At 37.4% G+C, this 72,089-nt stretch overlaps 1 protein-coding gene and 1 pseudogene across 1 annotated transcript; one reads left to right on the plus strand and one right to left on the minus strand.

Moving 5' to 3' along the window:
• Window positions 1-249: 249 nt before the first annotated feature.
• ATAD1 (ATPase family AAA domain containing 1) lies at window positions 250-40,598 on the minus strand. Its single transcript, XM_061162115.1, has 10 exons — window positions 40,460-40,598; window positions 37,166-37,340; window positions 25,588-25,686; window positions 23,628-23,748; window positions 21,561-21,761; window positions 17,693-17,799; window positions 11,841-11,930; window positions 8,976-9,026; window positions 3,578-3,711; window positions 250-1,918 (listed from the first exon to the last, which is right to left on the minus strand). The coding sequence occupies exons 2-10, from the start codon at window positions 37,325-37,327 to the stop codon at window positions 1,798-1,800; spliced, it is 1,086 nt and encodes a 361-aa protein (XP_061018098.1). The 5' UTR covers window positions 37,328-37,340; window positions 40,460-40,598; the 3' UTR covers window positions 250-1,797.
• LOC133070213 (proteasome subunit alpha type-6-like) lies at window positions 32,764-33,699 on the plus strand (annotated as a pseudogene).
• Window positions 40,599-72,089: the final 31,491 nt, after the last annotated feature.

Consider the following 72,089-nt stretch of genomic DNA (forward strand, 5'->3'; position numbering starts at 1 on the left):
TTTAAAAGAAGATAAAAGAAAGAACATGAAGAGAGGTATATTACCTCTATTTTTGATCAATATGCCATCAAAATTAAAATTAAATGACTACTAAAATAAAATACTAAAACAAAGTAATAAGTTAGATACTAGAATGTATGCTATAAAAATTACACAGCAAGATGAAAATAGTCTAAGGGTAAGTTTTATAAACCAAAGCAACACCAGAAAATTTTATGTAACTGAAATAAAGGAGTAAGTACAGAAAACTCAATTAAGAGGGACCTCTTTATTGCATATTTATAAAATAATAGTATAATAGTTATTAAAAATGAGGATGAAATATTTTATTTTTGGTATTTTGTGTTTTGCATCAATTTTTCAATCATCTTCACAATTTTTCAAAACTTGAACCTCTGCCCCACCCATCATTCAAAGAACAAATGACGAACAAACTATCCAATGGGTTCTTGTGAGAGACTTATTATCAAAGAAATTAATGAATAACTCATAAATAACAACAGAGTTTTCAAAGAAATACAATAAAAACAAAAATTCAGAAGGCACCTCAAGATCATACCGTGCCATTTTCCTCATGCTTGTGTTTTAAGTGCCTATAACAGAATTCTGGTTAGTGACATTTTGGACAAAACCTGTCATCTTTTGTGCACACAGCATCAAACGACTACAGAAACAATAGGGGGATTCTGATGTGTGTATCTGTACTAAGCAGGGCATAATTTATAATCTGCTAAGAAAACAAAAAGTCAGGATTACAAAACGGGTATTTTTAGCACATTTAGTAACAGCTAGTTTTAAACTATCATTTCGTTTTTGATGACCAAATTATATTTGACATAATTAAGGAACATATATTTTTAAAATATTGATAACCCATGGTTATAACAGAACTGCTACATTAAACAAAGAAAGGAAAAGTCACATACATGGGCTGAATGGCACTGAGGGTTTTCAAAGCCATTCTTTTGTGAGGCTTTCAGCCCACCTTTACATGTATCAATAAAAATCGTCTCTACTCAGCATGCTTGCAGCAAGCGGTGAAATTGGTGTTGATCACACAACTGCCTGATAACCATTCAGTGCTGATCACTGAACAAGCATTTTCATTTAATTATCCCGACAACCATAACAGAGCCACATCTAAGTTTCTGATGTCACTGACTTCAACTATACAACTCCAGAGAAACACTCAACTTAAAAAAAAAAAAACCTGAAATAAGTGACAACTAGAAATGGCTGAATCATTGTACCTTTTAGACACAACCATTAATCTTAGTTTTGCTATATGCTATTTGGTACTTTTTGATTCAGTAGTTGGGATAAAAAAAAAAGTTTCTGTATTCAAACCTATCTACAGAATGTCAATATAAAATGTGTGAATATATACATTTAATATACACACACACGCACACACACATACACACACTTTCACATATCTAGAAATCACATATCCAGCACTTAACCACATCTCCAATTCTCACTAATGACTCAGTAAATCATTTGTTACCTTAAGACCAGCTTAGACGCTATAAGGCTGCAACATATGGCTAAAGAGGTCAAACACAAGCACCCACAGTCAGGCTGATTAAATTGTTCCTCCTCATGATTTTCCACAAGTAGTAATACCATTTATATAACAACTATGTCTCAATAACTTAGAATTCAGAGTATAAAACCAGTGTCATGAACATAAAACTCTCTCACTGTTGAAAGAACACTCCTCCTTCAGTTATTTCCACTAATGATAAGAAGGTACACCAAACTATTCATGTTGAACTGTAGAAATGATCTTTACTCTTAATCTAAACAAACGTGTGTTAAAACATTCTGAAATGCTGCATCCTTTGACTTCTTCATCTTTTCAATTGCCCGATGCAGGTCCTGTTGTTGCACAGGTCGAATTTCATCTTCATCATGGCTAAAATGTAAAAAAAACAAAAACAAAAACAAAACAACCCACCAATATTCAAATAGCTTTAAAATACATCTCCCTAAAATATTTTACCAAGATTAAAAAATGAAGTCTCTTTCCCATCCAAAACCCCCAAAACAACCACAATTAACAGCTTAAGGAATTAATCCACAGATAAGTATCTAAAAAAATTTTTAGAAACACTGACTGCCAAGAGGTAGGAAGCTTAAATGGCTGACTATAAACATTATAGCTTGGTTAAAATCAAACACTTTACACTAAGAATATATAAGTGTGAAATTTGATCTAAATAGGATTATAATTCTAATGAATGAATGAAAAATTATTCCCATGAAAACTGAAATTAAAAAGTAGCAGTTGTACGTATCTATTATTCATATATGTGTTTACCTTTGACGAACTGAAAATAAAATTCACTGCTATTAATAAAAACCAACTACTGTAAGTTCTCCCCACTTCAGTAAGAAGGAAACACAATCCAATATATTATGTCTCCTCTGTCATTTACAAACACTTAGGGAAAAAAAATTCAGGGAAAAAGTTATGATAACCTAAGTGCATTACCCACATTTTTCATACTGAAATGTAATATTTTCAGGGCATTAAGGACAGCAGAGAAACCATTTTCATTAGTGTAATTTAGGCAATAAACAGATGGAGTGACCCTCTCCACGAAGGGCCCCGAGGAAACCCTGATGACAGGTCCAGGAAAAACCACAGGTTAAAAGGGTGGCTTTCATGTGAACCTTTCTATACCAAGAAACCTTTTGTGGCAAAGCTTGCTATGGCAATACAGTGTAAGTAAATGCATGAATAAGACAGGCAAATCCAGGTCACTTGGAGCGACAGCCTCAGGGGATGGACAGAGAGACTGAGAAACAATAGGGCAAGAGCTACAGAGCTCATCCACACGAGCCCCAGCGCACACTGGTTTGCTGAGTCACAGAAATTCTTCCTTAGAAGGTTGATATTTTGCACAGGGGTTTAGAAATTTCAGTGTTACACCAGTCTAGGGTGAATGACCTTACGGGAAACACAGGACACTGGTTTATCAGAGCTGAGCTATTCCAGTTCACTAACAAAGCTGGTACAAAATTGGTTTCTGAAACTCAAGATACTTTGAAACTGGTTTCAAGTAAAGTTTGCTGCTGTCACAAATGACTTTTTTACTAAATACATTATTAACAAGTTGAAGTCTAGTCAGCAGCAACGTCCCCATAAATGTGAAATTTCTGGAAGACAAGATACTCATTTCCACATGAAATGAAATTTAAAAATTTAAAAAACAAAAGCAATCTAGGGATATCAGAGTAACAGTTTTCATGGTAGAGATGGGCAAGCCTACATTTCTGTGAGCTTGATGTAACCCAGTTCATGGATGTTCAGAGAAATTCAGTTTTTACTTCCTCTTCATTCCAGATGCTCCCCACAACCACCCTCCCTTGCAAATTCATTTCCAGAACCCCTTTCAGAAAAAAGGCAATAAATAAAGTTGGTCAATTTTTTATTTCAATTTATCTTTTCATTTTGTAAACAGAACTGGTATTATAAAGCAAAACAGAAGACCTAACCTAACCTTTTAATAACCTAAAAGCTCTAAAAGGGTCTGACAAATATTAAGAGATGAACTCTAAATACACATACCTTTCTTCCGATGTAGAATTAACATATTCTCTGACACAGAGGAGGGCAGCATCTCGACACATTTCTTTTAGGTCACTGCCTGAAAACCCATCAGTTTCCTGGGCAACTTCTAGCAGGTCCACATGCCTATCCACCTTAAACAAACATAAAACATACTTTAAAAACAAATATAAAATACATGACAAAAGATATATCCAAACACTTCTTAGAATTAAAGAAAGTTAAAGCATACTGGAACAGCAGGGGAGGAGAATCATTAGAAATTTTCAGTTCTAGAAGTTTTCTTCTTTTAACCATAAAAGTTTAAGATCTGAAATCTACTTTTCAATAATTGTCACCATGACCAAAACTGAAATAAGTCTCACGAGATAACTTCACAGAGTGATGGGGAAGAACAGGCACTCAAATACTGTTGGGTTGACTTTGGTACCTCTTAGGAAGGTCCCACGTTCCTAAGAGGCGGGGCACTTTTCTATAATATAGTCAACATACATGGCAAACAGCCCGGATCATTAAGTCCTGAGTCCATTACAAAAATCATATTCCACTGACACATTCTAACCCTCATTTGAACTGTCATGCTGTGGTATTCTATTCTACTTCCTCAACACTCATTAAGCACCTATGGTTTTACTCCCCAACTAAGCTTATATAGTGAAGCTAATAAAGTGATCCTCCTGGGCATATAACAGACTTATAATTAAGTGTATACGAAGATTAAGAAGAGAAAGTAAATAGTTAATTATAGTAACTAACATGTAATAAATGATTCTTATGTGTCATTTGCTGTACTAAGTACTTTACATGGATTATGCTCATTTAATCCTGTCAGGGAAGCATTCTCATTTTTAATTTCAGAAAATAGTAAAACCTGTAGAGGTTAAATAAATTGCCCAAGGTCACACCACAGACACAGCCAGCATTTGAACACTGTGCAGAGAGACCCAGCTGTATTTCTCCCCCCACCTAGCTAACCATTTCTCTTAACATTTACTTTCTCCAAGTTGATATGAAATGCCATCTTTATCTGTTACTAAATTCCCACTTGTCTTTGTGGAAAACTCAGTGTAAGTTAAGAGTAGCAACTCTGCACAAGGACAAGAAGAGACTTGGAGGTAAGATGACATGGAGTCTACTGTTAATTCTGCAACTGTGACTTCACATGGCAGTGTTCTCATTCCTAAATGTGGAGATTAAATAAAGAGAAATCACATGTTCATATACTCTCTGATAAAAAGAAAACTGAACCCAGAAGGGAGGTGTGAAGTAAGTAAGGAAAATGGTAAACTATATACAGATAAATGTAAATAAGTTAATATATAAACAGTAATAATAATCATTTAATTTGGTGGCGCTAGTGGTAAAGAACCTGCCTGCCAATGCAGGAGCCATAAGAGACGTGGGTTTGATCCTTGAGTTGGGAGGATTCCCCGGACGAGGGCAAGGAAACCCACTCCAGTATTCTTGCCTGGAGAATCCCATGGACAGAGAAGCCTGGCAAGCTATGTTCCACAGGGTCACACAGAGGCAGACATGAATGAAGAGACTTAGTACGCAGGCACCTAGAGAACTAAGTAGCACTAAAAAAGAACATGTAACTTCCAAATGACTAGAGGAAGAGGGGAAAAAGAATGAAGAACACAAGAGCAACACTGAAGAATGAAGGACTGGGGCAGAGGTAGGGGAACTGGAAGGTGGGAGCGGAAGGTATGGGTGGGGTGAGAATGGGGGGAGTCCAAGGAGGAAAAAAAGCTTAATAAATGGAAAGCACTAAAATAGGAAAGAATGAACCCAAATTTATCAACAATCACCACAAACACAAACAAATCATTACATAACGATAAAAAATAATTCACCAGAAAAATATAACAAGTGGACAAATCTACAACAATACTGGGAGGTCTGTCACTTAACATCTTACGTACTGATACATCAGAGAGTCAGTTCCTAGGACTAGTTATAGTGATAGTTAGAATCCATGATACACTGTACAAATGCAAAAGTTGACAAACTGATTACAAGAATTCCATGTACTTCGGATATTAGTCTTCGGTTGGTTACAGGGTTGCAAATATTTTCCCAGTGGCCTGTTCTTTCACTTTGTTCCTTTTATCTTGTCATACTTCTAGAAGTCTCAACTCTGATTACAGTCAGACTTTTCTATTCTCTTTGTAGTTTAACTTTTTTGTGTGTCTCAGGAACTCTTTTTTACATGTGTGCTTAAGAAATCAGACATATTAGGATGTAATTTCTCTATAGTTTGTAAAAGTGAGAAAGGAAAAAAAAAACTATACAACTATACCTATACATGTATTATGTATCTATCCACACATATTAACGGACGATACACACTACCAACCCCAGGACAGTGCTGAGAGCTCTCTACAACGTGCTACCAATGACAGTGTAGGGAGGGGAGACGGGGGTGGGGGGGAGGGTGGTATGAAGCAAAATATGTCAAGATCACCTTTTAAGTCCAGGTGCTAGATTTAAAGTTATCTGTGTATGTGTTTACAACAAAGGACCTTCCAAATTATTCTTCAAGATGTTACATATTAGTCGTCTTCCTCCTTCAAACAATCAATACCTCCACCCTATCCTTTGCCCACTCATTTGCTGATTCACACTATGCTCTAACCACTCACAAATCTGGTTCACAGCAGGGTTAAAATGTCCCAAAGATGAGCAAAACAAGTATAAGAAAATAATACAAAGAAGATTCCATTCACTGAGGGAGCAAGATTACTAAGACAGCCTTCCATAAAGGTTAAAAGAATGGTTCTATCACTACTTTGCTATGTAAACCTGTGTAACTTATTTTATGTAACTTCTCTGTATTTTGGTTTCCTCAAGTGTAAAATAGTATTAATATGCACTGCTTAGATAAACTGAGGATTAAATAAAACTATGTATCACCACAACACGTGGCACACAGTAAGCACTGTAAAAGTAGCCCTTTTTATTTTAAGATCATGGCTCTAGACAAACCATGAAGTAGTGAGAATTATTTTCATTAGGCAAGTATGAAGGAAATTCCCAAGTTAAAAAAGGTTTTGAATAACAGGAGCAAAACAGGAATAAATTAACGAACTGCCAAAACAGCTTGAAAGAATAGCACTTATCTGTGTACAGTTATTCACTATATCTAGCATTGGCTGTCCACTGAATGGTAATCCAAGTATCTTATATAAATATACATTTAATATAAATTATCAAACCAATTCTATGAGATTGTTGACATCTTCAATTTCTGAGTGAGAAAATGAGGCATAGAGATGCTAATGGTATTTGCCCAAGGTCACACAGTAGGAAATGGTTAAGCCAGAATGGAATCCTCAAGTGTCTCTTCTAAACCCATGATTGTTAAATTTCCACTGTTACAGAAAATATATACATTCAGGTTAGTCCGGATAGGGGAAAAAAAAAACATTCTTACTGTAGTGTCGATGTGATACTTTATTAGGTATAAATGTTATTCGTTCTAATTCTTTCATACTTAACATTAAGCCAGAACCAGTATATCTTTTTTAAAAGAGTGAGCTGTATTAAGGATCTATATCAATAAGGAATGTGAAAGACTGGAAAACGGTATCATTTCAAAAGCGTCATTTTTTTCTTCAGAGAAGAAAAAACTCAAAATATAAGTCTATTCGTATGTTTGCATCAAAAACTCTAATTCTGCTCAGGAATGAATAAGCATGATAGTGCTCATCTTATTAAATAAATTTGTATGCTACTGATTTGAAGCATCTTTTAGCACAATGAAATTTTTTTCATATTCTATTAAACAATATGCCTTCAGCATAGAAATAGCAGCTAGTAGGAAATCAGACATTCCCATGTCAGCAATTATCCAGAGAGCATTCATGTTCTGCATCATAAAACTGACTAAAGATTCATCTTCTGTACTTTCATGAGTAAGAAACAGAATGCTAAAAATTTCCTGTACCAATGACAAACCTAATTCTAAAAGAATTTCCAAAGATACTACAGTTAAAACAGGCAGAATACCTATCATGTTGGCACAAAGTTCCATAACATTTGCTGGCAAGGCTACAGGGCAAGAGGCACTCTAACACTGCTGGTATAAAAGAGTAAACTGTGGGGAGGGAGGTGGGAGCGGGGATCAGGATGGGGAACACATGTAAATCTATGGCTGATTCATGTCAATGTATGGCAAAACCCACTACAATACTGTCGAGTAATTAGCCTCCAACTATTAGAAATAAATGAAAAAAAAAAAAAAGAGTAAGTTGGCATGAACAAATTTGGCAACCACTACCAAAATTTTAAGTGCTTCCCAGGTGGTGCTAGCGGTAAAGAACCCACTTGCCAATGCAGGAGACATAAGAGATGTGGGTTCAATCCCTGGGTCATGAAGATTCCCTGCAGGAGGGCATGGTAGTGCCCATGCCTAGAGAATCCCATGGACAGAGGAGCCTGGCAGGCTATGGTCCATAGCGTCACAAAGAGCTGGACATGACTGAACTGACTTAGCATAGACACACCAAAATTATAAATATCATACTCTTTGGTCTAGTAATTTTCTTCTGGGAAATTCACCCCACTAATGCTTCTGGCACAAGTGTCAAATGACGCATGTACAAGGTTATTCGACGCAGCATTTTAGTAATAGTGAAAGACCAGCATCAACCCAAATGTCCTTCAGTGTGGCACTGATTAAATAAACTATGGTATACCCATACAATGGAACCCTATGCAGTGCAAAGGAAAAAAGAGAACAGAATGAGGAAACCATATGCTACTATGAAATCTCAAAGATTAAGTGAAAAAAAGCAACACATAGAACACTGTATATGTTTTATTAATATGGCTTATGTAGAAAAGGGGAGAGGAGTAATGGTATATTCTATGCTTGTGTAGGCATAATGCCATCTGAAAGAATACATAAGAAACATTAAGAGAGAAACGAGACTTTTCCCTGTATATCATTTAATACATGTATTTTAACTTTTGAAACATGTGACTGTACTATTTTTAAAACCCTTAAATACAAATTATTAAAGGTTATGATTATCATATATTTTTAATTCTAATTTTCAACTTCAAAAAGTATTGAAATTAAATGAAAAACAAAACCTCCCTATACTTCTCTGTAAAAACAAATGTATAAAACTTGAAACTGGTCTGAAAAATATCAGAGGATTTTAATCTACAGATATGAAAACACGTGGCTATTTAAAAAGCCTTTAATTACCTTTAATTAGTTCAAATATGCCATGGTGATTGAGTTATATGAGCAGCCAAGAGTTCTACAGTAATTTACAAGTTCAAAACTACATTATTCTCAGGTTCCTTTTTCACTTCTAAAATGATTTTATGAACATAATTTTTTCTTTATTTATAGGGTGGGGAAAAACTGTAATTTGCTACTTACATTTTCATTTTTCAAGATGAGTTTCAGGATTGCTTCTCTTTGTTTCAGAGCCTAAAAACAGGATAATTTTCAATTAGCATGAAAAAAAATAAGGATCAACTAATTTTCCTAATATTTCTTCCTTTCCTTGTAAACTACCCAATACCTATCGGAAATGACAGAAACTCTGACAGGTCATGGAAACTTTTGACTAAAGCAAGGTCTAATTCTAGACTCTAGAGTAATCATTTGTGGTTCTTGTACTGAACTGTAACTTCTTATTCTGAATCCCCAGTGCCTAGCACATGCCTTGAAATGTTTTTCAACTGAGTAAATGACCAATGTCTTTCCTCTATACTTCTGCAAATCTCCTTTTCTTCATTTAGGAAACTTCTGAAAACTCATTACTGCCATAAGATTTTTACCAGTAACTGGAAGAGATGGCAAGAATATCTGCTTGGTTCTTCCATTCAACATGTAACTTCCATGACCACTGATTTGTGTTAGTGAATTTTCTTTAGTGTTGACAGTGATGTGTTTATATGCTTGTACGCTTCTGCCTCCAGTGATGCTGCCTAATACTGTACTAGGAACAGGAGGTTTTAAAAGAATACCTTACATATATAGTTAATACAAGTGCTTTTAAAAATTACTGTGGCTGAACTCCTGCCTATTCCCACAACTGCTTAAAAAAAAAAAAAAGGAGAGCCAGTTACCAGGAGTATCAGATTAAAGGATGTGAAAATAAAAACCAAACTCCTGTTTCCGTAACTCAACTGTGTTAAGTATGAAGGTTAGTTTGGTATGTTATGTGATCACCAATAATCTGTTAATCAACATTTAACTTGGAAAGGAATTTTAAGGTAAGGTTAATCATATACTTTGATATCACAGTTATACATAAGAAAAAAAATTACCCTATAAAATGTGTGTCTGTGTTCACTAAAAACAGAATGAAAGGGAGATTAAAAAATCCCAGTTTCTGCATTAACAGTATACAAATTTATGTCAAACTTGATAAAATGTGTTACACAACCCATTCTGAACTCACACAGTAAATATATTAAACTTACAACTTTAGCAAAGGCTACTTTACAGGCTGTTGTACCCTATGTTCTAGTCTACTACTGTACATCAAAACCCTTTGCTTGCTATTAGACTACAAGCAGAGATTCTATCAATGTAATCTTCACTTTCAGAACCACTGAAGTGAACTAATTATATCTAAAAATATTCTGATGTTCTGGTAATAAAATAAGATCACATATCTTGTAGGAAGCATACAAAGGTCATCTAAACCTTCAGCAGTCAACCCTTTCTGCCTTATAACCACTGGTTTTCCTTGGCACCTTCTAACTGAACTATCCCCAGAAGTCTCCATTAAATACGTGCTTCCACACCTCCCTGCCTTTGTTCACTTTGGCAGAAAAGCATTTCCTTGCTTCAGTTCAGTTCAGTCACGTCCAACTCTTTGCGACCCCATGAACTGCAGCACGCCAGGCCTCCCTGTCCATCACCAACTCCCGGAGTTCACCCAAACCCATGTCCATTGAGTCGGTGATGCCATCCAACCATCTCATCCTCTGTCGTCCCCTTCTCCTCCTGCCTTCAATCTTTCCCAGCATCAGGGTCTTTTCAAATGAGTCAATTCCTACCATCCTTCATCCTTCAAGCCCAGCTGGATTCTGTAAGTTTCACTAACTCCTCAGACAGAATTATTAGTTTTCATCATCACCTCAGGTCCTTGCAGTTGGTTACACATACCTTTGTAAAGTACATATTACATTATTTATTTTTGTGTCTGGCACCCCCCTGCAATACAGAGTTCTTTTAGGACAGGGGCCACATTCTTATTCATCAGAACCTAGTGGGTAACTGACATACAAGCTCAATAAATATTAATCAAATTTTCCAGTCTCCTGCATCACATTAAAAAATCTCTCCACTGAATTATCAGGTAAATTCTCTAATAGACTGCCTAAGTAAATGCATACCCTCCAGAGGAATCAGAGGTTGTAGCTGCAGCAAAGGGTCGACCAGAGTGATTTTACAGAGACCACAGCTACCAATTTTAGATAACCAAGTTTACTGCGACAAACTGTCAGGTTGAAGAATATAAAATAGGGCAAAATTTTCAGGCCAGAGATTTTAAATTTGAAAGGAGTGACAGTGGAAGTTCTAAACAGCAATATATACATGTGACATGCTAATTGTATGCTGCATACAGTCTAGTACTAACCCTGGTTGTTTTTCTTTTTTTAATCTAAAAGCAAACAAAATTCAAGATTTGGGGATTCTGTGTAACAGAGTAGCAAAAAAGAGTGCTAGAAGTTACAACTGGATCAATACCAATCTCAGATTTTCATTCTTCTATTAAAGTGCAATATCATACTTACTGGTTAATCATTAATCCTATCAGAGGAAAGCACCAATTACAACTGCTAATAATTAATCAAATAAATAGCAGATGTTCTCCCTGTCCAGCCTTCTGAACAGAACAGTTCTTTAACCCTAAAACCCCTAATTATATCCTATCCTAAAACAAATCTATAATTTACATTTTCTTAAGTATGTTCCACGGATAACTTGCTACATCCTAAAGAAAATCACTAACATGTCTAGGGAAACTTGAGGTAATTCTATACATCAAAGAGACACAAATGTATACAGACCTAAACAACACTGATCTTCAAAGACAGTAAAAAAGCAAGAAAAGGAATAGAAAGGACAACAGTAATTATGGGGTTCTTGCTCTATTCCTTCCCTGCCTGTGATAAATAATAAGTCTTATTTTTTTAATCATTCCCTTCCTGAAATCACAGATAAAGATCTGCAAAAAAAAAAAAAAAGAATATTTAACTGTTCATAACAATCAAACCCACTTACAGGCTGGTTGATATGGAATCTCGTGGGCATTCTCCTCATTATAGCTGAGTCCAAATCTTGAGGACGATTAGTAGCTCCCATCACTATGACCTAAATATATAAAGAAAACAAAGCTATTAAATATACCAATAATACTCCTTTTAGGTTGTTACTACTAGGGCTTAGAAGATATAGAAAATTAAGTGGGGCTTATACTAAATCTTCTACAAGAAATCTGTTTTAATCCAGTATTACTCAAATATTTATAGATACAAATCAAAGTTAATCCTAAATAGATCAAATGATAGCAAAGCTGGTAAGACTGTTGCATTTCACCAGACTTCTAGTAACTAAAATAATGTACTTATTCAGTTATGAAGGGATTATAAAAATTTTAAAAAACCTCCTGTATTTTGTAAAATATGTTACTTGATCGCTACATGTTGAATAACTGAAAGCTATTTATGTTAACAGCTTGGCAGTATATGTGACAGAATAATTCAAGCCCTTTAATAATATTAAGGAGAGAATCATTTCCCTACCAGAGTCTGAGGATTCCAGTAAAGTAATAGATATACCCTGTGTTTTTTCCTCCGGAATTCATACCATCATTTCACGGCGCTACCAGCACTGCAGGTAGAATCTTCTTAATAATAATAGAACCTCAAGCAATCCAACTTTACACAAGGCAACAAAATAAAAGCAGACATCAAAATGCTGGGTAGAATATTAAAAAAAAGAAAAGAAAAAAAAATTGCTGGCACCCTGCCAGCCTCTGAGTCTATGCCACATATGCCACTGAGTCTATGGCCACTTATGCCACTTTCATAGCCCACTATGAAAGATGAAACCTTAAAAATTAGGATCAAGGAATACAGATAAATCTAGCACAACATGGTCTAACGAATACATGTAATAACAGATACTCATGATGAATAAGCAAAGCAAAGGATATAGAGATGAAAACTCAACACTAATAAAGACAAAGATATACAAAACAATTTAATTTCTCAAGAGCAAATATTACTGCTATTATTGATATTTCTGTATAATACAATAAACACATAAATCTGCTTTCTAAAATGAAATTTATTGGTATTCTAATGAAAACTTTTATTTCAGCCTAAGATGTTGGTGATGGACAGGGAGGCCTGGCGTGCTGCGATTCATGGGGTCGCAAAGATTCTTGTTGGACACGACTGAGCAACTGAACTGAACTGAATTGAAGATGTCTTAGGTTTTTGAAACAGTCTGAAATCTAACTCCAGAACATGTTGAAAAATCCACTAAGTTTTATATTCTACTTCTACTCTTTACATTTCATGTAAAGCTGAATTACTTTCAATTAACCAGGAGAGACTGTCATCTACAGGGAAAAAATATAAATACAAATTTGAGAAAAAGTCCCAAAACATAATACAATTTTATAGTTGGTTTAACTGGTCCTCAAGTCAAAATATTAATGCTCTTACCTGTTTCTCTTTATTGACTTTCTACAACTCTATAAAATTAATAAGGAAAATTTCTACCAAATGTAAAACAAAATTTATCTTTAGAAGTGATCAAATGAGTTTGTTTTGTATATGAGCAAAGATCAACATTAAGTACATTTTGAGATAAAGTATTCATAAGATATTAAAAGAGAGACTCAAAGTGACATGGAAGCTTGTTGAAGATGGACCCTATTAAGTTGGGAATCACAAAAACCATTGTGGTTGAGGAAGTACCCAGAAAAAACTCAAAAGGGGGCTGAAATTTGAGAAATATTCTCGGTAAACAAACAGCCTAAAACAAAAGCCCACTATGAAAGATGAAACCTTAAAAATTAGGATCAAAGAATACAGATAAACCTAGCACAACATGGTCTAACGAATACATGTAAGGTAATAACAGATACTCATGATGAATAAGCAAAGCAAGAGTGACTGACATTACTTAAAGAAGCAAATTTTAAGGGGCACAACTGATAACATTTACATGTATATTAATTCTAGTGCAGGTAAGCTAAAATTTAAAATGGGAAGCAACAGTAATTTTTTAGCATTTACGTAGCAAAATTAATGCACGTTTTAGGTATTAGTTAAGACTTTAAAAAATCTTTAAAACAAAATATTAAGAAAAATTTTTTTATCATTTCACATTTAAAACAATCAAATCTAAATATATGTCTCAAAAGTTCAACTATGTCAATTAATCCGCTAAAAACAATGTTATCTTTTGTGTCTCATGTATTTCAAGATGAAGAATATGTCATCAACCAACTTGCATTTCCAGTAGTAGTGACAGGTTTAATGGGGTCATGGAACTATTTTTGTTTCCTCTGTGGCAAAAACCACATCGTGGGGCTCTGGATGAAGCGGCTCTGAAGTATACTTCATCCAAATACTATTATTTCCTTGGTTTTAAAACTATACTCTGATAACATATAACATTAAACTATTTTCTCTTACAGGGGCTAACTATTCAATTCTCTACATACTATAAATACTATTGCTTAGGGGGATAATTAGTTTTTGGAAACCTGCACACCAATCTCATTGAATAGATTTACAAGAACTAATTATTAATAAATATTATTTCTATTAATTCACCTACATTTATCTCTGTTGTGCTTTCTTCTCTAATCATCCAACACTAAAGGCAATTTTCCCTCAAAATGAAATTATATTTTCATAAAAGGGACTTCCCTGGTGGCTCAGATGGTAAAGAATCTGCCTACAGTGCAGGAGACCCAGGTTCAAACCCTGGGTTGGGCAGATCTCCTGGAGGAGAAGCTGGCAACCCACTCCAGTATTCTTGCCTGCAGAATTCCATGGAAAGAGGAGCCTTGGGGGCTATAGTCCATAGGGTCGCAAAGAGTTGGACACGACCGAGTGACTAACCAAAGTGATGTAGAAGGAGGATATGGGGCTTAATTTTCTTCCTGAGAATTATGTATCTCAGGACTTTTGAACTGTGGTAATGTGACAAAGGAGATCCTTAAACTCTCTGGCTACAAAACATATAAAAATTAACAATAAAGTATTTAAAAAAAAAAAAACCTCAAATTAAACAATAAGTCTGCAAAAAAGTAAAGGAATTAAACTGACAGGTTTATTTATCAGTAGAGCCTATTCACATAGTGGAGGTGAGCAAGGGCAGAAGTTGACTGCATGCCATATGGACATGAACAGACCTGAGACAGTGGGGTGTGCTGGACATCTGACAGGCGAGAGGGCCTGATAAGAGAGCATCCTACTTAAAGCTGGGGCTCATAAAGCACTATGGCCTGAGAAAAATGGTGAAAAATTAGGAAACCTATTCAGCAGAGTCAAGCCTCGGTTCTTAGAAAGACATATAAACTTACACATATAAACATATAAACAGCTACAGTAATCAAAACAGTATGTTACTGGCACAAAGACAGATTTATAGATCAATGGAACAGGATAGAAAGCTCAGAAATAAATCCACACACCTATGATCAATTAATCTACAACAAAGGAAGCAAGAATATACAATGGAGAAAAGACAGTCTCTTCAATAAGTGGTGCTGGGAAAACTGGACAGCTTCATGTAGAAGAATGAAATGAGAACATTCCCTAACACTATACACAAAAATAAACTCAAAATGGATTAAAGAACCAGATGCATAAAACTCTTAGAGAAAAACACAGGCAGAACACTGCCATAAACTGCAGCAGTTTTTAGATCCACCTCCAAGAGTAATGAAAATAAAAACAAAAATAAACACATGGGACATAATTATTAATTTCCAAAATAAACAAACAGCTTATGTAGTTCAATATCAAAATAATAAACAACCTAATAAAAAAATAGGCAGGAAAAAAAAAATAGGCAGAAGACCTAAATAGACATTTCTCTAAAGAAGACAATAAGACATAAGACATAATAAGACATAATAATGGCCAATAAGCACATAAAAAGATGCTCAAGATTGCTAATTATTTAAGAAATGGCAATCAAAACTACAGTGAGGTATCTATCACTCACACGGGTCAGAATGGCCATCATCAAAAAATCTACAATCAATCAATGCTGGAGAGGGTGTACAGAAAAGGGAACACTCCTACACTGTTGGTGGGAATGTAATTCGGTGCAGCCACTAAGGAGAGCAGTATACAGGTTCCTTAAAAACTAAAAATAGAGCTAACATATGATCCAGCAATCCCACTAGTAGGCATATATCTGGAGAAAACCATAATTTCACAAGATACATTAACCCCAATGATCACAGGAGGACTATTTACAATAGCCAAGACATGGAAGCAACTTAAATGCCCAATGATAGAACAACAGACTGATTCAAACTTGGGAAAGAAGTATGTCAAGCCTGTTACATTGTTACCCTGGTTATTTAAGTTATATGCAGAGTACATAATGTGAAATTGTCAGGCTGCGTGAATCACAAGCTGGAATCAAGACTGCCAGGAGAAATAACCACCTCAGATACGCAGATAATATCACTCTAATGGCAGAAAGCAAAGAGGAACTAGAGAGTCTTTTCATGAGGGTGAAAGAGGAGAGTGAAAAAGCTGGCTTAAAATTCATCATTCAAAAAACTAAGATCATGGTACCTGGTCACATGACTTCATTTCAAATAGATGGGGAAAAAGTGGAACCAGTGACAGGTTTTCTTTTCTTGGGCTCCAAAATCACTGCGGACAGTGACAGCAGCCATGAAATTAAAAGACACTTGCTCCTTGGAAGAAAAGCCATAACAAACCTAGACAACATATTAAAAAGCAGAGACATCACTTTGCCAACAAAAGTCCAGATAGTCAAAGCTATGGTTTTTCCAGTAGTCATGTATGGATGTGAGAGGTGGACCACAAAGAAGGCTAAGCACCAAAGAACTGATGCCTTTGAATTATGGTGCTGGAGAAGACTCTTGAGAGTCCCTTGGACTGCAAGGAGATCAACCAGTCAATCCTAGAGAAGATCAACCCTGAATATTCATTGGACAGACTGATGCTGGAGTTGAAGCTTCAATACTTTAGCCACCTGATGCAAAGAGCTGATTCACTGGAAAGCACCCTGATGCTGGGGAAGACTGAGGGCAAGAGGAGAAGAGGGCAGCAGAGGAAGAGATGGTTAGATAATATCACTGACTCAGTAGACATGAGTTTGAGCAAACTCTGAGACATAGTAATGGACAGGGAAGCCTGGCGTGCTGCAGTCCATGGGGTCACAAAAAGTCAGACACGACTGAGCAACTTAACAACAACAACAGAGGAATGGATAAAGAAGATGTGGTACATACATACAATGGACTATTACTCAGCCATAAAAAGGAATAAAATAATGACAACTGCAGCAATATGGATCTAGAGATTATCATAGGGAAATATTTCAGACAGAATGACAAACATCACATGATATCACTTATATGTGGAATCTACAATAGAAACCGACTGACAGAACATAGAAAACAAACCATAGATACCAAAAGGGAGAGGTGTGGGAGAGGGATAAAAGCGTTTGGGGTTAACTACACTACTATACAAAAAAATTAAGTGACATAAGAACTGAGAGTCAAGACTAAAGGACTTAGAGTAAGAGTCAAAAGAAATGTACAGAATACTCAGAGCTAGTCACTTCCTTTTCTATGACATTAAAGGTTCTAATACCTGGCTTTTCTCTCTTCTGCTGTATTGTTTTGGGCATTTGGGCAATCTTTTTTTAACATTTTATTAATTATGAAGCCCTCAGAATGGATGAAGACATACACAAATCATATTCTTTCAGATTCTCACCATTTATTGTTAAGTATAATTTATGGGAAAAAAAAACTGTAAAAAAGCCTAACAAACAACTGGACACATTTTCTACCACCATCAACAATAACACAAAGTAAGGCAGATTTCTAATACCTGGCAGCTATGATCAGTATCCAATCCATCCCAGAGACTCATAAACTGAGCTTTCATCATGGCTGTAGCCTCATGGTCAGAACTGGAACGGTTTCGTAGAAAGGAGTCTAGAAGAAAAAAAATTGTTAACCTTAGAAATTAACAATAAATTATTTATTCTTTATATAATCTCAAATAATTAATCAAACCCTGGGTTTAGTAACGAGTTTTTACATATAACATCATAAGCACAGTCCATCCAAGAAAAAAGTATAAGTTGGATTTTATTCAAAATGAACTTCCTGTCCTGGGAAAGACATGGTTTAAGAGAAGACAAGCCTCAGAATGGGAAAAAAATATTTATAAAACACATATTTGACAAAAGACCTGTATCCAAAACATATGAAGGACTCTTAAAATTCAACAAGAAAACAACCCAGTTAAAAAAATGAACAAAAGATACGGATAAAGACCCTACCAATGAAGATACAAAGACGGCAAATAAGCATATGAAAAGATGTAGCCAGGAGTTTGGGAGGAGTTTGAGAGGGATAAACATGTACAGCACTGGGGATTTTTAGGGTGGTGAAAGTATTCTCTCTGATATTGGGAAGATGCATGATATACTTTATTAGACCATGGAACTGTACAACAGAAAACAATGAACCTTATATAGACTATGGACTTCAGTTATTAATAATAATAATGGTTCATTAATTATAACAAATACATCACACTAACACAAAATATTAATAGAGAACTGTTTATGGGGGGGAATATGGGCACTGTACTTTCTGCTCAACTTTAAACTTGAAACTGCTCTAAAAAAAATAGCCTTTTAATTAAATTTTTTTAAAAAGTATATTATAATATCTGAGATTGTAAGAAAGAGAGAAAAAGATGCCCAAAAGGATGTACACTCACAGAAAGTATAGACATGAAAAAAATTCTGCTCATCACTATAGGGAGTTAAGGAAGCTTGTCCTTCTATGCCTGGGCTCTGGAGGAAAATACGTACCCCCTGAAAAATTAAAAAACCAAGATCACAGGGGCTCTCTCTCAGGTTTGAAGTCTAAATTCGAACCATCTTTCAGTCTAAGAACATCCATGTTAAGAAATTAGATCTTAAAAGCTCTAAGTAGAAGACACAAAACAACTCTGGATCATTTTAGGCAACACAGAACTCTCATATAAAATCAAGTCATAAGCAATCTAAAGTGAAAAATGACACATGGAAACAAATTACTGTTAAACAGTTAACAATATAAAGGAGAAGTAGAATTTCAGAAAACAGAACAATCCAAAAAACTGTATTATAATAGTATGCTTTAAATTCTGAAGACATAAAAGGGACTGAAATTCTAACAGAAGAGCAAGCCATAGTGAAAACAGCTAAATCTGAAAAATAAATAGAACTTCAAAGGTTAACGTTTAATAGACTACAAACCCAATGGTTATAAGACTAAATATAGCCAAGCAAAGAATTGCTTTTTATAACTTACTCAATGACTGATATCATTTTATGCATCAACAAAAATTTTAAAATATTGCCAAGCAAATTATAATACTAAAAGAAGAAAAAGCCTGGGGCTTCCCTGGTGGCTCAGGAGTAAAGAATTCGCCTGTCAATACAGGAGACATGGGTTCGATTCCTAATTTGGGAAGATCCCACATGCCGTGGAGTAGCTAAGCCCATGTGCCCCAACTATTGAGTCTGCGCTCTAGAGCCTGGGAGCTGCGACTACTGAAGACAGGTGTCACACCTCCTGAAGCTCCCGAGCCCTGGGGCCCGGGCCCCACAACAACTGAAACCACCGCAGTGAGAAGCCTGCACACCACAATTAGAGAGTCGCCTCTGCCTCACTGCAACTAAAGAAAAGCCCATGCAGCAATGAAGACCCAGCCCAGCCAAAAACAAATAAACAAAATTATTTTTTAAAAAAGAGGAAAAAATTCTGCCAATTAAATTATAACATGCTATCCCAATTTCAGAGATATTAAAATATAAAAAACTAAAATAGTGTGTTTCAGAACTGATGAGATATGGTAGAGACCTAGATGCTAAAACTATGGAAATGCCTCAAAATTAAGTAGAGTTGAAGAACTCTCTGTGTGTGTGTATACATATATATGTATATATAATAAAGTAGAAATCTTATAATTTGAATAGCAAGTAGACAGAAAATATAGATTAACTTACAAAGAAATAGTGGGTCATAAGCAGATTTCTCAAAAGTAACAAAAAGATTGATAGACAAAGGACTTCTAACTTTAAAATATTGAAAGGAAATATAATTCTGTTATCATTTAAAAATAAAAACACATAGTGAACACATTTCACACAAAGACAAGCGGCTGTACTCACAATCTCTGCTGAAAGAATTTTGACTTCAGAAAGAGGAACTTAAATCCAGAAAAGGCAGGTTCAAGAAGTAATAGTGAACAAAAAAAGTGGCAAAGTGGACCTCTAAACAAGCAATGCCAATATAAAAATAACAACTAATATAGAAAGTAAAAAATAAGAGAAACTGTTATCAGAAACATGTAAGAGATGAGAGGAGTGATTGGTATTCAAGAGCTCTAAGATCCCTGTATTATTTGGTAAGAGGGGAGAAATAATTAGCCTAGATTTTTAAGATGAGTAGCTATGCTAAGGGGCTTCCCTGGTGGCTCAGACGGTAAAGAATCTGCCTGCAATGCAGGAGACCTGGGTTTGATCCCTGGGATAGGACGATCCCCTGGAAAAGGGAAAGGCTACTACAACAGGGAAAAGGGAATAAAAAGAAAAAGCACAAAAGTCCACTAGATTGGTAAATAAAAGGCACACAGCTACGTGGTAAAAATAAATCTGTCAGCTGTCAAAAGAAAAGCAAACTGACCACACTCCTTATTAAAGAGTCTCATATTAAATTTTTAAAAAATCTAGCAATATGTTCTCTTATGCAAAATTTAAAGGAAAAAAAAAGAATAAATTGGTAAGATACAGAAGGCAAACATGTAACCAAAATACTTCATATCTATACCTCTCTATGTATAATTCTATACAGCTTATTACATATAATAGTAAAATTAATTCAAAGCCAGTTTTAACTAATGTAGCTTTATTTAACTAATGTAGCTTTATTTAACTTAATGTAACAAAAATATAGATGATCCATAAAATGTTAAATAGAGAAAAGTTCACTAATATAAAAGTCATGACAGAGAAAGATGATCTATTTATGTTGACAGTCCATATGGCAAGGAATTAAACTAGATTCCTAGTTTACATTATATATTTTAAAAACAAGAGCATTTAAGGAGGTAGTGAGGGATTTGTAAACCAGACACACAAAATATAAATCATAAAAGAAAAAGACTAACAAATGAAACTAGATTTAAATATTCATAAAACAAACTATCATAAAGTGAAAAGACAAGCCAGTCTAGAAAATATTTGTAATCATATTAAAACATTATCAAAGAATTACTAAGAAAAACACAAATAATCCCAAAGAAAAAACTGGCAATTTACAAGCAAGGAAACCTAAATCACTAATCCACTTGCTAAAAAATGCACAAACTTGTACTAGTAAGCAGCAAACACAAAACAATGAAATGATTCTTGCTCTTTGAATTGACATAAATTAATGTCACTGCCTGAAAAGAGAAGTTTTGGGGAGGAGGATGTAAGGAAACAAACTATATACTGATGAGAGTGAAAATGGGTATAACCACTTTGAAGAACTGGTGTAACACAGTAATTAACACTAGTGATCCTAATGAAGTTGAAGATGGACAATCACACAATCTGATGGTTCAACTTCTAGGTACCTACCCTGGACAAACACATAAGCAGAAGGAAGCGTGCAAGTAGTCCACTGCACTCTGTTTAGAAAACATAGCATACCTATCTCATCTATAAAGATGATGGATGGCTGTAGCTTTATGGCAAGGGAGAAAACAGCAGCAGCCAGTTTCTGAGACTCTCCATACCACTTATCCGTCAGTGTTGAAGGCTGAAGGTTGATAAATCGACAACCTGCTTCTTTGGCTGTGGCCTTGGCAATCAACGTTTTACCACAGCCTGGAGGCCCGTAGAGAAGCACACCTGGAAATTAACATATTTTATTATCTCCTTTAAGAGAATGAGATTTGCGAGTTTATGGGATAATCAACATAATATTAATTCTGTTCATACTAAAATGCTTCACAATATTCATTTCTATTTTTATTACTCTTTTCTTAGAGTAGAAAGGAAGGTGCTACATCCTAAGTTTGTGTCAGTGATGACATCTACTTGGGGTTACAGCACCCCCATGATTCCTCCCTTCATCAAACAGTCCAGTTCGGGGTAATGATCTTTGTCTTCCGCTAAACTGGTCCCTGCTGCCAAAAGGTTGAGGGCTGCTGCTTTAGATCACATAATAAGGAAATACTTACGTAACTTATAAAAATTTGGAACCACCCTTAGTTTCAGATGATGCATTTAAATAAAAACCAGATTTACATAAGGCTGTTAAAGTACCCCCTAATTTGGCATCTGCTATGCTAATTGGGGTTTTAAACCAAGTCCAATTGGTTAAGTCACCCAATTACCTAACCTAAAACATCACTGAAGAGAAAATTTCCTACATTCATTAGCATTGTGAAACTGAGACATAAAAATTCACAAAAGTTCATTCTTCACACTATAAACAATCTGCAAGAACGTAGCGAAGAACTTAATAATCCAATTGCTATCTTACTCTTTTGATCTAGGTACAGATCAATCATTTGAAATCTTCTTTGGGGAAAACTTTCTCTTAATCACAATGAACTAAATGCATTTTGTTAGGAGGGAAAAAAAGCGGTTTTGCTGTTTCAGAAAATAAAATAAATACAATAAAAATCAGATTTGCTGTTTTAGTTAATGAAAAAGTATACAATTTTTGTTAACTTTCACCCTTTATTTACCAGAAACAAAACTTTTCTACTTCATAAAAATGTACAGCTATGGCTTCAATTACCTTTGAAATATAATTTAATGCACTTTTTGATATAGCTGTAAAATTAGTTAAGATTATAAACAACTACAATTTATACATGTTATTTTGATATTTTTAAAGATCCTACTTTTTTGAGAAATGTATTTATCTAATAATTTGATTTCAGTCCTGACTAGCAACCTCACTAGCTTTGACAATACAATAAAGAGAAGCTTCTACTAGATGGCAATTAATAAGCTACACTACAGAATTTGTATCTGAAAGCCATGGCAACACACCTCTATAGATCTTACTGTCAATTATCAAGAAAGCTACATTTGAATTGCCTTTAATAAACCTTAAACATGATCAATATGTGAATGATTAATAACAGATGCACTGCATTTAAGGATGCATTTATAAATACTGTTATTGAGTTACAAGGCTTCTGCAGTTATTACTAACTAGGAATAAGAAAATGTTTCCCTTAAAAATAAGTAACATTTAAAAAAACAAAACAACAAAAAAAATAAGTAACATTTAATTTCTTAATTTCTAGTTCATCCGTTCACTATTTCTTCTAAAAAAACAAAAACAAAAAAACCTATTGTAATCTAAAAGTAAACAGAAATACCAAAAGAGGGGGAAAAAAAATCACTAGAATAGTGAAAAAACAAAAAGAAGTCTTATCTTCTTTTTGACAAAGACCCATATTTTTACTTTGAATCTTTTTTATCATTGATTTCCCTAATCTCATTTTCTTGAAATAAATATGAATTTGAAATAAAGGGATTATTTTGACATGTAATATCTATACAGGGGAAAAATTATCTAAATTTGGAAAGCTGAAGAATGAGCAATTATCTTAGAATTATTACTTATAAAATCATTCACTGGATCTCAGCAATCTCTTGAAAATCCAACTTCAAAAATGTCAGTTCTATAAAGGCAGAAAATTTCCGTGTTCTCCAGATTTTTAATATTTTCACAAATATAAACTTTTAACATACCCTTTGGAGGCTGTAGAAGCCTGGAATTTTCAAACAAATGCTTCTTTTTGATAGGTAAGATGACTGTGTCTTTCAGATCTGTAATGACATCATCCAAACCTGCTATATCACTCCAAGTAACCTGGTAAAAGATAAAGTCAGCATGAAATTTTACAACTAATGTATATTCTCTGAAGTAAAAAACAAACAAACCCCAAATGATAAGACTTGATTATACCTAAATAATAAGTTTAAAATGATATATTAATGTAAGTATTCTTAAGCAATACTGAAATTATTAAACTATTGTGAGCTGCAAAAAGAAATTTAATAGTCAACTACCTATCATTTAAAAAAAAAAAATGAACTAGGTCTGGCAGGGATCTAATAAGCTGAAGTCACTCTATTAAGAGGAAGAAATGCTCCACGCCAAGATGATTGAGAACTAGCTGAGACAGATAATTTAGCACGAGTTAATAGGAAGAGCTCACCAGGAGTGTGCCTAATTCATACATGATGCTGTCTAACATAACAGGAAGGAGTTTAGAAACAAGGCCTAAACCCACCAAACTGGGCTTTGGAACTATACTGATCAAAAGGAAACTGTGTCAAAAATTTCTGTATTTATAGAGTAACAGGGGATATATGTGTTCAAAATAGATATAGCTTGTGTATTTTAAAGCCTTCTGACTCAGCTTTAAAAAAAAAAAAAAAAACTGGAGGGAGTCAGGGGAGGGCAGTCTATAAACTAACTGAAAAATTATCTGAGAAACAAACAAAAACAACCTAGCTTTGATTTAGAAGAGTAAAGGGGCTGGAGGTGGGGCTGGTCAAAAGCAATGTTTGAAACAGATTTATTTATTCTCCACCATAAAAAAAAAAGGGAAAAATCATAGCCAGAACTGAAAAAAATCATCATTTATTTTCATTGTAACTATAACAAAGGATCCTCATTTCAAATGGAGCATTAATTCTGGAAGGGCATGTATGTCTCTGTGCACAAAGATATTAATAGACACTGTACATTTTTATTTCCTAAATTTGGAGATAAGGATATCATATTTCATTCTATTTATTTATTTATACCTATGTTACAAAATATTCACCTAGGATTTCAGAATTTATAAATTACATTAATCTGATGCTCAAAATAATCCTTTAGAAGTAAGAAGAGCAGAAATTACATTGTCCCTGGATTACATATGAGGAAATAGAAACTCAAAAAAGGAAATAATTTGCCAAGGCCATAAATGGAAAAACTGAGATTCAGAATCTTGTGCTATCATACTTGATCATAAAAATTTAGATTTCAACTCCAAGTCAAACATCAACTTACAGCAGTAATTTTACATGCCACAAAGGTGAATATATAAAAGTACAAGTTTAACAAAACAAATGTGTGCTGAAAAGGTTACTACAAGTGGGCCTGAGACTATTATCCTTAGAGAGGCTTGCATGCACAGCTAGCCCTTGGCTGGAGTATGGGAGATACTAAAGATTTCAGTAGCTTCCTCCATTCTCCAGACAAGAAAACAGCTTGCTGTGTCTAAACTGTAAACAATATGGTTTATGGTGGACACCTGTTTTCTTGTGAGTCTAGAATTTTGATACATGTTAGGAAAATGGGACCAATCCCAATTAAAACTCTAATGCCCAGTCTCTAATGAGCTTCTTTCATGGAAAGCATTTGATATGCATTCTCACAAACTTCTGATGAAAGAATTAAGTGCATTCTGTGTGACTTCACTGGGAGAACTCCTGGGAGCTTGTCTGATTTCCTACATGTAGACTTCACTACATGTCCCCTCTTTCTTTGCTGATTTTGTCTTAAATCCTTTTGCTGTAGTACCTTATATTCATAAATATGACTGCACTGAATTCTGTGATTCCTCCTAAAGAATCATTAAACCTAGTTATGGTCTTTGGGACTCTTGACAGAAAACATTAGAGCAAAAAAAATAATAAGATTAAGGATACATACATGCATGTTAAGAGGGTCTACTAGATGAGCAGCAATACTCATTTCATATTCTGAAAGCTTCACATTTTTCACACCAATTTGTTTCATTAATTTTTCTGCCTAGAAAGAAAAAACAAGCAACCTCCTTTAGTTTGTTATTTAGACACTAGCACTTCAAAACATGTATCTGTGAAGTCTATAGAGCAATGAACAGACATGCAAGATTTTCCAGATATTCTACACCATCTGATTTCATCCTTCCCCACTGTTAAGTCCTTAGGTTAAAAAAAAAAGATTTGAAGGTCTACTCTACAAAAACCAGGGCAGTTTAAATCAGCTCTTGGGAAATGAGAAAATAGAGCACATGACTGAAGAAATATAATACACTGCCTCTCAGTGCTACAATGAGACTCTAAGGTACAATCAGATTTCTCTTTCCTAGGAAGATTATTATAACAGATGCAGATGAAGCTTTAACACGAGAGATCAAGGAGTTCAGGGTATTAAGAAATGGACAATTGAAGTGTCTGTCCTTAAATTTGTAGAGTATCTGAAAACAGGTGTCTAACTTTCCTGAAATTACCTATATATCTACAACAGGTGTTCTGACCTACCTAATTTCAGATTGTTCTCTGATGCTACCCTTTTTAGTTAAAGTCAATTCTTGAGGCTAGGCAACCAGAGACAATAAAAATAATTTTGAATTAGGAGTATGCTTGCACATATTTTTTGGAGAAGGGAATGGCAACCCACTCCAGTATTCTTGTCTGGAAAATTTCAGGGACAGAGCCACCTGGCAGGCTACAGTCCACGGAGTGCGAAGAGTCCCACAAGACTGAGCAACTAACACTTTCACTTCCACATATTTTTAGAGCTGGGCAAAACCAGCCTTATATTGTAAGCTCTAGTAAAGCAACAAAGCTTTCAATTAAAATAAGGATAAGGATAAACATTTAATGAATGTGCCATAAATCATGACAAAACACTCTAGACGGATTAACTCACTGAATTTTCAGAGAGATCCTATGAGGTAGGTACAATTTTTCCCCAACACAGAGAAAGCAACTGAAGCTTAGTTCAGACTAAGTTATCTGTCTTAGTTTAAGTTAGCAAATGGAATAGACAACATGTGAATCCAGGCAGTCCCAACTTGAGCCTATATTTTAACCATCACATATATTATTTTGGTTTCCTCAATTACATGATTAGAGTTTGTGGCCACTAGAGACAACATATTCACATTTCAATTAAGTGAATCTTTTTAGAAATGAAGGTGCCCTGATAAATCACATTTACCTAGATTTTTGCTGTTACATTTTCCTAGAACACTTCTGATTATATATAATCTTGCTATTTGTCAGCAATATTGCTACTCTTAAAAATATTCACATCACACAGCATGATTGTAGGTTAGTTACAGGATTAGGATGTGTGTTGATCATATAGTATTATGGCACTTTTTAAAAGTGCTAAGAACCACATCATTTTTCCTCATTAGCCACCCTCTATAAATTTACTGTATTAATGGATAAAGCAGCCTTTTCCAGATTCTTCTAGCTCTTTCTTACAAATAACTTCTCTTTCACTGACTTCAAATGTGTTGGCTGTAAAAGGTATCCTATTTTCTGCCTATAACCATAACAGCATTTAACTCTTCTTTTTCACTGTACTTCTATAAATCCCACATGTGAAACCATCCCACACGTGTTCTTTTTAGGCCACGCTCTAAAACAGTGGTTCTCAATCAGGGGTGACTTTGTATCCCCAGGGGACATTCAACAATGTCTGAAAATACCTTTGGTTATCACAACTTAGGTGCTAGTATTTCATTAAAAATTTTTACATTCATTTTAAAGTTTTGGAATTGTCATTATGCTACCCTCTTAGAAAGGTTTGGTGTTTCCTCTTTTCCTACTGTCTAGAAAAGTTCATATAAAATTGTTATTATTGTTTCTTAAATCTTGCTAGAGTTTGCCAGTACAATCCTATGAGCTTGTAGTTTTCTTTATGGAAATATTTTTCCAATATCAATTTATTTCATAGTTATGGAACTATTCATATATTCTAATTCCTAAGTCAGCTATGGTAATTTACAATTTTCTAAGTCTGTCTATGTCATTAGGGTTTTCAAATTTACTGATATAATTATTAACTGTCTTAATTTGTAATGCCTACAGCATCTGCCATTGCATTGTCTTTTATCATTCTTAGTAACAGTTATTGGTAGCGTCACTGTTTTCTTGATTGGTCTTACAGAAGTGTCAATTTTATCAGTCTTTTCAAATAACCAACTTTTGCTAGTACTGAGTTTTTCTATTATATATTCGTTTTCTATATTTCTATTCATTCTCTCATTATTCTACTTTTTATTAATTCATTCTATCTTTATTATCTACATTCGTTCACTATCCATGGGTTTACTTCGTTAAAAACATTTTCCTCAGCCCAAGTTGGATACTTACTTTATCAATTTTCTACCTTCTTTTCAAATAAAAATACTTAAGAGCATAAGTTCTCCCTGTGCTATGCTTAGTTGCTCAGTTGAGTCCAGCACTTTGCAACTCCATGGACTGTAGCCTGCCAGTCTCCTGCCCATGGGCATTCTCCAGGCCTGATACTGGAGTGGGTTGCCATGCCCTTCCCCAGGGTATCTTCCTTTCCCAGGGATCAAACCCAGGTCTCCTACATTGCAAGCAAATTCTTTACTGACTGAGCCACCAGGGAAGCCCCAGAATATTAGAGTGGGTAGCCTATCCCTTCTCCAGAGGATATTCCTGACCCAGGAATGGAACCGGGTCTCCTGCATTACGGCCGGATTCTTTACCAGCTGAGTTACCAGGGAAGCCCCAAATTCTCCCTAAATACTAGCTAATATTTTAAGTTTAATTAAATTACAATATCATTTCTATGTGTTCTTTTATCTAAGAGTTATTTAGAAATGTTCCCTACTCTCCAAACTTACTGGATCTAACCATCGCATTGTGCTGCAATGTAGCCAGTGTGTGTGCGCTTTGTTGCTGAGTCGTGTCTGACTCTCTGCGACCTCAAGGACTATAACCCGCCAGGCTCCTCTGTCCATGGAATTTTCCAAGCAAGAATACTTAAGTGGCTTGACATTTCCTACTCCAGGGGATCTTCCTGACCCAGGGACTGAACCCGTGTCTCCTGTGTCTCCTGCATTGCAGGCAGATTCTTTACCCACCGAGCCATCAGGGGAAGTCCTGTAATAAATATGCTACCAGTAAAATGAAACTTCAGATTTTGCTTTCTAAGCCAGCATTTGGTTTAATGTCACAAATCTTATATGCATGCTTGGGAGATGCACTCAACATGTTTTGGGTACAATGTACAACATACAGGCACAGATAAAGCTTGTTATTTGTTTAGATCTACATTCTCTAAAAATGTTTCATCTACCAATTATTGAAAGAAATGTTTAAAACCTTCCACCATGATGATGAATATGTTATTTCTCTCTGTAATTCCATGTATTTTTGTTTTATGTATTTTAATGCTATATTAATAGATGCACACAAATACAGAAATGTTATATTTCTTGGTGAATTGAATTTTTAATCATCCTGTACTGAACCTCATTTTCTCTATTAATATTTTTGCCTTAAAGTTAATTTTTGTTCAACCAGCTTTCTTGATGCTTTATGTGCATTTTTCAACTTATGTTAAATACCACTTAAATTTCTTTGTCTAAACCATAACTACATTTGTGTCTTTAGTTAAATACATACAGTCTTTGGGGGTCAAAGAATATCATCTCTGAGGCTCTCTACATCTTGGATTGGTACTGTGCTTTGTACTCTGACCTCCTCCGGATCATAAAAATAGAAGCTCAAATTTTGTAGGTTTAGCAAATTCCACCAATTGTAAAAGTTAGCCATCAAATTCAATTTACCTTTCTGAATTTTTGCTTTACATTTTTTATCTGCATACTTTATTTTCTTGCAAGCTCATGAATGACTTTATGATTTAAAATATGTAGATTGTTTAGTTATTTTCAGCAGGAAAGTCAGTCCAGGTATTTACCATACTGACCTATTCATGCTCCACTTGGTCTGCACCATCTTCCTATCCCCTAAATGAAGGTTTACTCTTCAGCCTATTATTTATATTACATAACATCTCCTTTAGAGACCTCCCAGTCACTAGTATCTATGGTAGTGACATATTACATATGCTCTCAACAGATATTTGAATGTATAAATCCTAATGGCTGAAGGAGCAAAGTGGAATAGTAATTTGGTGAAAAAAAAAACCCTCAAATTTTACTGTGGAAAATTCTTAAAGAAATGGGAATAACATATCACCTTACCTGCCTCCTGAGAAACCCGTATACAGATCAAGAAGCAACAGCTACAACCAGACATGGAAAAACGGACTGGTTCAGAATTGGGAAAGCAATAAGACAAGGCTGTGTTGTCACCCTGCTTATTTAACTTATATGCAGAGTACATCATGTGAAATGTCAGGCTGGATGAATCACAAGCTGAAATCAAGACTGCCAGAAGAAATAACAACATCATATATGCAGATGATACTACTCTAATAGCAGAAAGCAAAGAGGAACTAAACAGCCTCTTGATGAGGGTGAAGAGGAGAGCGAAAAAGATGGCTTTAAACTCAACATTAAAAAAACTAAGATCATGGCATCCAGTCCCATCACTTTGTGGCAAATAGAAGGGCAAAAACTGGAACCTGTGACAGATTCTCTTTTCTTGGACTCCAAAATCACTGTGGATGGTGACTGCAGTGATGAAATTAAGATACTTGCTCCTCGGAAGAAAAGCTATGACAAACCTAGACAGTGTATTAAGAAGCAGAGACATCACTTTGCTGGCAAGTCTGTATGTATATCAAAGGTATGGTTTTTCCAGCAGTCATGTACAGATCTAAGAACTGGACTCTAAAGAAGGCTGAGAGCTAAAGAATTGATGCTTTCAAACTGTGGTGCTTGAGAAGACTGTTGAGAATCCCTTGGACAGCAAGGATATCAAACCAGTCAATCCTGAAGGAAACCAACCCTGAATATTCATTGGAAGGACTATGCTGAAGCTGACACTCCAATACTATGGCCAGCTGATGCAAAGAGCCAACTCACTGAAAAAGATCCTGATGCTGGGAAAGATAAAAGGTAAAAGGACATGAATTTGAATAAACTCTAGGAAGACAGTGAAGCCATGTGTGCTACAGTCCATGGGGTCACAAAGAGTAGGACACAACTTAGGGACTCAACAACAACAACACACTAATAGCCCTGGGGCGTACCCTATCTTACCAAGACTCACTGCTCTAATGAGTCCAATTACTTAAAGGCATCTGATAAGCAATCTCCAAAGACTGTTGGGATTCTCTGGTGGCTCAGACAATAAAGAATCTGCCTGCAATGTGGGAGACCTGGGTTCAATCCCTGGGTTGGGAAGATCCCCTGGAGAAAGGAATAGCTTCCCATTCCAATATTCTTGCTGGAGACTTCCATGGACAGAGGAGCCTGGCAGACTCCAGTCCATGGGGTTGCAAAGAGTCAGAAACGACTAAGCAACTTTCACTTTCTTTTTGGCTTCCCCGGTGGTTCAGTTGGTAAAGAGTCTGCCTGCAAGGTGGGAGACCAGGGTTCGGTCCCTGGCTCACGAAGATCCTCTGGAGCAGGAAATGGCAACCACTCCAGTATTCTTGCCTGGAGAATCCCATGGACAGAGGATTCTTGTGTACTATAGCCCATGGGATCACAAAGAGATGGACATGACTGAGTGATTAACACAAAGACTGATCCTTCCCCTGCCATTTAGACCTACAATTTCAACAGCTCCATGAATATTTTCCCTTGGATTTCTACCACCAACACAAACTGAATATGCCCAAATCAAACGTCACCTTCTCAAGTATTTGCCCCATCTACAGATTCTAAAACTCTATAAAAGGTACTATGAGTCTGAGGATTCCAGACAAATCTCAGATTCATCTGTAAGATGTCCCTTTTCTCATCATCACAAAATCCTTTGAACATTTACCTACTTTACCCACTCCACTCCTTTTGTCACTCCTTTATTCTAGGTCTTTGCCAGCACTACTTGTCTATAACCAACAGATAGATCTTCCTTCTAGTTTCCTTTGTCAGTGACATATTGGCACTTGCCAAGGGCATTTGTCTTCTGTCCCTGAGAGGACTGAATCCTGTGCTGCCACAGCTGTTGACCTTAGACATACCCTGAAGGGAGTCTAGGGTTGAGAATGAGGCATTTTGTGCTCCAGAGAAACTGCTGGAACAGGTCTACAGATATTACTTTCAGGAACTGATATCTTCTTGGGCTCCAAAATCACTGCAGATGCTGACTGCAGCCATGAAATTAAAAGACGCTTGCTCCTTGGAAAAAAAGCTATGACCAACCTAGACAGCATATTAAAAAGCAGAGACATTCCTTTGCCAACAAAGGTCCACCTAGTCAAAGCTATGGTTTTTCCAGTTGTCATGTATGGATGTGAGAGTTGGACTATAAAGAAATCTGAGTGCCGAACAATTGATGCTTTTGAACTGTGGTGTTGGACAAGACTCTTCAGAGTCCCTTGAACTCCACGATCATCACACCAGTCAATCCCAAAGGAAATCAGTCCTGCATATTCATTGGTGGGACTGAAGCTGAAGCTCCAATACTCTGGCCATCTGATGCAAAGAACTGACTCCTTGGAAAAGATCCTGATGCTGGGAAAGATTCAAGGCAGGAGAAGGGGACGAAAGAGGATGAGATGGCTGGATGGCATCACCAACTCGATGGACATGAGTTTGAGCAAGCTCCAGGAGTTGGTGATGGACAGGGAAGCCTAGCGAGCTGCAGTCCATGGGGTCACAGAGTCCAACACAACTGAGCAACTGAACTGACCTGAACTCATCCTTGGATCTCCTCATATTTAGAAAAGCACTAAGTAAGTCCCCTCATGGTGACATCACCTCCTTGGAACCAGTAGAAAAACCTTTTTGTACAAAAAGTGCTCGACTGCACGAACATTTTCACCAAAATCACGTATATTGACCTACTTGCTCCCTGCCTGACACCTTCATAAACAGCAGTTTCTCAGAGGTATCTGAGGTGCTGTCTCCCAGGCTGCAGTCCTCACTTTGCCCCAAATAAAACTTAACTGGCAACTCTCACGTTGTGCATCTTTTAAGTTGACAGTTATGACGACTGATGAAAAGACCCAGAGTGGGAGATTGTGCTCGGAATAGTGGTGCACCATGTCCCGGGGTTCCAGCGCTGGTTTTGACCGACACATTACCATTTTTTCTCCCGAGGGACGGCTCTACCAAGTAGAATATGCTTTTAAGGCTATTAACCAGGGTGGCCTTACATCAGTAGCTGTCAGAGGGAAAGACTGTGCAGTAATTGTCACACAGAAGAAAGTACCTGACAAATTACTGGATTCCAGCACAGTGACTCACTTATTCAAGATAACTGAAAACATTGGCTGTGTGATGACAGGAATGACAGCTGACAGTAGATCCCAGGTACAGAGGGCACGCTATGAGGCAGCTAATTGGAAATACAAGTATGGTTACGAAATTCCCGTGGACATGCTGTGTAAAAGAACTGCTGATATTTCTCAGGTCTACACACAGAATGCTGAAACGAGGCCTCTTGGTTGTTGTATGATTTTAACTGGTATAGATGAAGAACAAGGCCCTCAGGTGTACAAGTGTGATCCTGCAGGTTACTATTGTGGGTTTAAAGCAACTGCTGCAGGAGTTAAACAAACTGAGTCAACCAGCTTCCTTGGAAAAAAAAGTAAAGAAGAAATCTGATTGGACCTTTGAACAAACAGTGGAAACTGCGATTACATGCCTGTCTACTGTTCTATCAATTGATTTCAAACGTTTAGAAATAGAAGTTGGAGTAGTTACAGTCGAAAATCCTAAATTCAGGATTCTTACAGAAGCAGAGATTGACGCTCACCTTGTTGCTCTAGCAGAGAGAGACTAGACACTGTAGTTAGTTTACCAAATCCGTGACACCACTTGCCTGTGTGTTTGGTAACAACAGACCAACATTTTGGGGGCCCCTCGATTCAAAAAGGAACTTCTCCCACTCTTGCTGCCACTGAAATGGTTAGGACTCTGTATAAATAAAACCAGTGCTTTTGGGAAAAAAAAGAAAAGGAAAGACCCAGAGTGGACGTCCTTCCTTTGCCTGAACTCTCTGAGGAATGGAGCCTTGGTACCAGCAGTGGCCCCTTGTACCCATCCACCTCCCCGGGTAAATGAGACAATTTCCTGTCCCCTTAGCAAAATCAATTCCATTCCTCATACCTTCTTTAATAGAAAATCACATTGCACTTTCCTTAAGCAATCATGAACTAACTGTCCTTTATATTAGTATCCTGTAGATTGGTAAACATAAATACCAGTGATCATTTCTACAATTGCTTTCTTATAGAGGACATCTCAGGATGGCATCGGACATTATTTATTAATAGTCCAAAATCTCTAGTTTCTCTGTAAGAGAAAGTTAGTGTTCAGTAATTAATATTTCTGAATCTTAATTTTTTTTTCATAAAACAAAATTTTATATAACTGAAGGATCCTTCCTGGGACTAGTTAATTGCCTTTACAAAAAAACAGAAAAGAATGAAATTCCAGTGTTTCAAATGAACTTGTTACACATCTATATAAACCCAGTGTCCTGGCACAACATGCTTTCATTTTCTTTCTCATCATAGAGCTAGAATCCTGATTTATTTCAGCAGAGAATCCACAGGCGACAGGAAAGAGTGTGGCATTAAAATATTCATTTACACTTTTGTGGTAGTTCAACAGTAATTCTGGGCAAACTTGCAAACCATACAAGATTGAAAGCATCATAAATGGGTGCTAAGACTCAAATGAGAAAAAGTGAAAAAAGAGAGAAAAAGTAGAAAGAAAAACCTCTGGGAATAGCCAGGGGTATTTAAATGAACCATAAGAAGGCCAAGAATATTTAAACCCCCTTTTTTAAAAAGGGGATTTTTCTTTTTTGACTTAAAATATTTCACTCTAAACACATTTATGTCATCTGTCAATGAAAAAATATCACTAATACACTGTGGACATCTTTTGCAAAGTATATCCATGCCCTTTTTCTTTTTCACGTGGTGAACTTCAACCTAGCAATTATTACAACAAATATTATAGTCTAAAGCTCAAACACATTTTAGCAATTTTGAAACTGAATTGCATACAAACCAAATAAAATGTACATTATAACAAGCATTTCCACCTAGGACTGTGGGTACACTTGAGCCTTCCGCACTGATCTCAGGGCCTTTTCATGCAGGTGCCTTTCTAAGTCATCAAGGCTACCTTCAGCCTCACTTTCAGGCACCTTTCTAGGCTCTGGCTCTGCTTCTGGTTTTCCTGTGCTGATGTGGTTGTGGGAGCAGCTACGAATGCAGGGGTTATAACACATGCCGTAGTGGCAGCTGCAGCCTTCTCCTTCCTGAATCTTTATTTGGAAATGACCTAGCTATTCAAGAATTTCCATCACGATAGTTTAGCACAACCCTCGTAATTCAGACATCAGCTCCTTGTGGCCAGCAGAAAACCTTTTTGTAAGATAAGTGCTTGATTGCATGAACTCCCCCTTCACCAAAATCATGAACACTGACCTTGCCCCCACCTCTTTGGAGCAGTTTCTCAGAACTATCTGAGGTGCTATCTGCCAGCCTGTAGTCCTCATTCTGCCCCCAATAAAACTTAACTCACAACTCTTATAGTACATCTTTTTTAAGTTGACACTGATTCCAATTCCTGTTATATGCTACAGTAAGGTGAATTATTCATAAAACATTGCTGTGAACATCACCTAAAATCTTTAATATACGATGGAGGAAAAAAACATTCTCTTTAGCAAGTGGTGTTGAGAAAGCTGGACAGCTGCATGCAGATCAATCAAGTTAGAAAAGATGATCACACCATACAAAAAATAAACTTAAAATGGCTTGAAGACCTAAATACGAGACATGATACCATAAAATGCCTAGAAGAAAGCATAGGCAAAAAATTCTCTGACATAAATAACAGCAATGTTTTCTAAGGAAATAAATGGGACCTAGTCAAACTTATCAGGGCTTCCCTGATAGCTCAGTTGGTAAAGAATCTCCCTGGAGTATGAGACCCCACTTTGATTTCTGGGTTGGTAAGGTCCGCTGGAGAAGGGATAGGCTACCCACTCCAGTATTCTTGGGCTTCCCTTGTGGCTCAGCTGGTAAAGAACCTGCCTGCAATGCGGGAGACCTGGGTTTGATCCCTGGGTTGGGAAGATACCCTAGAGAAGGGAACGGCTACCCACTCCAGTATTCTGGCCTGGAGAATTCCATGGACTGTACAGTCCGTGGGGTTGCAAAGAGTCGAACACAACTTCCACAATCAAACTTACAAGTTTTTGCACACCAAAGGAAACAATAAACAAAATGAAAAGACAACTTATGGACTGGGAGAAAATATTTGCAAACAATGCTACTGACAAGGGCCTAATTTCTAAAATATACAAACAGCTTATGCGATTCAGTAACAACAACAGAAACCAAACAATCCAATCCAAAAATGGGCAGAAGTCCTAAACAGACATTTCTTCAAAGACATACAGATGGCCAATAAGCAGATGAAAGGACATTCAACACTGCTAATTATTAGAGAAATGCAAATCAAAACTACAATGAGGTATCACTTCACACCAGTCAGAATGGCCATCATCTAAAAATTCTACAGATAATAAATGTTGGAGAGGGTGTGGAGAAAAGGGAACCTTCCAACACTGTTGGTGGGAATGTAAACTGGTGCAACCACTATGGAGGACAGTATGGAGGTTCCTTAAAACACTGAAAATAAAACTATCATATGATCCAGCAAGCCCAGTTCTGGGGCTCTATAAGGAGAAAACTATGATTCAAAGAGATACATGCACCCCAATGTTTACAGTAGCACTATTTACAACAGCCAAGACCTGGAAGCAACCTAAAAGTCCACGGACAGATGAATGCAGAAAGAAGATGGGTGCAGTGCATATTAACAGTGGAATACTACTCAGCCATAAAAAAGAATGAAATAGTGCCATCTGCAGCAACATGGATGGACCCAGGGATCACTGTACTAAGTGAAATAAATCAAACAGAGAAAGACAACATCATATGATATCACTTATATGTGGAGTCTAAAATACAATACAAATGAACTTATTTACAAAACAGGAACATTTTACACGTTACACAAAGTAAAATGTATACCATTACTGAAGATAAAAATTTTTATTTAGTGTGTTGAAAAATTTTACCTAGATTCCTTCATTTATAAGCTGAAAAATTATTCTAACTAGAATGTTCACTAAAAATACTATAATATTTTTATTCTTCACTTTTTCTCCTAAGTTGCCTATACAGTTGAAAAGGATTTAACAAAAAACACTTTGTTTAGGAATAATGAAATTAAATATTATATAAAAACATATTTCCACATGGGTCTTATAGAATTTGTCATTAATTTATAATTCTACTATATCCTTAGTTTTATGAAAAAGTATCTGTTAGCTACAAGAAAAATGATCCTCAAACATTTTAATCATACCTGTTTCTGGGCTTCTACCTTTTGCTTTCTGGTTGGATCAATTGCATCTACCATCCATTTAATTGTAAAGTATGTTACTGCACCAAATATTGTCAAACGGAAAATTAAACCAACAACTTCATTCCGACTCAAGGGACGAGAAAAGGTTTCAGCATGTACCATCTTGATTGTTAACCTTAAAAAACAAATAGAAATGTCAGCAGATAATAACTAGATTCATTAAAATTGGGAGACTGATAGGTAGCATAAACTAAACAAGAAAAACTGACTTTTAGTCAAAGTCAACATTACCTACCTTGTAATTGTTTTAGTTAAGGAGAAATGGATTTTTAAATATTAAGTAAACAAACACATTTTAAGCTCCTCTTGGAAACAGGCTTATTTATTAAATTTTTTAATAAACTTTCTTAAAAGTTCAAACAATTTTAAGTACAGAATAATTCTATTCAAAAATGCAGTAAATGTCTTAAGGCATTTACTCTCTTAAAGAACTTTTCAATAACTATTTCAGGGAATCTAGAAAAATAATGACTATACTACTTACACAACTGAAAAAAGGCAACCAAACAATGAAATACTTTACTAATGTAATGGTATACGAGGTAATTTCTGAGTAAAATTCAAACTGTGAACTGACTCGCTGTTCCCTCATACTTACTTTTAAAGGTTTCCAAAGCTTGCTAAAATTTATACATGCCATGTTCTCAATTCACACGTGACATGAAATTTTTGGAGTCATCTTACTATTTCCAACAACCTAGCTATGTTATGAAACAAGCAGAATCTTCAAAATGTTTGAGCCACAAAAATACAGCTCTCACCCAAGATAAAGAGGAAAAAAGGAGGCAACATGCCTATTTTTACACATATACCTAAAAAGTTACATCAACCACAGCTTGGCTTACAGGAGGCATGCACACCTGTGTCAAAGGCAATGACCATCCAGTAGAATAAGCTTTAGGGATGATGTGACTGTCACATGTTGAGAGAGAATCTCGGCCTCAAATAACGCCATTATACTCTCTCCACAAGGAGTGTGCTGAGTACTATGTGATTTGAGGGGGGTGGGGAGGTGGGGAATGTATATTTTGCATTTGTGTGAAAAGGAATCCAAAATCTGTACTCAGAACAACAGGTGAAAATTAGGTTCTTCATAGGCTAATTTATGGTCATTCCAGCTCTAAAATTATTGTTTCTATTCTCACTAGTACTATTTAATTAAAGATTTTCTTCAGTCATTCCAACAGAATTGGTGTCAGACTATTGAACGATTTCCAAAAGAAAAGTCAAGGATTCCAACCTTCTGCATCACTAGGAGACATTCACTTCACAACAATACACTATTTAATTTAAACTTAACAATCGGGTTTAAATTAAATAACTGAAAAACCTTTATTTTGGATAAAGACATTTTGGCCTAGGGATATTAAATGACTTAATTCATACAATAAAGCACTTATCAAGCATGTGTATATATTGCCTACTGTATCTTGAGTATACAATAATGGCTAAGATACAATTACTTTACTTCAAGAATGCACAGTCCATTATTATCTTATTAAAAATTAAGCTTGAATACCCAACCCCCTCTCCAACAACAAAAAAAAAGCTAGAGAAAAGCCATATAGTTAAAAATCTCTTATGGAACAAATAAAAGTGTGCTTTCTATCATCATCATGGATTTCTAAAAATGGGTTAACAATACTCTCCTTCTTATAGTAAGTGGAAAACTGTCTTCTCTAGTCTTTATTCTAACACAGTAAATTTGAAAATTCAGTTGGAACATGTGGTATCATTATGTGGGAGCATTATTCACAACTGAAAATAAAACAACAGGCAAAATAAAGATTTATTAGCTTAAACTGCTGCTGCTGCTGCTAAGTCACTTCAGTCGAGTCCGACTCTGTGTGACCCCATAGACGGCAGCCCACCAGGCTCCCCCATCCCTGGGATTCTCCAGGCAAGAATACTGGAGTGGGTTGCCATTTCCTTCTCCATAACTTAAACTAGTGGTAGTCAAATAAAATGTTTTCAAAAGTTTTGAGTTAGTAGTGATAAAACTGCCATCTACTGGATGGTCACTGAAATACACGAACTAGGACAACTATCAGTATACCCCATTCAACGAGATAACAATTTTTAAACCTATTAGAAAAATCAAGACAAAGTCTTTGCAAACCATATATTTTCCTATAATTAAACTATTAACTGCAATAGAGTACTCTGGACCTGGTCACTTCTAAAAGGGATCCTTCTTCTAAAATGACTTCAAAATCCAGAAATGAAAGTGAAACTTCTACTTGTAGGCTGTAACTGAGTACTTGATTATACACTCATCTATCATTCATATGACATTGATATGCTTGCAATGTAAGGCTGTTACGGTAACAATACCATTACAGCAGAATATATAATAAAAGTTGCACATGCATACAACACTATGGGCTATATTTCAATTTTGTATGAACATTAGGATCAACACACAAATATACACATAAACATGGATGATGCCATGTACAAACAAGAAATATGGCAAAACGCCGTTAACTCAGTTATTTGTTAGGCAAATATAACAACATATAGCTCCATTATAAAGAGTTTCTCCATTTCAGTGTAGTAAACTTTAAAATCGTACCACCTCCTCAATAAGCAGTTTACTGGCAGGTTAAGATCCAAGAGTATGGTATTCATGCTACAGCACCTTTCTAATTCACTGCAGTGTTCTACAAAGTTTTTCTCAACCCCAGAAGTCCCAGTTTCGCAGACATCAAGGCCCTATGAACACTGCCTGTGACAAAGAAAGCCTGCCAACACTCACATAAAGGACGGGTTATTATTAACAGCACCATCCTCTGCGAAAGCGTGCCCAGGCTTGAAGAACCACCTCCACTTTTGCACGAGGTGGTAGCGCCTGTGCGACAATCAGACCCGGCTCGTTCTGGCCGCCTTTCCCTAGGACCCCAGTTCTGAGGTCGCCCGGAACGATCCTCAAGTCACCGCAGCGACCAGGCTGCCTAGAGATTCCCTGGAAAGGGCCTACGTCCTGGGGGCAGCGCTAACGGAGACTTAAGGGCCTAGGCCGGGCCGGGCGCCAATGCGAAGCCCGGGACGCCCTTGGAGGTTAATCCGGTGGAAACGAAGGGCTGCGGGAAGCTGAGAGGCGACAATGAGGTAGGGCGTGGAAGGACGGCGAGGTGACCCGAGATCGGCTTCCCAGGCCCGCGCGGGTCCCTGAAGGAGCTCAGCTGGATCCATCTCCCGCCCCACGAAGCCCCGCGGGAAGCCGCTACTCACCCCCGGGGTTGAAACAGCGGCCGCAGGAGCCCTTACCAGCCTTACACAGGAAGGAAACGCCGCCTGGGAAAGAACGCTTCCGGCGGGAGTAGCGGCCCGCCCCCTCGCACGGAGCATGCGCGGCCGTGGCCGAGTGCTTGGGGGGTGTGTTTCCGGCTTTCAGAAGTGGTGGGGGGATTCGGTGGGTGCGAGGTCACTCATCAGATGTGTAACCTGCTCTCCGCTGAAGCGAACCTCTGAGTTGAGTTGAGTATCAGAGATAGGACTGGGGCAGGCGCTTGTCACGTAAAGTCCCTGCCCTGCTCCCAGCTCCTGTCGCAACACTGACAAATCCGGGAGCCTTCTTGAGAGTGCAAAGAAATGCTCAGTATTCTGAGTATTCAAAGAAGTTCTTTCTTGACTTCTGCTTGACCCTTACCTCGGCCCTTCACCGTCCCCCTGCCCCCGAGCCCCGGTGCAAACCCACACGCTGCTGTTCTGTCCTTTAGCCAAAGCTCTAACGCGCATGGCCAACCCCCACCCTTCACCATCTGTCTTTCAGTTTTAGGGTGAGCTCACCCACCTCCCCATCGTCTGCGCAGACAAACACCTGGGGGTGGTGCCTAAAATCTGCGAAAGGATTCTGTAGCCTACCGGGGCAGGCCTGATAGCAGGGACAAAATAGGGCACTGTAACAGGTTTTGCATTTCGGTGACTTCCCTTTTTCTTTTCCCCTTCCCCTTTCCAGAATGAGACGTGGTGAACAAGGTCCCCAGGGAGCAAATCTGAAAGCCGGCTCCTCCAAAGCACAGACTACCATGGGGCGAGACGACATTAGGCACTGTCCCCAAGTATACCAGCATCACTTCCTTCAGACTGAGGCGGTGAGACTAAGAAGTAATGGGACAGTTCCTCTTCCTACCCTACTCGGAAGGCAGTGTGTGCCTCTCGACTTTAGACAGCATCCTTGATGGCTAAAATTCTACAGCCTGATTGTTGAATCTAGTGAATGCAAGCTTGTGATATTGTGAGGATAATAACTACAGTTTACTGAATGTCTGCTTATTGGCAGGCATATTGGCAGGCTATATGTATCTATGGGAGCCTGGAGGGCTACAGTCCATGGGGTCGCAAAGAATCCGAAAGGACTGAACTCAGAGAGATTTCTATGCTTCACACCCTTAACCTAAATTCCTCAAAATCCCCAATCCTCTAAAGTAGCCATTATTTTATTTTTATTTATTATTTATAGATGAGCATATTTTAAAGCTTAGATAAATTTTCCTAAGTTCATGCACCTAATAACTGACAAAATTTCATTGGGACCTAGATCTGATTCAAATCCTACACTTTACATTCTCTCTTTGAAGTAGTAATTTAATATCAGTTAAATTTTAAAATAAAGGTGAAAGAGGTAAGACCATGACATGATGAAATCTTAAGACTTTAAAGAGTAAGGAAGGGAGGACAGCAATATGATGAATATTTTAAAACTATATTTGAATTTATTGACAAGAATCAGAATGGAATCTAATACTGTAAGTGGTTCATGCTTTACATTGATGCCTTTTTGCCTATATTTTTGCTTACAACCATAAATAAATTATTTTAAAAAAATGATATGAAGCTGGGTTTGGCAGTGCTGTGAAAGTGAAAGTGAAGTCACTCAGTCTTGTCCGACTCTTTGCCACCCCGTGGACTGTAGCCTACCACGCTCCTCCATCCATGGGATTTTCCAGGCAAGAGTACTGGAATGGGTTGCCATTTCCTTCTCCAGAGGATCTTCCCGACCCAGGGATCCAACCTAGGTCTCCCACGTTGTAGGCAGACGCCTTACCGTCTGAGCCATGATTATTCAGAGAGGGTAATAAGATTTGGAGAACTACAGAATGGTTATGAGACCAGGATAATATTTACCAAAAAACACAAGCCATGTGTTCAGCAGTCTTGGAAGAGATTCTCCACTGGGTCCCTGGGATTATCCTCAATGTGAGTCATTGCTTATGATGCTCATAGGAGCATGCCTTGACAGAGCTAAAAGGTAGAAGTTATCAAAGGAAAGAACTTTAGGTTTTGTGGCTGGTGACGATAATCATACCCACTGGTAAGGAAAATGAGCTGAGACATTCAAGGTGGTGATAGATTTCCATCATCCACTGAATGAAACTGGGTCAACTAAGGCCCCCACTTGCCTTACTCTGAGAACCAGGATATCCAGCCTACCCAGTTTGTCTGACATTAAGGGGGTTTCTAGGACATAGATCTTTAAATGCTAGTATCGGGGAAGTCTCAGGCAAGCCATGGGGAGTTGGTCACCCTACTCGGATCATCCTAAATGAAATCTAGAACCAGGTGGAGCTATCAGTATGGTTGCATCTGTACTCAATTCATCTGCTTAATATCTGGGGTTCAGTTGCACAGGAAAGGTAATTGTTGGATAAATTAATTAAGGTTGACTGTAAAGAGTCTAGTGACTTCAGTTGAGTCCAACTCTTTGCGAACCCCTGGACTGTAGCCCACCAGGCTTCTCTGTCTATGGGTTTCTCCAGGCAAGAACACTGGAGTGGGTTGCCATTCCCTTCTCCAGGGGATCTTCCCAACCCAGGGATCGAACCCAGGTCTCCTGATCACAGACGGACTCTTTACCACTGAGCCACCTGGGAAGCATCAAGAGTCTACCTGCCCCCAAATAAATATTGCCGCTCATACCTTTTTCCAGTGGTTTAACTATAAATTGAGTACCTACATCTCTCCTTTTTTGGATCTGATTTTCATTTAGCAAATCCTTAGGAAGCCTTCTATGTTTGGGCCCCAAGACATCAAATTACTGCCTTCCCTTATACCATGAACATTCATTTCCAGCAATCACTAAATCAGCTATATTCTTCCAGAATAGAACTGAGTGAACATATGCTTTTCATCCCAGGATAGCTTTATATAATCCCTGGCAGCACAAAGCACCATATTTGGCCCTCAGTAGGGGCTCAATAAATAATTCACTATGTGTAATATTAATCAGGAAATTATAACAACAGATTTTTGGTAGACCTTCTGAGCCTTCCCTCCGTGATTGTCAGAATCAAGATATTAAAAATAGTTATTATATTTACTGTAAAAAGTTTTTGTTTTTATCTTTTGTGATTAGTCGTTCATATTTTCTTTTTTTTTGGTTCATATTTTCTATTTCTTTCTGTTTTAGTTTTGAAAAGTTATACTTTTCTAAGAATTTCTCCATTTCTTCCAGGTTGTTCATTTTATTGGCATATAGTTGCTGGTAGTAGTCTCATGATCCTTTGTGTTTCTGCATCGTCTATTGTAACTTTTCCTTTTAGTTTTATTGATTTGAGTCTTCGCCATTTTTTCTTGATGAGTCTGGCTAATGTCCCATCAATTTTGTGTATCTTCTCAAAGAAACAGCCTTTAGTTTTATGTATCTTTGCTATTATCTCCTTCATTTCTTTTTCATTTATTTCTTCCATGATCTCTATGATTTCTTTGCTTCTACTAACTTTGGGGGACTTTTGTTCTTTTTCTAGTTGCTTTAGCTGTAAGGTTAGGTTGCTTATGTGATGTTTCTCTTGTTTGTTGAGGTAGTCTTGTGTTGCTATAAACATCCCTCTTAGCTCACATCCCACAGGTTTTGAGCTGTCATATTTTCATTGTCATTTATTTCTAGGTATATTTTGATTTCCTCTTTGGTTTCTTCAGTGGTCTCTTGGTTATTCAGAAACATATTGTTTAGCCTTCATGTGTTTGTGTTTTTTTTAATAGTTTTTTCCCCTGTAGTGATATCTAATCTTACATTGTTGTGGTCAGAAGATAGATGAAATGATTTTAATTTTTTAAAATTTATAAAGGCTCGATCTGTGACCCCAGATGTGATCTGTGCTGGAGAATGTTCCATATGCACTGATAAAAAAGTAAAATCTGTTTTTGTATGAAATGCCCTGTAGATCCATTATCAATTAGGTCCAACTTGTCCATTGTATCATTTAACGCTTGTGTTTCCTTATTAATTTTCTATCTGGATGATCTGTCTGTTGGTGTGAGTAGGGTGTTAAATCCCCCACTATTATTGTGTTACTGCTGACTTCCCCTTTGGCATTTGCCTTATGTATTGAGATGCTCCTATGTTGGGTGCATATATATATTTATAATTGTTATATCTTCTTCTTGGATTGATCCTTTGATCATTGTGTAGTGTCCTTGTCTCTTGTAATGGTCTTTATTTTAAAGTCTATTTTATCTGACATGATATTGCTACTCTTGCTTTCTTTTGACTTCCATTTGCATGGAATATCTTTTTCCAGCCCCTCACTTTCAGTCTGTATGTGTCCCTAGGTCTGAAGTGTGTCTCTTGTAAACACCATATATTAAGGGTCTTATTTTTGTATCCATTCAGCAGATCTGTATCTTTTGGTTGGAGCATTTAATCCATTTACATTTAAGGTAATTATTGATATATACAATCCTATTGTTTTGGATTTGTTTTTATAGGCCTTTTCTTTCTCTTGTGTTTCCTGTCTCAAGCAGTTCCTTAATATTTGTTATATAGCTGATTTGGTGGTGCTGAATTCTCTTAACTGTTGATTTTCTGAAAAGCTTTTGATTTCTCCTTCAAATCTGAGTGAGATCCTTGCTGGATAGAGTAATTTTGGTTGTAGCTTTTCCCCTTTCATTGCTTTAAGTAAATCTGCCACTCTCTTCTGGCCTGCAGAGCTGATGTTGTTTGTTTTTAAACTGATGCCTCTTAAGACAGTTCATGGCAGTTCTCTCCTCAGGAAACTAAATTTTCCTTTGTTTTTGTTGGTTGGATGGAGGTGTGGGTAGTTTTCTCTGCAGCCAAGGTAAATCAATGCACTAGACCCTTGAAGGGGGAAGGGATTCCTTGGATTAGGAACTGTAGAATTTCTCTGTGAGTCTATTCACTTGAACAACTTGGCAAAGTGCATATTCCCAGGTCCCGGTCTTAAAAGGCTCCTATTTAACTGCTCTAGGTTTTGGTCCAAGTCTTTGTATTCTGAATAAGCATTTGCAATGATTTGGATATAGGTAGTTTGGGACCACACCTTGACAAACTCTTAGTATATAAAAGTCTTATATATAGTACATAAACTTTAAAAAAATCTTAGTATATAAAACTCATATGTAAAATTATTAGTGATAATTTTGTATATATTTTTGTACAAATCTTTTCTGTCTCAGACCCAAAAGCTTATTTGATTCACTGAACCATTAAGCTAGCTGGGATACATTAAGAAATCAAGGCCAGGAAGCCTCATGATAAGATGCAGAATAAAACAGTCTTTGGAAAGAAAAACAAATCTGAAATATTGGATAAATAAACATGGTAAACATGACTGTATTCATTGCTCATTAGAAATGATTCACTTGACAGTGATTTAGAAAGAATAGAACTTCAAGAAATAGATAAAATTATATAGCAGTAGTTCTGCCAGTGTAAGAGTCACTTGGTAACCTTGGTTCTTTTAAAAATATTTCATTGAAAAATAATAATCTTCATTATTACTTTGACACGTTAAATAATAGAATGGGTGGAGGAAGAAAAGTAAAGCAAAAATATGAAACTGTATCTGAAGCCATGAAAGCACTGAGAAAGACTAATTTTGGGTGCTTGAAATTCTAGGAGAAAGAATAAGAGGGCATCAAGGCAAAAATAATGGAAAATCAAAATTTCAACAGATTGTATCAAGTGGAAAGATGAATTGATAGCTTCATTCTATAAAAAGCACAGAGAACCAAAAGACTCAACAGTAAAGTGCAAAGAATATTGTAAATGTACCTTTCATGCTTTAATGTTCTTAAACTTTGTATATAATTTAAAATGAGTGTATACAGTAATTAGTGTATATGTAATTTTCTCATATCATCAGGGTAGCACTAATCCACATTCTTACATTGCTTTATAATCATTTTTGTTAAGGACTGCTTCCAATTATGCATTTCTTTTTTACAGTTTATGCTACCAGAAAATATTTTCTAGAGCTTACCTCTTTAAAATTTGCAGTATTTTGTTGTTTATCTTTAATACAGTACTGAAAATAGACTGTTTAAGTGATTGTTGTTCTGTCACTGAGTTGTGTTCAAGTGATACCATCTGTGAAAGGTCAGAATTGATCAAACCAGGGAATTGGTTGGGAAGGTGTCTAACCTTGCTGTAGCCTTATTAGCAAGAGTTTTAAGGCACAAAAGAAAGGGTAAACTCCCTAGAATTTATTTGGGCCCTTCCTAAATGCCTTTCCATATAAATTTTTTTAAATGGGAGAGGAGAAGGGAGGGCTTGGATAAGAATAACAAAGATATGAATTCATTAGCCAAAATAGAAGAAACTGCAGTTGAAACATTAATTCTCAATTCCTGTAACAGCAGATTGATAGATGAAGCATAAAACAAGACCAGATGCTGTGGTTTCCAGGATGCACTTGGCTTCCCATCCTTTATAACCTGGAGCATTTTTTGCTGTAAGTAGGTCATTTGCTTGCTCTCATTTACCTGATTCTAGGAAAATGCCCTTGAAAGTATTTGAAAAATAAGACTTTCATTAAGCTTTTGCTTAACATTTTAAAAGCTAAGATTGCATGAAACCTCTCCCAACCCCATTTCTCTATTAGTCAGAATAACCTGTAACCTTGAAGCATAAGTAAAACTGAAATCGACAAGAAAAATTCAAGATCTTTTATTTTCTAAGGACTTAAATTTATGTCCATAGCACTGGCATAGTATTCATCTCACAGAATTATAATTGAGGTTTAAGTTTCTCTATTCTTCTATCAGTTGTGAACTTCTTGAGAAAAGGGGATACCTAGGACATAGGAGGAAATTAATGAATGTTTTAATTAGCTAATTTACCACCACCACCCCTCAGTCTGACATTTTGAATGGGGCTTTTCAGACACCATTCTAATAGATTTACGGTTACTGGGAAGGGAAAAAGGGAAAGAGGAAAGAAAGGCAAATAGTCCAAAGAAAAGGACATGTGCAGGACTTCCCTGGTGGTCCGGTGATTAAGAATCTGCCTTACAGTGTAGGGGACATGAGTTCGATCCCTGGTCTGGAAAGATTCGACATGCCACGGGTTAACAGCCTGTGAGCCGCAACTACTGAGCCCCAGTCTAGAGCCTGTTCTCAGCAACAAGAGAAGACACTGCAATGAGAAACACATGCCCTGCAATTAAGAGAATAGCCCCCTACCCCCTGCCACTAGAGAAAATTCATATGCAGCAACGAAAACCCAGCACAACCAAAAATAAATAAATAAATGAATACAATCTTGACAAAGTTCAAATTTATAAAACAACAACAGCAACAAAGAAAAGGACATGTGCAATCAAACCATTTTACTGACCTTGATTATATTATTGCCCTGTCATGACAAATCTGTTCCTGATATGTCCACCGGAGACCAGTCCCATCAGGTATACAGAGGTTTAAGAACATGGACGCTGCAGCCCAACAGAGTTGGCCTTGGATGTAAGGTCTGTTCTTTACTAGCTCTGTGACTCTGGGCAAATTATTAAGCTCTCTAAGCCTCAAGTTCCTCACCTCTTATACAGGGACAAAATGGAGTTACACTGAGAATTAAAGCAGACAGTGCCCGGAAAGTGCTGCATACTATTCTTGACACTTAGCAAGTGCTCAGTAAACATGCCACTGAACTAGCTCAGATGTTATTTTGATTATACCGTGAAGTGATACCCTCTCATTTCCAGAAGTTTATATGAACAAAGATTCTTTCGTATCTCTTAAGTATTTGTGTGAGCACTTGTCAACCGTGGCATATTGTCTGGGAATGTTTATCTTCTCTGGCTTGTGAAGAGGCCCCTGCCTCTGTCCCTTTGACCTCTTAGTTCCCTCATTCTCAGTTTCAATACACCCCTCTGGGTGAGTCTTACAGATTAGTATTCTATAAAGTATTAGTGATAGTTATGGAAAACCTGTAAGATTTCATCCTTGTGGCCGCCCCAGACAACTAAGTTTAAAATATTGATCAGTCCATGAAAATGACTATCTGGATATTTCTCAGTTCACTGAAGACTATCATTAATATTGACTGTCATTCCCACCTATCTAATAACAGCCATTTATTGAGCTTACAGTTCTTACTCTCATATTTTTCTGAAGACTCAAATGTCTTGTAAAAAATGCAAATCTTCATAGAACTGTTGATTTTTTTAAGCTAGAGGTTTAACCTGTCTTTTATTCCCATTCATTATTTGTCTTGGGAAAAACATCCTTACCTGGATTGCCTAGTGAGTTTTGTCCTGAAGAAAGAAATTAGTTCAGTGGATGAAAATGAGAAGCTGAACCAGATTTGAGATTTTAGAGGTCAATACTTTCCCATCTCTTATCATTTTGCAAATGGCAACATTTTTATTACCCTCCCATCTCTTATCATTTTGCAAATGGCAACATTTTTATTACCCTTGAGGACTGTCATAACATGAGAGCTGCTATTTTTCATGTAAAATTGAATTAATTTGAGCAGAATATGTTTTTTAAAAAATATGTACTATGTGCAACTCTTGGAAATGCTCCTAAAGTTGAGGGAATTTACTGAGCAAATACAATGGTATATCCTGTTTAGAGATTGAGTAAATGGCTTTCAAAGGCAAAAGCAAGGGAAAACTTGCTAATTTTAGATGTTTAGGGGTAAAATATCTACTAGGCCTTCTTTCATCTTAGGTCAAACAGTAGTGGACTAGCAAGCTAATGTTAGATTTGCCTGCCCCTCTTGTTTATTGCTAGTATTTCTGAAACCAGAAAAACAAAACAAAGGGGTAAAAAAAGAAAGAAAGCAAAGTCTGTATATAACTTGAGTTAGAGAAGTACAGGAACAAATATACCAAGTTGGCGGTGCTCAAAGCCCCATTCAACTTCAAAATAGTATACCTGATAGAGTTTCACAAACCTTTCTCTTTTCTAGCCTGCTCTTTATTAAGTTTAAATACCAAAACCATTCTGAGAGCTTTGAATGCCCATATAAGGTGTAGAGCCAGAGGCATGCATTTTCTGAGTTCCCAAGGTCAGAAGAAGGGACAGTAAAGGAAAGGAGACAAAGAAGTCAACTCCCCAACAGTGTTTTCTTCACCTTGGTGTTTTGCAGAAAAGTTGAAGAGATGCTAATGATTCTTAACCAACTGAAAGCAGCGTTAGAATGCTGTCTAGGTATTCTTAAACCCCTGACTAGGCAGTGTTCCACCTTCCACACTCCAGTCCATCCTTCACTCAATACTGCGTGTGTGCTAAATTGCCTCAGTTGTGTCTGACTCTTTGCAACCGTATGGACTGTAGCCTGCCAGGCTCTTCTGTCCATGAGATTGTTCAGGCAAGAATACTGGAGTGGATTGCCATGTGATCCTCCAGATGATATTCCTGACCCAGAGATCAAAGCCATCTCCTGTTTTGACAGGTGGGTTCTTTACCACTAGCGCCACCTGGAAATCCTACTTACACTAGATAAATAGGCTTGCCATAGTTTATTATTGTGTTGTCCTCCTCACAAGCTGGTATTCAAGGAGCCTTCCCTGACCACTTCCTTGGGACTCTTGGAAGTAAACATAAAAACAGTTTAAATGACTGGTTAAAAACCTGTGAAATACAGTGATTATTCTGGGTGGGAGGGATTGGGGGCAGGGAAGGGGAGAGTAAATAATCATGTGTCTTCAGTTGAGAGTATCACAAAGATTTCCAGGACATGAACTCACATTCATAGACCAAGAACAGAAGACAACTAAAAAAACCTCTGCAGAGGCACATTTCCTCCTCATTCCCTAGGAAGGTGGGGATCTATGATACTCCTTTTTAATAATCATCCCCAAATTCTGTTTCTGTGCCCAACACAATAAAGCGTTTCCAAGGACAGAGTGTCAGATAGGTGAAGAACAAACAGCTTCTGCAAAGTAGTTTGAAGCATGTAAAAAGTAGATTATTGAGGTCAGTACTGAGGAAATTCTAAGTTATTGGAAATTATTATGTCCTAAATGACAGCTCTGTGACCTGTCTCATGTTAGGTAGCCTTTCTGGGTTTCCTCCTCTGCAACTGAAGTAGTTCTACAAGCTTCATGATTCCATGATTTGTTCATTCTGACCTATATGAGAGAACTGTCTAAGAAGACCTTGTGTAGTAATCTCTTGTCAATTACCATTTCGCCAGTCATAATTTTGTCACAGTTTGGTTTTCCCTTTGTATGCCTAAATTTTACAATCTGTGATCTTTGTGTATGTATGTATGGTTGAGTTTAGTTCCTTGAAACCAAAGAACTTAATTACAGTTATCCCTACCCTCATCTCCATTCCTACCGCAATCTTAAAGTCAGATGGCAAAGAGAGAGGAAGTCTGCCATTCTCCATCCCCACTGTATATGATGAGTGGAGAATAACAGTAGGAGGCCAGGCCTAGAAAAACCATGCCCTTCTTTTCTGGAAAGACCAGATGGTTACTAAGAATGTTGCCAAGCTTGCAAAAATGATACCAGTGGGAAAAGCAAATACAGGAAAGTGTTGAATATCAATAAAGGCTATATCAAGAACTTTAAAAAAAGAAGTGTGGTTAACATAAACTCTGTCTTCCACAGAAGATCATGGCTTTCAGAATATTAGCTCATGAACAACTAAGGAAAAAGATTCTTTTCTGCTTTTATAACCAATTTTGTTGTTTTATTCTCTTGAAAATTTCCTACCCTTGGACTCACCAATCAAGGTTTTATCTACATAGCACTTCCCTGGAATGTAATCATCACCACCCCCAGTTGGTGAGAGATTACCATAACAAATACTGAAAACACTCACATAGATCCTCATGAATAATGTTTTTGCTGCTGCTGCTAAGTCACTTCAGTCGTGTCTGACTCTGTGCAACCCCATAGATGGCAGCCCACCAGGCTCCCCCCGTCCCTGGGATTCTCCAGGCAAGAACACTGGAGTGGGTTGCATTTCCTTCTCCAATGCATGAAAGTGAAAAGTGAAAGTGAAGTCACTCAGTCGTGTCCGACTCTTAGCGACCCCTCCATCCATGGGATTTTCCAGGCAAGAGTACTGAAGTGGGGTGCCATTGCCTTCTCCACTAGCCAAAAAGGAAGGCATAGATTTCTTTTACTTGTGTGTTTATTTGTAGTTTTATTAAGAGAAAAAACATTTTACCTCTTTTTTTAAAAAAAATCTCATTCTCTAGGAAGTGAACTCAGGAGTAAGTAACTCCACACTTGTTCTGCATAGTCCAATTTATTGTTAATTTTGTTGTCTGTTGACATACTGGGAGTTATGTTAATCTGGAACACATCTCTCTCACAGATAACAAACCAGCATTCACACACGTTAGACCACATCATTTACCTTGATGAAGATAGTGTTATAGAAATAGTGAGGAAGATCTAGTTATATCATCTAGAAAGATAGAATTTCAAGGAATCACACTCTTTCAGGATCAAAAGAAATATTAAAGTCATTGCATCTTCAACCAAAGACAGTGTGGAACTGTAGAAAGACTGTATGCTCTGGAATCAGAGGACCTGGATCAAATCACAGCTTTGCAACTTAACTGTATGTTTGGGGTAATTTACTTAACATCTTTGAGCCTTTGTTTCCTCACCTATAAAATGGGAATAGTGACTACATTATAGAGTTGGTGAAAGGATTGAAGATAATGTATGTAAAAAACAGACATAATAAGCATTTAGTAAATGACTGTGGTTGTTGTGAACATAAATGTCCCACCAGCTGGTCTTTAAGCTTATTTGAATGTTCCCAGTGACAAGGAATTCACTAATTGTTCAGGTAGCCCATCTCTTAGTTACTCTTCAGAGTTAGTCCTTCCTTTTGCTGAGCCTAAATCTTTTCCCCTATAATTTTTATCTATGTTTCTCAATCTTGCCTGTAAGGCTGAACTTAATCTGTTCAGCCTTATCCCTGTGTTTCAATTAAGCATATGATCTAGAATGGAATATATGCTTTAAGAAAGATGTGACCAGTGTGGACACTAGAGGTTTGTCAACACAATTTAGGATCAAACTAGATTCTTTTTTCCTGAAACCCACTCTTTTAATATCTGTTAATTAAAGTATGTTTGTCTTTTGCACTAGATAGAGCAGTAGCCATATCTTGAGTCCTGCATGCTGTACCTGTCAGAGTTTTGAGGGAGAGACTCAAGTCCAGAAACTTACAATTAATTCTTTATCATATTGATTAACAAATTGACAAAATTCCATTTGAGACAAATAGAATTTGAGTATTTAATCATATGTAATATGGCATCGGAGAAGGCAATGGCAACACACTCCAGTACTCTTGCCTGGAAAATCCCATGGATGGAAGCAAGGGTCTGGTAGGCTGCAGTACATGGGGTCGCTAAGAGTCGGACACGACTGAGTGACTTCACTTTCACTTTTCACTTTCATGCATTGGAGAAGGAAATGCAACCCACTCCAGTGTTCTTGCCTGGAGAATCCCAGGGACGGGGGGAGCCTGGTGGGCTGCCATCTATGGGGTTGCACAGAGTCAGACACGACTGAAGTGACTTAGCAGCAGCAGCAGCAGCAGCAGCAATGTGGCATACCTGTAAGGTCACATAGCCATAAGTGGAAGAGAACATAGTGCTCTTTATTGAACAAGCACCAAAATGGTATTTAATATGTGTCAAGCACTGTTATAAATGCTTTTCACATATTAAATTATTTAATTCTCAACTAATAATAACCCTATGCATTAAGTATTATTATCTTCAGAAAAGGAAATTGAGGCACAGAAAGATTAAGTAACTTATCCAGGTCGAATAGCTAGTAAGTAGCAGAATCTGAATCTGAATTCTAGCTAGTAAGAGCTAGAATTTGAACCAGGTTGTCTGGTTCCAGAGCCTGTGTTCATACAAATGCCCTGTTCCCAAATTGGTCAAAGTTTAGAAAAATTATATTACATGGATTGTTCAGACTCCTTAAAAGCAAGAAAAACTGCTGGATTTACAACCTACTTTATAGAAGCACTATTAGAGTATAATTTTTGAGTGATATGGATTTGATTTATGAGAATACAAAACATTGTCTGGAAACAATATCTAGCCTCATTCATTCTAATTTGGACTATGCTTCTAATGATGATTTTCTGTTTTAGCTATATAATAAAGAGGGAATTGATGAATGCCTCTGAATTTTGGTCTTCTCTTATATACTTATTCTGCTGAATGTTGTTTTCAAATATTAAGACAGCAATACATCATGGTATAGTTTTATTTTTAAATTAACATAAAGTTGATTATGTGTACATATTTGCATGAGTGTATAGTTCTTTAATTTAATATAATAGATTCATATAACCACTGCCAAAATCAAGATATGTAACAGTTCCATTATCCTAAGAAATTCCATTGTATTACCCCTTTGTAGTTACCTCCTCAACTCTTGGCAGCCATGGATCTAATCTCCATCACTATTAGTTTTTTCTTTTTGAGAATGTTATATGTAAAGTCAGTAATACAGTATGTAACTTTTTGAGACTGACTTCTTTACTTAGCATGCCTTTGAGATTCATCTGAGATGTTGCATATGTTGATGGTTTATTCATTTTCATTGCTGAGCAGTATTCCATTGTAGAGATGTACTGCAGCTTGTCCACTCATTTGTTGAAGGATATTTAAGTTGTTTCCAGTTTTTGGTAATTGTGAATAGACCTGCTATAAACATTTGTGTGTAGGTTCTTGTGTGAACAGAAGTTTTTATTTCCTTAAAGTAAATACCCAGTAGTGGGTTTGCTAGGTCATTGTTTTTATGAGAGACTCATGTGTTCAAGAGTATTTTTAACTTTATCAGAGACTGCCAAACTGTTTTCCCCAATCACTATACTATTTTGCATTTCCATGAGAATGTATGAGCATTCCATTTGTTTTGCATCCTCACCAGAACTTGTTATTATCAATATTTAAAATTTGAGGTATTCTAAAAGGTACCTCATTATGATAATGTACTGTATAGTACATGGTCTGAACATACTATAGTAGTATTTACTACTGTAAAAAAAAAAAATCTGTGAGTTAGTGGACGTGTGCAGTTCAAACTCAAATTGTTTAAGGGTTAACTGTGTTCAATTTTATCTGTTGTGGTTTTCTATGCATGCATGCATGTGTGCTAAGTTGCTTCAGTTGTATTTGCGACCCCATGGACTGTAGCCTGCCAGGCTCCTCTGTCTATGGAATTTTTCAGGCAAGAATACTGGAGTGGGTTGCCATGCCCTCCTCCAAGGGATCTTCCCCATACAGGGATCCACGACTCTTTATGTTTACCTGCATTGGCAGGCAGGTTCTTGACCATAGTGCTACATGGGAAGTCTGATTTGGCAATATGTCTTTATTAAAATATAAATGTTTATTACTCACAATTTCCTTAGAATCAATATATTTTAGCACTTTAAGTGGATGTATAAGTCTTTGCATCGTTTAGATACCTTTACACTCCCTTCTTTATCTTATAGTTGTCTTATAGATTTCATTTGCATACATTGGAAACATACACTGGAACTCGAAAATAGTGTATTATATTTACCTAGATATTTACCATTTCTCCTCTTCATGTTCCAAGTTTCCTTCTGGTATACTTTCCCTTCTATCTAAAGATACTCCTTTACTAATTCTTTAGACCAGGTCTTCTGGCAATGAATTATCTTTGATTTCCTTCACTGAGAATGTATTTATTTGAACTTCATGAAGGAATCTTCTGGATTTAGAAATTCCAGGTTGACAGGGTTGTTGTTTTTATTTCCCTAGCACCTGAAGTTGTCCCACTTAATTCTACCCTTCAGGATTCCTGATAAGAATTTTGCAGTCATTTGAATTGTTGTTTCCCTATAAGTAATGTGTCATTTTTTTCTAGCTGCTTTCAAGATTTTTTTTTTGTCTTCAATTTTCATCAGTTTGATTATGATATATTTGAGGATGAGTTTTTTGGGATTTATCCTGTCTAGGGTTCACTGAGCTTTCTTGAATCTGTAAGTTTATGTTTTTCACCAAACTTGGGAACTTTTCAGTCATTTTTATCAAATATTTTTTACTGCATTGTATTTTTTCTCCTTTTCTTCTGACCTCCAGTGGCAAATACTAGATCTTTTGGTTTTGTCCCACTCATCTTTGAGGTTCTGTTCATTCTTTTTCCCACCCTGTGTTTTTTCTTTGTTCAAATTGAATAATTTCTGTTGTTATCTTCAAATTCACTCTTTCCTGTGTCATCTCCATTCTGTGATTGAACCCATTCAGTGGCTTCTTTATTTTACTTATTGTATTTTAAAAATTTTACTTATTTATATGGTTGCGTTGGGCCTTAGTTGTGACACAGGAGATCTTTGCCGTGTCATGTGGGATCTTTCATTGAGGCACATGGACTCTACCACACAGTTCTGCTCCTTTTGCTTGCTGGTAGGTTATGCTCAAAATCCTTCAAGCTAGCCTTCAGCCATATGTGAACTGAGAACTTCCAGGTGTACAAGCTAGGTTTAGAAAAGACAAGAGGAACTAGAGATCCAGTTGCCAGCTGGCACACAGGTTTCATTGCTCTGCAGCATGTGGGATCCTAATTTCCTGACCTGATATCAAACCCATGCCCCCACATTGCAAGGCAAATTCCCAACCACTGGACAACTAAGGAAGTTCTTATTTATTAAATTAAAATTATTCCATTTTGTTTCCCCAAGGGAACATCAAATTTTCCTAAACACTTTTCAGTTCTGAAATGTTAGTTTAGTTCTTCATATCTTCTACTTCTTTGCATTCCTTTCAGGAGTGTTTTCTCTTATTTCCTAGTATGCTTTACTAATAACTGCTCTAAAGCCTTCATAAGCTGATTTTAGCATCTGTGTTATCTAAGTGTTGGCCCCTGAATTGTCTTTCCCCATGTGAGTTTAGATTTTCCTGGTTGTTTGTATGCTTAATAATCTTTTTAATTAATGTATTAACTAAATTATTTTTGGCTGCACTGGGTCATTGCTGTGCATGGACTTTCTCTAGTTGTGGTGAGCAGAGGCTACTCTCTAGTTGCGGTGCGCAGGCGTCTCACTGCAGTGACATCTCTTGTTGTGGCCTGCAGGCTCTATATCATGGGCTTCAGTAGCTGTGGGTACATGGGCTTAGTTGCCCTGTGGCATGTGGAATTCTCCTGGAGCAGTGATCGAACCTGTGTTCCTGCGTTGGCAGGTAGATTCTTAACTGCTGTACCACCAGGGAAGTCCCATGAATAATTTTTAATTGTATCCTAGACATTTAAAATATTATAAGACTCTGAGTTTTGTTTAAATCCTGTGGAGAATATTGATATTTTTTTGTTTTAGCAGGCAATAGAACTGGTTGTGTTCAGGCCACAAATTTCAACCAAACTTCTATAGGTTGCAGTTTCAATGTCAATTTTGTTTTCAAAATATTTGCAGTACTATTAGGATCTATCTCCTATGTGTGCCACACCCAGTGATCATTTTGGACCATGTGCAGTGGTAGATCCTTTAGTTTAATCTCAAAGTCTTTGGTATGCTGTTTAAGATCAGATCCACCTCTGCAGCTTGAAGTGAGCCTAGGTGTTTACAATCACCTTCATTTACTTTCCTGAGCTTCTCCCTCTCCATGATGTCTGGTGTTTTCTGGTTTCCTAGACTTTCTCATTTAGCCCTGCAGCCAGACAGTTAGTGAATCAGTGATCCTGCTCTGCTGCCTACTCTGGAACTGTGCCGTGTCCGGGGCCATCAGTAGATGGACAGCGAGGGCAAAAAAGCAACTGGCATTCTGCCCATTCTCCTGAGACCACAGTTTCTCCACAGAGGAAAGTTCCTCTCTCTGAGATTTTGGTGCCCATTGTAGTCATTGCCACTGCTGGGCTGGCAGAATTTCCTGAGCCCTAGGGCACTAGAGAAAGTTGTTGTTGTTCAGCTGCTAAGTTGTGTCCAACTCTTTGAGACTCAAAGGACTGCAGCATGTCAGTCTTCCCTGTCCTTCACTATCTTCCCAGAGTTTGCTGAAACTCATGTCCACTGAGTAAGTGATACCATCCAACCATCTCATCTTCTGTTGTCCCCTTCTCCTCTTGCCCTCAATCTTTCCCAGCATCAGAGTCTTTTCCAATGAGTTGGCTCTTCCCATCAGGTAGCCACAGTATTGGAGCTTCAGCTTCAGCATCATTCCTTCCAATGAATATTCAGAGTTGATTTCCTTTAGGATTGACCAGTTTGATATCCTTGCTATCCAAGGGACTCTCAAGAGTCTTCTCCAACACCATAGTTCGAAAGCATCAACAGAGATAAGAACAAAAAATGGCAGACTTTGACTTCTCCTAATCTTTTTGAGCATTAGGAGATGCTTTTCCTGCTCTTTAAGCCAGAACTAGAGAGCTTTTCCAAAAACTAGACTGATAGCTTTAAAGATCCAATTTTTTATTGTTTAGTTATACTATAAATATATGTATTTTTATAACTTTGATATGTCTGTATTTTGGTTTAATATACTGCTTGATTATTTGGTTCCTAATCTCCTTGACTAAATTGCTTAATGTTTCACTGTAAATAACCTCAAGGCTAAGTGACCTAGGTCCTGTTTGGGCCAATTTTTAGGTCTTTGAGAAGCTTACTTCCAAGACATATGATTAGAAGCCTAAAGTTCATTTCTTTCACTTACAGCATAGGAAAATTTGAGAAATCAGAGTAATGCTGAATAAATATATGTAACTGAGTAGAAGGAAGATAAAGGTAATTTGCTTATCTTTTACAGATACTAGTTTTAAATAAATTCATGTAAGAAAATAAAATAAATCACTAATAATTCTTACCCATAAAAAAGAACAAGGCCATATAATTGGAGAGAAACTAGGCTAGAACTAGGCTATTGTCTCAAATGGGCTGAAGACTCTAGAATAGATCAGTGAGCTTTGGTACCTAAGGCAATTTAATGTCATGCTCCATAGCTCCTCACCAGATGAACTTCTTTCTTTTCTTTTAGTCCCCTTCTAATCTTTTCCATCTCATCTGTTCCCTTTTCTTTTCCCCTTCTTCATAATTTTTTTCCATCTATGAACTTGGTTAATCAGTAGAACAAGGTTTAAAGAAGCAGCTGATCCTTGAAGGAAGGGCCTTTCCTTTATCCACCTTCATCCCCCATTTTTTCCTTGTACTCTTATTTCATTCCCATTCCTCACCTACCTTTCCATATTGTCCTTCCCCCCATGGTTGTGGTTTAGTTCTGCCACTGTTGGCTAGAAGACATGGCTTAATTCTGCTTGGATTACTTGGAATTAAAAAGGTTATTACTTATTCTAGAATAATATTGCAGTTTTCCTCTTCTACACTACAGATTTATTAAAGCATTACATTGTTCCAGAGTTAATAAGGATAATTTGTGAAGTCAAATCTCAGTTGTGATTGGGCCACTTCCATTTTAGAGACAAATAAAAGACAAATGTTAAGGCTTCCCTGGTGGTCCGGTGATTAGGAACCTGCATGCCAATGCAGGGAACACAGGTTCGATCTTTGGTCCGGTAAAATTGCCCCACGTGCTGTGGGGCAACTAAGCCCATGCACCACAACTACTGAATTCCATGCGCCTAGAGCTAGTGCCCTGCAATAGGAGAAGCCACTACAATGAGAAGCCTGCACACCACAGCTAGAGAGTAAGCCCTCCTCACCATAACTAGAGAAAGCCCACGTGCAGCAACGAAGACCCAGCGCAGCCAAAAGTAAATAAATAATTTATTTTAAAAAAGAGAAATGTTAGAAAGTGATAATTTTTTCAGAACTTGGTTGGAAGAAAAATTAGCCTCTTGAATAGAATTAGGAGTCCAGATTCTGGGGAATTTAGTTATTTTTATGCTGTAACTGAGGAAAAGGTACATTACTATGTTTGCTTTATGATTAAAAAGGCCTCAGAGACCTTTTTTTCTCTGCTTCAGGGCACAGATTATTAACTAAGTCTGACATCTGCTCTGTTGATGTTCCCTTTGGGGAACAAAATGGAAATAGTGATTAAGGTCTTTGCTGATAGTGTTCCACACCAAAGTATAGAAAGAAAGGTTTATATAACGTGACATGATAACAAAATATATGGATGATATTATTATCTGAGGATTATGTTATATCCAGCTGATACGTTATATTTGTATGTTTATATATTTGAAACCATGTGCAGTCTTTTAGTCACTCAGTTTATAAATACTTAACTGAGTGTCTATCTGATACATAAAAAAAAAACTATGCTAGGCATTGTGAGAAGTACAGAGATTTACACCTTTGTATAAAGAATTGTTTTTTTAACCTACAAGAAACTCCAGTGGGAAGTGGGACTAGCCATACTGAACCAAAGACTGAGATGTAGTTAGGAGTGGACAGGGCTTAAACTAGAGAGACTACAGGTATACTGTACCTTCTGACAACTGTCAAATGAGGCTGATTCTTGAGAAGCCTGTGTGACTTTGCTCTTCATATAGTTCAACTGGGCCTGTCTTTGTAGAAGACATTTTTCAGGAAGCTATTCTAGTCCATGGAGGAGGTGATATCTCCTGAACCTGGTCCCCACAGAGAATTTTGAATGGGAGGAAAAGGAGATTGTATGTATTCTTGCTTATGTCATAATGTTGGACACATGACTTAAGAATGTGTCAGGTCAGTGTGATTGGACCCTATCATTACCGCACTTCAGACTGACTCAGAGGCAAATGCAGCTTATTTAAACTCTTCACCGAAGCATTGGTATGATGTAAGATTATAGCAATAAAAGACATAAAATGACTACTTATTGGGGACATCCTGAAGGACCAGGGAGATCCTTCTTTTCTTATCATCTCTCATCTTGCAGTTGTTGATATAATTCATCATTCATTCGGCATCATTCATTATAAAGTTTACCATATCTCAAATAACAGGTAAGGTGTCAGAGGTAACAACAAGGAGAATACAACCAAATAACATATAGGATCTGCACTCAATAAAAACAGCCAACAGTGATCACTTATATAGTGTTTACTATGTGTCAGACTTGTTTTAGGTAATATATGTATATATCCTCACCTAATTTTCATAACAACCTTGTGAAGTAGGTACTTTTTAAAAAAAATGATTAAAAAATTTTTTTCATTTATTTTTATTAGTTGGAGGCTAATTACTTTACAATATTGTAGTGATTTTTTCTATACATTGACATGAATCAGCCATGGATTTACATGTGTTCCCCATCCCATCCCTCTGGGTCTTCCCAGTACACCAGCCCTGAGCACCTGTCTCATGCATCCAACCTGGGCTGGCGATCTGTTTCACACTTGATAATATACATGTTTCAGTGCTATTCTCTCAGATCATCCCACCCTCGCCTTCTCCCACAGAGTCCAAAAGTCTGTTCTATTCATCTGTGTCTCTTTTTCTGTCCTGCATATAGGGTTATTTGTCTGTGCTGGGTCTTCACTGCTGCACGGGCTTTTCTCTAGTTGTGACGAGCGAGGACTACTCTTCATTGCAGTGCCAGGGCTCCTCACTGTGGTGGCTTCTCCTATTGAGGAGCACTGGATTTAGGGCACGTGGGCTTCAGTAGTTGTGGCTGTACTGTGCTTGCCCCGTCGTGTCTGACTCTTTGCAACCCCATACACTGGAGCCTGCCAGGCTCCTCTGTCCATGGGAATTCTCCAGGCAAGAATACTGGAGTGGGTTGCCATGCCCTCCTCTTCCAGGGGATCTTCCTGACCCAGGGATTGAACCCACACCTCTTATGTCTCCTGCACTGGGTTCTTTACCATTAGCGCCCCCTGGGAAGCCCAGGTGTAATTGTGGCACGCGGGCTCAATAGTTGCGGTTCCCAGGCTCTAGAGCACAGCAGCCTCAGTAGTTAGAGCCCATGGGCTTAGTTGTTCCGCAGCATGTGGGATCTTCCTGGACCAGCGATCAGACCCATGTCTCCTGCATTGGCAGCTGGGTTCTCTACCACTGAGCCACCAGAGAGGATAGGCACTATTATCATCCCTATTTTACAGATGAGGACCTGGGCATATGAGAGACCATGTAGCTCCCCGAAGATCCTACATCTCTTAAGTGGCAGGGTAATATTTGAGAGCAGACAGTCTGGCTCCAGAAATGGTGCTTTTAGCCTCCATGCTAAATAACCTCTCAAGAAATTTATAATCTCAGTATACAGAGTTCAGTACCTCCCCTTTCAGGCTAAGGCAGTGAGGAATGGTGTATAGGGAAGCAAAATAAACTCAGATTACGTATTTCCAGTAAATTAACACCAAGGGTGTCTGACTCAAGAAGTGTTTTGTAGTTTGTGCTCCAGAGAGAATGGAGTAATAAGAGAGTATTAGATGGAGCAGAATGTTGGATATGTTTACCAGTGGATATCCATTTAGTTTCATTTATGTCCACAGCTACAATCCTGCATCTTCCTTTCATATATGCATTATAAGGATTAATGATTACAATCAACCTGATAACATTTTCTTTTCTCCCTTTCTGTGTCCTTTGGTAGAGGTACCTGTATGAAGGCTGCTTCACTCTGGAGGTGTGGTCTGTATGGGCATGCCTGGGAAACTGATGGAATGGGTCTGCTGAAAGAGTATTTACAGAATACCAGAAACCTTAGGGAGAAAATTCCTGGGTGTTGACAATTGCAGAAATGATAATAAAGCTTCAGTTATTTCAGGAGAGGGATGATTTCAGTACTTGTGATACAGAAACAATATAAGGTCAAATGATAAGAAAACCATGAGATATATTTCTGCAGATCATACCTGTAGACCATTTAATAGTAATATGTAGTCAATAAATATTGCCAGGAGAAATATCAATAACTTCAGATATGCAGATGACACTACCCTTATGGCAGAAAGCAAAGGAAAACTAGGGAACCGCTTGGTGAAAGTGAAAGAGGAGAGTGAAAAAGTTGGCTTAAAACTCAACATTCAGAAAACTAAGATCATGGCATCCGGTCCCATCAGTTTAGTTCAGTCACTCAGTCGTGTCCAACTCTTTGCGACCCCATGAATTGCAGCACGCCAGGCCTCCCTGTCCATCACCAACTCCCAGAGTTTACTAAACTCATGTCCATTGAGTCGGTGATGCTGACCAGCCATTTCATCCTGTCATCCCCTTCTCCTCCTGCCCCCAATCCTTCCAGCATCAGGGTCTTTTCCAATGAGTCAACTCTTTGCATGAGGTGGCCAAAGTATTGGAGTTTCACCTTCAGCATCAGTTCTTCCAATGAACATCCAGGACTGATCTCCTTTAGGATAGACTGGTTGGATCTCTTTGCAGTCCAAGGGACTCTGAAGAGTCTTCTCCAACACCACAGTTCAAAAGCATCAATTCTTCAGCGCTCAGCTTTCCTCATAGTCCAACTCACATCTATACATGACCACTGGAAAAACCAGAGCCTTGACTAGATGGACCTTTGTTGGCAAAGTAATATCTCTGCTTTTTAATATGCTATCTAGGTTGGTCATGACTTTCCTTCCAAGCAGTAAGCGTCTTTTAATTTCATGGCTGCAATCACTATCTGCAGTGATTTTGGAGCCCAGAAAAATAAAGTCTGAAACTGTTTCCACTGTTTTCCCATCTATTTCCCATGAAGTGATGGGACCAGATGCCATGATCTTAGTTTTCTGAATGTTGAGCTTTAAGCCAACTTCTTCACTCTCCTCTGTCACTTTCATCAAGAGGCTCTTTAGTTCCTCTTCACTTTCTGCCATAAGGGTGGTGTCATCTGCATATCTGAGGTTATTGATATTTCTCCCGGCAATCTTGATTCCAGCTTGTGCTTCTTCCAACCCAGCTTTTCTCATGATGTACTCTGCATATAAGTTAAATAAGCAGGGTGACAATATACAGCCTTGACGTACTCCTTTTCCTCTTTGGAACCAGTCTGATGTTCCATGTCCATTTCTAACTGTTGCTTCCTGACCTGCATATAGATTTCTCAAGAGGCAGGTCAGGTGGTCTGGTATTCTGATCTCTTGAAGAATTTTCCACAGTTTATTGTGATCCACACAGTCAAAGGCTTTGGCATAGTCAATAACACAGAAATTGATGTTTTTCTGAAATTCTCTTGCTTTTTCAATGATCCAGTGGATGTTGGCAAGTTGATCTCTGTTCCTCTGCCTTTTCTAAAACCAGCATGAACACCTGGAAGTTTTCGGTTCATGTACTGCTGAAGCCTGGCTTGGAGAATTTTGAGCATTACTTTACTAGTGTATGAGATAAGTGCAATTGTGCAATAGTTTGAGCATTCTTTGGGATTGCCTTTCTTTGGGATTAGAATGAAAACTGACCTTTTCCAGTCCTGTGGCCACTGCTGAGTTTTCCAAATTTGCTGACGTATTGAGTGCAGCACTTTCACAGCATCATCTTTCAGGATTTGAAATAGCTCAACTGGTACCATCACTTCATGGCAAATAGATGGGGAAACAGTGGAAACAGTGGCAGACTTTATTTTGGGGGGCTCCAAAATCACTGCAGATGGTGACTACAGCCATGAAATTAAAAGACGCTTGCTCCTTGGAAAAAAAGTTATGACCAACCTAGATAGCGTATTAAGAAGCAGAGACATTACTTTGCCAACAAAGGTCCGTTTAGTCAATGCTATGGTTTTTCCAGTAGTCATGTATAGATGTGAGAGTTGGACTCTAAAGAGCGCTGAAGAATTGATGCTTTTGAACTGTGGTGTTGGAGTAGACTCTTGAGAGTCCCTTGGACTTCAAGGAGATCCAACCAGTCCATCCTAAAGGAAATCAGTCCTGAATATTCATTGGTGGGACTGATGTTGAAGCTGAAACTCCAATACTTTGGTTACCTAATGTGGAGAATGACTCCTTGGAAAAGACCCTGGTGCTGGAAAAGATTGAAGGCGGGAGGAGAAGGGGACGACAGAGGATGAGATGGTTGGATGGCATCACCAACTCAGTGGATATGAGTTTGAGTAAACTCCAGGAGTTGGTGATGGACAGGGAGGCCTGGCATGCTGCATTCCATGGGGTCTCTAGAGTCAGACACAGCTGAATGACTGAACTGAACTGAATCAATAAATACTCATTTTTATTTGTATCACAATGCTCACCCCAGGCTGTCCTTATAGAAACATATTTGCAGAGACATAGAAGAGAAAATGTAAAGATGCCAGGGAGCTTCTTAAGACCTTTTGTTGTTGTTCCCTCAGCTATGTCTGACTCTCTGTATCTGTGTAGCCCCATGGACCTCTCTGTCCATGGAATTTTCCAGGCAAGAGTATTGGAGCGGGTTGCCATTTCCTACTCCAGGGAATCTTCCCGACCCAGGGATTGAACCTGCATCTCCTGCATTGGCCAGCACATTCCTTACCATTAGTGCCATCTGGGAAGCCCTCTTAAGAGCTTGTGTGTGCTAGGTTGCTTCAGTTGTGTCTGACTCTTTGCTGACCTATGGACTGCCAGGCCCCTTTGTGCATGGGATTCTCCAGTTACATATACCCTTTAATGACTGTATACATTTCTCATTGTTATCAACAAATTGTCAGTAATAATAGAATATTGGTAGTTATTATCATTATTACTCTTATTATGTCCCCACTTTATGTTATCAGTAATTTTTCCTTAGGGTGGTGAGAAAATAGGATTTAATTTTCAAAATATTCAAATATTTTAGTAGATTTCTCTAAAAAGAAAGAGAGGGACAGAATACGTATATATAGACAAGGAACTTAATTGTCACTCCTGGGTCTTACGGATTTTGCTTTCCTACAGAAATGAACTCTTGAACTATGATTTTCTTCATAGATTAATTAATGTCTTGCTAAGAGGTGCTTTCTACTTATCTCACCTTTTTTCTAGACCACTAATATTTCTTCTTTCCATCCTTCCTAAATAAATAAATACTTTACTTCCTCTTTCCAGGCAAGTAAAAATTTCAAAAAGATGATGAAATTCTTTTCTTTCTAATTGGTTCTTTGGCCATTTTAATCTCCCCTCCACTCCCAACAGTGGAGAAGGAAATGGCAACCCACTCCAGTATTCTTACCGGGAGAATCCCATGGACAGAGGAGCCTGGCAGGTACAGTTCATGGGGTCGCAAGAGTTTGGACATGACTTAGTGACTAAACCACCACCACTCCCAGCAAGGACTAGTCATTAAAATGCCTCAGACAACTGTGGAGCCTTCATGATCATAACTGTGATATGATCATGTTACACACCCATTCAAAGTTCTCTGCCTCAGGGCCAAGGTTTGGGTGATATCACATAGCCTGTGGATTTCCTTCTTCCTGGAATGGTTTCACTATTGTGAGGATCGGAAATGAGAGAAGGATGAGTCTACAGTAATTCTGAGGATCAGATTTAACTAGGGTCAGGTAAATCTTGAGCTATTTCCATATAGATAAATTTATCTAATTTATTCCTTTTAGTGTATAAGATTCTATCATCTGAAAATATCACATTTTATTTATCTATATTGATGGATATTTATTTAGGATCTTCCTACCTTTTTTCTGTTTCAAATAATATTGCCATGAAAATCTCTGTTTTCTTATGCACATATATGAAAATTATTCTAGAGTAAGGAATCTTTATTTTGTTAGCTTATCCCACAAATGATTTGGACAAACTTTTCTTTCTTAGAACTGGAATGAAACTTTTCATCTTGAGTTTAAGTAGTTACAAAGGAAGTAATTTGTAATGTAAACATTAACATTTAAAAGTAGAATTCTTAAGTGTATCCAATGGAATAGCAATGCCATAGGGATTTGATATATTCATCATTATCCATCAAAACATTAACAACATGAATAAGCTCTCCTCTTATAGTGGGAAAGGTTACATCACTTCTTTTTCTCTTTGCATGTGAATTTTCTTTCCACTTCTGCCACAGATTTTTATCTGAATGTAATATACATTGTGTGTAAATATCTTTAATTATCAGTCCGTCATACTTCCCTGTAGCAAACTTTATACATAAATTTAAATTATGTTAAATTCCTTTGACCACAATACTCTTAAGTGTTCAAAATTATCCTGAATTATCATTAATTCTTTTTAGTTCATAATTCATCAATTACATATTTTTAAATGTTATAATTGTTAAACATAAAAACAAACTCAATAGGGCTTTAAAAATTAGTTTATATATCATAAATGAATTTTACTTTTCAGAAGGATACAGGTTCACACGTTGGTTTATTTCTTTTTTTTGTGCTTTTATTTATTTACTTAGTTTTGGCTGTGCTGGGTCTTTTTTGCTGTGAGGGTTACTCTCCAGTTGTGCAGAGTAGACTATGTTGCCACATAGTAGCAACTATGTGGACTCAGTTGCTCTGAGTCATGTGGGATCTTCCTGGATCAGGGATCGAACTCATGTCTCCTGCATTGGCAGGTAGATTTTTACCCCTAGCCAAAGATTGAAGACAGGAGGAGAAGGGGACGACAGAGGATAAGATGGTTGGATAGCATCACCGACTCTATGGACATGAGTTTGAGGAAACTCTGGGAGTTGGTGATGGACGGGGAAGCCTGGCATGTTGCAGTCCATGGAGTCACAAAGAATCGGACTCGATTGAGTGACTGAACTGCCTAATCAGGGAAACCCCACATTGGTTTATTTCTAGTGTTTGTTTTTATATAATTAACACTGAGGAATATTGTTCACCTAAGTATGTGACCGGAAGGAATTGTTTTAGTGATGTCACATTTATTGGAAAGCTTTCCAAGTTATATGCCACTCATCACTTGGTGATCTTATTTTTAGTGACTTATCAGTGGACACTATAAATAGGTCTTCCTTCAATTTACTAGAAAACAAGTAGTGTTAAATAATCTAACTTTCAAAAAGGTTTGTTACCCAGTAAAATTGTTTAGCTCTCAATACCAGTATCATTATTTCAGAATGTCTTTTTAGCTCCTTGCAGTTTTTTACACTTGAGCATTACACTTTACCATTTGAGCATTTCGGTAGACATATGCTTTTCTCTTTTCAAGTGGGAGAAAGGGCTAATGAGAAAAGAGAGGTGGGGCTGGGAACCACAAGGCTGCTTGACTACACTGGTTCTCAGGTAGATCAGATTTAGGAGGAAGTATATATAAAAGTTAAAGATCTGGAATTGAGCTCCTTAAAACCACCTGGGATTCTCCAGGCCAGAATACTGGAGTGGGTAGCTGTTCCGTTTTCCAGGGGAATCTTCCCAACCCAGATCTCCCACATTGCAGCAGGATTCTTTACCAGCTGAGCCACCAGAGAAGCCCAAGAATACTGGAGTGGGTAGACTATCCCTTCTCCAGTGGATCTTCCCAACCCAGGAATGGAACCGGGGTCTCCTGCATTGCAGGCAGATTTTTTTACCAGCTGAGCTACAAGGGAAGCCCATAAATAAAAGTTAAAAATCTGGAATTGATCTTAAAACTATCTGAGTGTCTCAGTTCTCCAGTTTCTCTGGATTATACCCAGAAGTGAAATGACTACTGTTGAAGTCTTCTACGCTGTATGACTTTCACCAAACCCACAGCACTGAGGACATTGCTGTGCCTCTTAAGGACTTGAGAGAAGTCCCTCCAAAGTTCCCTACGTATGAGTCATACTATTCTAATTTGGGGAAAATCCCATGGTCAATTTTTTTAAATAACTGGTGACCAAAGTATAGTAACCAGGGTTCTATGAGACACTTTATTTCTATAATTTGCTTTGTGACTACCTCTGGAAGTATTTTTATTCATGATTTTCTTTCTTTAAAGGGCATCCTTAGTGTTTGTTAATAAGGACGTGTACAAAGACAGCACTGTAGTTATATATTCTGTGCCCTGAAGCAGAAATGTTTCTAAGACTCCTCTTACCCTTTGTTTACTGCAAAATAGAGAGCTCTAGTAGAGAAGGTTATTAGAAATATTTTGTGCATTTTGGGAGAACAAGAAGTTGGGATTGCTTGATCTAGCTTCCAAATAGCAAACCCAGCACAAGTAAACTACCAAGGCAGTTATACTACCAAAGTAGCCTACTCTTTGGGCAAGATTTTTCTGGTTTACAAATTCCTAGATATAGGTGAAAATGACCGTACATTTCAAAAATAGAATAATGGCCATTCTCAGTTTAATTCTACTTTAAAGACTGAGAAGACTTAATGTGCTAAGTTCTATTCATAAGAAAAAGTTCACCAGTTAATAGGACAAATGTCTCAAAATTATAAAATAAACAGAATATGAAATGCAGACAGTCTTATTTTACAGTTACAAGTTATTGTAAAAATCATTATAAAGACTGTAATAAAATATTTTATAATCAACAAGTCCACAGGAACACATTAATAATAATACATATCTCAGTTAAGGGTTCCTTTCTACTTGCTTCTCAGGTATACAGGGAAAAAGGTGGTCTCTTGGGCTCTAGCAGCCAATGGCCTGGTTGTGCACCTTGGGAGACATCCAACACAAAGATACATGTCCAGGAAAATTTCAGATAAGACCTAGGGCTTAGAGCTAGGTAAATGGGAGTTTTGTTTTTCTCAGAACGTAGACTGTTTCTGTCCATTAACTTTCTCTCAGTTTCTCAACTTCATGAAATTTATGTTAAGGATTTGAAATATTCCCAAATTAACTTATAAGTACCATGACCTTTGCTTACAGACCTCCTTTTCCTCTAGTGTTTCATGAAATTTAAAACCTGCACATCCTTTAAAAAATGCAACACATTCAAGTACAATTAATTAGCAAAAATTCACAAAAAGAGAATTGATCATCTTTGTATTTAGGAAAGAGAATATTTTCCAGCTAAGTTAGGTCTGACAACATTAGACTTTTCTGTGGTATTCTTTCTGAAGTTCTGCAAGATAAAAAAAAAAAAAATCTAAATCACAGTGAATATCTTTAGAACTTATTTTATTAATCCTAAGAAATTGTTAATTAAAAAAAAACTATAACTGGATAAGATCCAGAAGTGCTTTATCATTTAATGAAACAATGGAATTAAGCAGTGGCCTAACATTGAACCACTAAGGTTAGGTCTTAAAAAATTAAATATAAACTAAAGATTCTACTTTCATGTGGTTGAAAAACCAAAAAGCATGAAGTAATAGCAGCACATACAGTGTGGATTGGGGGTCTTGGAGCTGTGTCACTTGGCAGTCCTGTAAACGTCACCTTCCCATTTGGTCTCCTAGCTATATCAGTTTCTTGTACATTAATAAAGAGAATCTTGGAACATGGAGGTTGGGGTGGGGGGAATGGGCTAGGAAGAAAGAGAATGGCAAGAAAGAGGGCAGGAGGAGAGAATGGAAGGGTGGTGGAAAGAGTCTGTTCAGGCTGCTATAGCAAAATGCCATAGAAACAACAGAAATTCGTTTCTTAGTTTTGGACGCTGAATGTCCAAGATCAGAGTGCCCACATGATCAGGTCTGTGTCTAGCAAGGGCCTGCTTCGTAAATGCTGTCTTTAGGACGTAACCTCACCTGGCGCAGCAGAGGGGAAGGGAGCTGTCGGACCTCTTTTCTAAGGGCACTAATCCCATTCAAGAGGGCTCTGCTTTTGTGATCTCATCACCTCCCAAAGGCCCTGCCTCCTAATACCCTCACCATGGGGTTGGGTTTCAATGCAAAAATTTAGAGAAAACACATTAAGACCGTAGCAAAGAGAAAGACTGAGTCTTTATACAAAGGATAAGCAACTTTCTCCCTGCCCTCTCTTGCAGTTGTCCTTTGTGTATATATTTGTATATGAATAGAAAAGGAAGAGTCAAAAGAAAAAAAAAAAAAGTCTCAGGAAGGGTTGTGTTGAGCCACTGAGGATTTTTAGCCTTATACGTGTGTTATATGAATAAACTTCTTTGTATTGTTTTTTACTCACAGATCACTTTTATCTTGTCTCAACCAAGTATATTTATTATCTTTAAAAAGTTACTTATATATTTTTTGGCTGTGCTGGGTCTTCATTGCTTTGCATTTTTTTTCTCGAGTTTCCATGAGCGGGAGCTGTTGCCATAGTTGCCGTGTGCGGGCTTCTCATTGAGGTGGTCTCTCTTGTTGCAGAGCACAGGCTCTCGGGCGTGCAGGCTTTAGTAGTTGCAGCACAGGAGCTCAATAGTTGTGGTTCCCAGACTCCGCAGCACAGGCTCAGTACTTGTGGCTCACGGGATTAGCTGCTCCATGGCATGTGGGATCTTCCCAGGCTGGGGATCAAACCTGTGTCTCCTGCACTGACAGGCAGATTCTTCATCACTGAGCCAACCAGGAATCCCTGTTTAACTATTTTGAGACTTAGGTTTTAGGAAAAAATTCAGAGCATAAGTGTTCAATAAAGAAAGGGAAGCAGGAATGCAGTCCTCTACCGTCCTCACACTAGAGACAAACTGACCTTTCTCCACCACAGATTGGCCTGATGAAATCCAAAACTAAACTTTCTCTCGGCACTGACCAGCTCAGACTGCAAATAGATTGATTAATTAATTTTTGAACCCTATAGGAGATGTGGCCTCTAACCATGTCTGGCACGATTTTCATTGACTCCAACTCTTCAGCAGGTGGCAGTGTTTCCCTCTGTTACCGGAAGCTTTTGGTGTTTCCTTCCTTTCAGAAGAGCACGGTCCCCTTTCTTTTTCTCAATCTGCTTATAACAGTTTCCTCATTTCCGTCCTTGTTTGGAAGATATTTAGCCAATGATCTTAGGAACTGAGGAGGAAAACAAAGTTGTAATGTGCAACAGTTCATGTTTTCATGTCTGATCTTTAAGGTTCTAATTCTCATGGTCAAATTTCAGGATACTTTAAGGCAGAGAGTGAGCATCAGTCACGATCTTTCTTTATTCCAAACTCTATTTACTGTTTCTGATTAGTCTTCTTGCTGCCCTCATTCTCCCCTGTCTGAGCTTGAAAATACCATTCAAAGCCTTCTCCAGTGAAATTTCTAAGTAGCTTGTTTAAGTCTCTAAAAGTGAGGTTTTCTTCCCATCTTTATTATTCACTAATAGTGTATCAAGAAATTCCCCAAACTCCAATCCAGGATCCTTCATTGAGCTGCTGTGTAATCTGGGCATATGAACTCCCTGGGCTTCAGTTTCCTCATCTGTAAAGTGGGATTGGTGAACTAAGGGATCTTTGAGATTCCTTGGATCATGGTCTGCCACTGCTTTGAATGGTGGCATTGCTGTGGCATCAGATGATTATTTCCGGAGCATACCTTCTTTGGGCAACAGGTCATTAGATAGTACAAAGAGTGAAGAGTAGATCTTGTAGAGATGGTTGATCTAGGGAGAGAGGGTACTCGGAGTAAGACACATCTGTCTATTATATAGCGTCTCCCACTAGACAGCATTTATAGCAGGTATTCTTGTGTATTTCTGTTGTGCAGCAGCCATCAAACAGACCTGTAGGCTTAAATGCTGGAAATTCCTTTGTGAGCTCATTTATTTAAAAATGAAATTAGAGTTGAGCTCTTTACCTTGGTTTATTTGATATTCTTTTGATGATAGGAATTTTAGTCTTAATTCTATTTGATGAAATAACTTTTTTCAGAGTGATAAATGATTGCTGAATCATTCAATGTGAATTAATCACATTCAGTTAATCACAATCACAATCAATCAATGTGAATTAATCACAAATTATTTATTTGAAGAATCTTCAAACTACACAAAAAGCAATAAGTGAAAAGAGAAGCTCCTTTCCCTCTGAAGCCCTCCCTCCCCATCCTAACCTCAGAAATAAC

The sequence above is a fragment of the Dama dama genome, chromosome 15 (genome assembly GCF_033118175.1).
Source record: "Dama dama isolate Ldn47 chromosome 15, ASM3311817v1, whole genome shotgun sequence".
Taxonomy (NCBI): Eukaryota; Metazoa; Chordata; class Mammalia; order Artiodactyla; family Cervidae; genus Dama; species Dama dama.

Coding starts and splice junctions, on each gene's coding strand:
- ATAD1 (XM_061162115.1), bottom strand. CDS start 37,327: ATGGTACATGCTGAAACCTTTTCTCGTCCCTTGAGTCGGAATGAAGTT. Junction 17,800..21,560: donor CATCTTTATAGATGAGATAG/GTATGCTATGTT, acceptor TTTTTCTTCTAG/ACTCCTTTCTACGAAACCGT. Junction 11,931..17,692: donor ATACTGATCATAGCTGCCAG/GTATTAGAAATC, acceptor TTATATATTTAG/GTCATAGTGATGGGAGCTAC.